This window comes from Salvia miltiorrhiza, chromosome 1 (genome assembly GCF_028751815.1).
Source record: "Salvia miltiorrhiza cultivar Shanhuang (shh) chromosome 1, IMPLAD_Smil_shh, whole genome shotgun sequence".
Classification (NCBI taxonomy): Eukaryota; Viridiplantae; Streptophyta; class Magnoliopsida; order Lamiales; family Lamiaceae; genus Salvia; species Salvia miltiorrhiza.
In genome coordinates this window covers 13,112,689-13,184,777 of record NC_080387.1, presented here as the reverse complement: position 1 = coordinate 13,184,777, position 72,089 = coordinate 13,112,689, and the positions used below count along the sequence as shown (strand labels likewise).

Here is a 72,089-nt window from a genome sequence, read left to right as displayed (position 1 = left end):
GTAAAGTGATATCTTCCATGATGTTTTGATGATTGAGTAAGAATTGTGATAGGATTAACGTGTTTGTGATGATTTTGGAGTTGTAAAGTTCGTGAGTGAGTCATGATGCTGCATGATTTGTTTTATGATGTTTTTTTTTTGAGTGTTTGATGATTCTTGAGAGTGAAAAAGTTTATGAGTTTCCGAGTTGCTCTTGACTGCTTTGTTCTGTCTTGAGTCTTGCTTTACTCGGAACCAAGAAGTCGTTTCCCCGCTGACATGCCCGAGAAATCTTTTCCCCTGCTTTGTCAGCGAGTTCGATTCCTCTGGAGTTCGATTCCTCTGAAGTTTGATTCCTCTAGAGTTTGATTCCTCTAGAGTTTGAATCCTCTGGAGTTTGTTTCCTCTGGAGTTCGATTCCTCTGGAGTTCGATTCCTCTGGAGTTTGTTTCCTCTGGAGTTCGATTCCTCTGACGATCGATTCCTCTGACGATCGATTCCTCTGGAGTTTGATTCCTCTGAAGTTCGATTCCTCTGACGATCGATTCCTCTGACGTTTGATTCCTCTGGCGACAGAGAATTCGCCATTCCTCTGACATTTCTCCGCTGCCCTACCAGAGAATTCGTGATTTCGCCGCCCGGGCAAGTTGATTCCTCTGCCCTGGCGAGCATTTCTCTGACGTTCTGCCGAGCTACTCCGTTCCACTCGACTGAGTTTTTCCACTCTGACCACCGAGCATTCCTCTGCTCTGGTCCCCGAGTCAACTTATGTTTCCTTACTTGTGACATGTTTTGTTAAGTGAGTTGTATGCTTATGTGCTTAATTGCTTTTAATCTAGCCTTGCATGTTATGTTTGTGAATAAGATTAGATTTTGTTTATCATAGAGTCGAGTGATTAGACGGAGATAAGCTGGAGAATAGATATGAGGAGTGTTTTATAGGATTAAGGTTAAGCTTTTTGTGAGAAAGCTTCTAACAAATTCCTCGCAACTACAGAGACCAGTCGAGGACGCAAGTAAAGATCTCTCTGAGGTACCACCTGCAACACGCCAAGTTACTACAGGTGGGCAGTATGTTGAGAATATGATGAGTATGAAATTACCGAGTTTTCCAAAATGATTTATTGATGTTATGAGCTTATCAAATGATGAATTAAAATGATGTTTATGAACTGTTTGACTTGCCAATATTTCTAATGATGAACTTGTGTGTTACCCTCTACGGACGAGATGAATTTGGATCCTGCCACAAGCGGGGTTGTGTACACAGAGGTGACTGTGAGCCGTCTTCGGGTCGGCCGGTCACGGTGCTTGAGAAGGAGGCCTACTTCTCAGTACCTTGATGATGATAATTTGTAGATGCGGTACATGCATGTTGATTATTTTTGTCTGCAGACACCTCTTTATGATGTTTGATTATGAAAACTGCATACACAGCTTCTTTGACGACAATTAAATTTTATGTGTATTGCTGATGATTATGGCAAGCATCAAACATATAGCTCTAAGAGCACTTTTCTTGTCTTTCGGTGCCTGCCCACTGAGTATTATGTACTCACGCCCTGCATATATTTCTAAATGTGCAGGTTAAGCATGGTCGGAGGATGGCATGGTGTTGGCGGGGAATCGTTGTTTCGAGTGATCACCTTTTGATGCCTTTCCGCCTCTATGGCAGTATGATGTTTTTGAAGCTGTTCTTGGCTTATTTAAGAAATAGACTCTCGGCTATATGTCTCCATACATATAGTTCGATAACTTTTTGTTGTGTAACTCTGTATATACTAGAATCCCTGTACATATTTGAATTACGACCTTTTGATTGTGTAACTCAAACTCCGATGTTTGACTTTTATAGAAATGCCGATGTTTATAACCTAAAAGAATGTTGAAGTTGTTATGAGTTGTTTACGCTTCCGCACAAACGAGTTCAGTTTTTCAGCCTTCGATCCTTCTTTCATTTAGTCGTATCGATACCCGGTCTACGCTATCAATGGCTAGGCGGCGGGCTGCGACAGTTTTAATCTCCTATCTGTTTGTGTTCATGATTGCATATGTATGTTCTCTATCTCTAATATAAGTAGATTATATGGTGTGTTGTAGATCACAAAATACCATATAATTGGATTAACCTTAAGAGATATAATATAATCACAGCCGAGATGACTTTAGGACGACTCATCGTTTTAGGCTGCGGTATAGATGGAAGTAGTTTGTCTTGACTACTTATCTATACTGGTACGTCATAACGTATTGATAGGACCACAGTGAGATGTATTTTTCTATCTGACTTAAGTGAAGAATCAAGATCTTGGAGAATTAATAAAATCTTAATACTAATAAGATTTCGAATATATATGTTAATTCGTGTATCACTTTGATTTACTATGAGTGAGAATTATATAGTAACTTGAGTACTCTGTATCTTGGGTGATAGCGGTTAATATATGATATTTGATTATCTGTATTAGTACTCGTATCCGATAAAGGATAATGACATCCCCTTAAGGAGCTCAATGATGTTTATTGCGTTAAACCCTGCAGGTTGATTAAGTTCAGGCGCAATAATAAGTTTTGAGTGGTACTGCTTAAGGATTACAAAGAGATTAATTAATTAAAGCTGTCAGAGCTCTAATTAATTAATGGATGTCGGATATTTTAAATACGGGGATTTAATAAGTCTAAATACAAGCCCCGACTCATCACCGGCAATAAAGGGGTAAGTCAATATTTGTCACGACCGGACCTAATTAAGGATAACTAAGCCGGGGAAACCGTGACGAAGGGAGGGAGATTAGAAGTGGGGATAGAAAGGGGCATGAATAATTAATTGTCGCAGCCCGATTCCCAAACGCTAGTGATAGCGGGGCACGGGTATCGATACGACTAAAATCAACGAATAAAGGACATCACAACAAAACTGAACATCAAGCGGAAGCTTACATCAAAACATGCTAAGGCAAAACATCACAACTCGACTCGAGGGTATAATTATCAACGATGATATAACTTCTTGAATATCAGGAATTTCACGAAGAAAAACAAAGTAAGTACATCTTATTTTCCATAAGGAAGCATAATATCAAGAGTAACACAGCCAAATGCGTATCAATTATATGTATGAAGACATATAATCGTGAGTATATTGCTTGATTTGAAAGGATTAGTGTATCATCTCACTAAGGTTTTATCAACATCAGAAAGAAAACAAGGCACATCATTCTTAAGACTCTAACATTAAGGGAAACAGCAAGGAAACTCCATCAACGAAACAATCCCCACCAGCACCCGTCCAATCTCGCTCCAAAACTTAGCCTGCACATTTAGAAATATATGCAGGGCGTGAGTAATAATACTCAGTGGGCAAACGCCGAAGAAAAACATCAAAGGTGCTCTTAGAGCTATATGTTTGAAACTTGCCATAACATCAGCAATACACGGAAATAAGTTAGCATAAAATGAATCCGTGCATGCAGTTTTCATAATCATAACATCATAAATAAACGATAGCGCTATCAAAGTATTCATCATGCATGTACCACATCTACAACTTATCATTTTATCGGTACTGAGAAGTAGGCCTCCCTCTCAAGTACCGTGACTGGCCGACCCGAAGACGGCTCACAGTCACCTCTGTGTACACAACCCCGCTTGCGGCAGGATCCGAATTCGTCTCATCAGTAGAGGGTAACATACAAGCTCAACATTAAATTTGGCAAGTCAAACAGTTCTTAAACATCATTTAATTTAAGATTTGATAAACTCGTAAACATCATTAATCATTTTAGTAAGCTCGTATGATAAACGTATACTCAAAATATTGCCCACCTGGAGTCCTTCGCTTAAGCTCGGATAGGAACAGGTGACTTACTTCTTCGTCTCGCTCGGGTCTTCATAAGTCTTTAACATCATCATGAAGGTTCATGTGATAAAACAAATCTCAGTTATAACTCATACCAAAATCCAACTCGTCTCAATCAATGACTTCTCACTCAACGCCTAATTACCCAGTAAAACTAAATCCCTAGGTATTCTCAACTTCTAAGGATTCTCACGTCTTAATCTCAATTTAACTCTCAACTCGGACCATACTCAGCAAACAAGCACATAGGCACGCATGATCACATAAGCATACAACTTCACATATAAACATCTCACAAACAAGTAAACATCAATCTGACTCGGAGACCAGAGCAGAGAAGTGCTCAGTGGTCAAGGTGGAAAGACTCAGCAGAGCGGAGCAGAGAAGCTCGGCAGAGCAGAGAAGAAATACTCGCCAAGGCAGAGGAATCAACTTGCCCGGCATCGAAATCATGAACTCTCTGGCAGAGCAGTGAAGAAATGCCAGAGGAATGGCGAACTCTCTGTCGCCAGAGGACTCAAAAGTCAGAGGACTTAAAGGTCAGAGGACTCAAAAGTCAGAGGACTCGAAAGTCAGAGGACTCGAAAGTCAGAGGACTCAAAAGTCAGAGGACTCAATCGTCAGAGGAATCGATCGTCAGAGGAATCGATCGTCAGAGGAATCGATCGTCAGAGGAGTCACGCTCAGAGGGATCATGAACCCTCTGTCGTTACAGCGAGGAAAAGAACTCGCTGACCTTTTCAGCGGGGAAAAAGACTTCTCTGATTACCAGCGGGGAAAATGACTTCTCTGGCATGCCAGCGGGGAAAATGACTTCTCTGGTATGCCAGCGGGGAAACGATTTCTCGGTTCCGAGAAATCAAACATCAGGGAATTCCAAAAAGGCAGAGCAGAGGAATGACTTCTCGGCTGAAGAAAAAAAACAAGACTCAAGACAGAACGACGCAGTCAAGAGCAACTTTAAAAACTCATCAACTTTTCCCATCATAAAAAATCATCAGACACTCTCAAATATCAAAACTTATCATGCATCAACATAATTCACTCACGAACTCTTCAACTCTAAAATCATCAAAATCACGTAAATCACTTCATACGTTCATGCTCAACATCAGAACATCATTCAAGGCATAAACTTACAAATTTCCCCCAAAAACATTCATCAACTCGTTTTGTAAAAACTCTTCCTCCAGACTCAGTTTTGCAAAAACTCATGCTCAAGACTCGGTTTTGCAAAATACACGTTAATCACTTCAAAACATCACATAACACACAGAAATCCACATAATACCCATTTCATCTCGGTTTTAAGTAAGAAACATTTTTCAGAGGGGACGAACCCAAGTTTTTCGAAAACGAAGGAAAAGGAGCAGGGGAAGTTTCTCATGCTTCAAACATCTTAATACTCACATAAATCACCACATACTTCTCACAACAAGTCTAGACTCCAAAAAGCAGAACACTTACTCAAAGAGTTTCAAGGAAAAGGCGTCTTTTCCCGATTCTTCCGGTTAGAACTCAACAAATCTTCTTGAAACAAACATGGAAAGTGTTTAAGGCTAGATTTATCGGAGTATTCTGTCTCAGTTGTGATTGGTGAAGCTTCGAACTTAGTCTCCCATGGAGGAGAGAAGAAATGGCGTAAGGGAGAGAGAAGAAGGTGAAGAGCCAAAAATGATGAGAAATGACTGAAAGAGAGAGAGGCTCTTCGGTTTTAGCAAGATTCTTATTCCATCGGATAAGTAGCATTAAATGCTCAAATAGTGAATTGTCTCCCCCTTAGCAGCAAGTCTCATCCGCCAATTATCCACATGTGGGAAAAGGATTAAAATATTGTTTGAGTGTGTAGGAAAGTGCGACGGCAATAAAAATCATAAGTCATGGTTTCGAAAATCATACTGACTCAAATAACATAAGTGCGCACATAACATATAAATCATATAACATCAAACAATTGACTCATAAAATTGTCACGTTAAAACGGACCATCACTCGTCATTACTCAAATCATCATTCTAGCTTAATCCTCTTTATAGTGATTTTCGATCACTACTACAACTCTATCTCTCGTCTTTCATCTCATCTCTAACATCGTTCTCAATCTTATTCATTTTACCATCCATCGATAACTTCTTCTCTTCCTCGACTCTATGTTAAACTCATTATTCCTATTTTCTTAATAGGACAATCAATCTCTTATAACTCGGTCTCTGGAAATTCTATTCCCGATAGTCGGAAATAAAATAAATTCTCAACTCAAATCAGTCAACATCTATAGCTCGACTCGTTTCTCAAATCTCATCACTCTAACTCCATCATTGGTTTGTCCACTTATAACTCTATAATCTCGCCTCTCGACATCTCAGTACTCTTAGTAGTGTTAAAACACTATCTTCTAACATAAGGAAAGGTACGGGGTGTTACATCCTACCCCCCTTAAAAGAAATTTCGTCCCGAAATTTGAGGTATTCGTCTTCGGGGAAAGACTCTGGGTACTTCTCTTTCATCTTCTCTTCCAACTCTGGGGAATCATACACTTTCGCTGATTTAAAGTAGCCCATCAAATGTGGCTATCAATTTCTTCTACGCTTCCCAAACTTCGCTTTTTAGCCATCTAGAATTTTGTGCTCTGCAGCCATTTGAGTTTATTGGAGATTGGCTATTTTGTAACTGCTGCTTTAAACATCTGCTTACAATCATCTTTTCTTCAAGTTCTCATGTTGACTCTTCTTTTCAACAGTGATATCTCCATTGGATTTTCACCAAATGAATTGACTTGTTCCTCCATTGTTGGATCTTCCAGTCCAGCGTCACATCAGATCTCTCTCTTCGTAACTCAAAGCTGGTACCAGGAACTCCTCTTCCTGGATGACGTGTTTTGAAACAACACATACTTTCTCAGTTGAGAAACATTGAAAACGTCTTGGACGTTCGCGAAGCTCGAAGGCAACGCTAATTTATAGGCTACTTGGCCTACTCCTTCTAATACATCATAAGGTTCTATATATCTCGGTCTGAATCTTTCTTAAACTCGAAAATAACACGCTCCCTAAGATAGGGAAAACTTACATAAACATCGTTTCTAACCGTCAAAAGAATCTATAAGTGATTACTCGATCATCGGTTTTCCTCCTCTCCAATTGCTAATCGTTATCATAACTCAAGGTATAAAGTCTCACTTTCATTGTGGGAGTCTCTAACAGGTGAAATTCGTATAAAGTTGCCAAAATGGCTCCTTCATGCTTTAACACATCAAACATCTTTCTATGAAAGATGCCATCACTCGCTTCTCATTCTCCATTCAAAACGTCGTTTCAGTCTTGGCACATATTCATACTTTCTTTGTCAGAGCAGCGAAATCCTTAACCAGAGTAGCGAAATCAAGACGCCAGAGGACTCAAATTCCAGAGCAGCGGAATGAATCTTCAGAGGAATGGTTTCCCCCTCTGGCGCGAAAATCTCTTCTCGTCCTAAACTTCGCATTTATCTCCCAGCGCCCTCGTCTAATCAAAAGTGTAACTCTAATACTCAACATCTCCACTTATCATCATAACTCCATCTATCTTAATATAATCTCATGTCTCAGTACCGTAGTACTCTCTGTAGTGTGTTGACACTATTATTATTCATAAAGGTACGGATTCATTCGTGGTTCCATTCTTCAACTTCCTTAATCAGACACGTTCGGTCTCTTTCTTTAAACAAAATGGCATTATCTGCCGCCTCTGGATAATTCTCTACTCTCTCGGTTCGAAACCTTATTCGAAACCCTTCCATCTTTCATTCTTCTATGTCAGAGCAGAGGAATCGTGATTTCTCTGCCAGAGCAGAGGAATCGGCGCCAGCTCTGTCTAAAGCAAAGGCCGCTCAAAACATAGGCTCTATTGTAAAGCAGGGCTCCTCGATCGTGGGTCTGGTATAAAGCTCAATACAGAAATTTCTATTTCTGTCGCTTGTGGTGGTATTACTACCTCCCAAATCATCTTCTCGAGTAAGGAAAATCCTAACTCTCCCTGGCTCTCTCTACTTAACGTGTCAGTCATAACGTCAGAGGGATCACTTCGTCCGCAAAATCACTTTGTCAGCGGAATCCCTAACTTTCTGCCAGAGCAGAGCTAAAACTCAGCAGCACTCGGCAAAACAAACAGAACTCATTTCAACACTTCTAATCATCCATTCAAACCGTCACTTAACATCATAGCATGCTCAAGAACTCATATACATTTAAATCTTCAAATCGACTTATGAACTTCAAGATTTTTCCCAAAATCTTGGGTAACTCATCTTACTTAAATCATCATCAAACTTCTATAAACTCATGAATCATGCTCGTAGTCCTTCACTGACTCTGATCGTCTCCTTTGTTGCTCAAAGAAAAATTTGAGACTTTACTGATCGGTGTATAACTCACACCGTGCTCCATATCTTCAAAGCATGCACTACGGCTGCTAAATCTAACTCTTGCGTTAGTTACTTCCTCTCGTGGGGTCTCCACTTTCTTTAACTCCCTCCTTTCTAAAATCAGTCCCGCACCGGTCAGAGAAATCAGTGCCAGTGCAGAGGAATGCTTTCAGCTCTGTCGTCAGATCAGAGCAGAGCTCAACTTTAGCTTTGCTTCCCGAGCAGAGCTCGGCTTCAAACTTATCGAAAGATAAGATATATTTTCTCCCTTGCATCAGCGCACATCGTAGACCATTCTTCGTTGCATCAATGCAAAAACGCGTACTAAGTCTCTTCTGTAGCTCTTAAAAACTCCATTCACAACGTTTGGCCAACCGATCTTGACTCCTTCAAGTCCAAGATTCGCATCTAACTTCTCAGCTCGTAATCTTTTCAACACGATCATCGAACGCTCTCCGTGTTCTCGTTTACTCTTCGAGTAAGTCGGGACATCGTCTATGGAGACTAACACGAACTTATCTAAGTATTCGTGAAAAACGCGATTCATGAAATCCCTGAATACCATCGGGTCATTCATCGGTTGAAAGGCATTACTATAAACTCATGGTGTCTATGTCTCATACGAGATGTCATCTCTGGAAATATCTCCCACTCGTATCTTCAACTGGTGGTATCTCGTTCACAACTCAAACTTCGAACAAGTACTCATTCTTTATCGTCACTTTGTTCAACTCTTGATAATCGATACACAATCTCAAGCTTCCATCCTTTTCTCTTAACATCAGGACTGGTGCTTCCCTTGGGGAAACACTAGGTCAAAAAAAACTTATATCTAAAAGTCCTTGGAGTTGCAGCCTCAACTCTTGCAACACGATGGGGCCATTCTGTATAGCGCTTTCGACATCAGTGACGTGCAGGGCTCCACATCATCGTAACCCAAACTGTCGGTCTGGGGTAACCCCAATAAGGTCTTAGGGAAAAACATCCTTATACTTTCGCACGTTTGGCATCATCAACGTTTCCTTCGGTTTCGTCTCTCTGGCTCGGATATACAACGTACGCGGTTGTATCCATTCTTCGCAAGAACTTTCTTACTTGCAGCGCCGAGATGATCGGCGTCTTCTTCTTTTCCCCTTTAACGCCAACAGACGCGGTAGGCTCTTGGCCTGGAAATTGAAACGTCATTCGTCTCTCCTTGTCTTGTATCGTCACATGTTTTTCCTCTCGCCAGTCCATTCAAAAAGTCATATCTAAATGCCACATAGGCATCAATCTCAGGTTTCTCGCCTCAAACTTAATCGATCTCACTCGAATTCTAAGTCAGGGCACACGGATGAAACCGTAGTGGTTCAGCCTATGAGTGTGATTACTCTTTAGAGGTTGTAGCACAGACTTCTCGTTCAGTGTCGAACCAAACACTATGGGTACATCTTTCAATTCGTCAATATCTGGCAAAATCCTTCTATTTTTGTCTGGTGCTTTCTATTCACGCGCGGACAGTCTCTGGAAATGAGGTCGATTCGCTTACGGGGCCGGTGGTCGCCTTCTTGACTGACGTGGTCGAAAGGCTGGCCGCTGTTGCTGTGGTGGAGGCAGCGATAGGATTCCCTCCATTGCTTTTGAGTTGCGGCCGAACTGACTCGGCTGTCCTCCGCTTCCACTTTGCTGCCGATTCGGACACTAGTTGCGTAGTGCTCGACCCTTCCGCAGGTGTAACCGCTATTCTATCTCATCTTACATTATCTCAAAGTAATTCGTTGCTCTTCGACAAAGCGACATCCTGGCGGTTCTTAAAGGTTTACTGCTGCTGGGGCAGTTGGGCCATCATAAGGCCATTTGTCTCAATTTTGAAGTTACGGTGGCGCATTCTGACTCCATCACGACTTCTTGGGATCTTGACTTCGGTCATCCCATGTTCTCTTTTCTTCATGCTCTCATCTATAAAGGTGGATCGCACATTCGAGTGCTCTTAATCGTTTTGAGGTGTTGGAGCTCAAATCGCTTTTTCTGGCTGCATTGCCCGTTCTATATCCCATGCTCTATTTAGTGCTTCAGTGCACAACTCGCGCTCTGACTTGTTAAGTCGTCTCGTACTTCTTATCTCAAGCCTGCTCAAAACAATTCTAACATCTTCTCATTCATCTCTTCTCGATATATGGCATACCGATCCAAATCGCGAAACTGACGTTCGTATTCAGCTACGATTTTATTGCCTTATCTCATATCATCAACTCAATTGGTTTCTCTTTCTCGGCAAAGCCTAAGGGGACATACATCACCCTTAGAACTAATTCTCATAACTCATGAGTCATAAAACTCTTACTCAACATCATACTATTTCCTCAATTCTCGTAACTCAACATCAGAGACACATTTCATGTCTATCATCGTAATCATCAGCTCAAAACTCTACTCAAGCATAAAGATTCTCTGGTCATCGTCGTATAGACCTCTAAGAAAAATTTCTCTTTCGAGAACTGATAATTAATGCAGGGCATAACGGAAATAAAGCATCCCATAACACTATGCCATTTCTACTTCCGTACTAGTCGTCATCTCAGTCTGCTATCGTGAAAAACGTCATCTGTTCTAATCCGTCATCTCGATCTCCTTAAATCTGCTATTGCCTATTCTGGCTTAGCATCACTTCTTCTCATCCTCGAAAAGGTTAGCTTTCTTCATTTGGCTAACATAAGAAAAATCCATAATCTAACAGTTGCTCGTCCCGTAAATAAAATTCTACGACTTCTTCCATAACTCGTGTTTTCTTCCAAACACTTTTCTTATTGCGCCATCCTAGCTACCTAAACACTCCTAACTCTTGTCGGATGTGGCAGGGACTAGGATGTAATGAATAGAAATGTCTGATCTTGAACAAGACGAGCTCAATTAGTGGAATAATTCCATAATAGCCAGTGCTATCTCAAGGATAATGAAGAAGTTATAATCAAAGGAAGATCAAAGGCTAGAACAGAAACTCAGATAAAAACTGAGATATAATATGATGGGGGTAATTCAATACTGGAAGTAAAATCAATCCACTAAGTGGAAAAATGAATAAATTGTCCACTGTTAAAACAAGGGATAAAGATTTCCAACTAGGGATAAAGATTTCCAACACAAACGGTTCAGGCTTCGAACACAGTGGATTTGCTCAATAGCAAATAGTTCATCTCATGTAGGAGTTCAAATGGATGCAGAAAAATCTCAAAGCGACCAAGCGGGATAGGGACTCAATAAGTCCACTCTCGTAATTACTCTAGCGATAATAAACGCGGTCCCGGTGAAAGTACCTCTATCACGAAGTACAATTGGTCAAAAGTATCAACGCATCCTATAAGATCTCCATAATACGTTCGCCCTAGTAGGGTCGTGTTTCTTAACTCGCGATGAAAAATTTAACTCTTATCGCATTATCTCAACTATTTCTCTCTCTGCTTCTCTTCTTCATCTTCTTCTCGATTTATGTTCCTTCCGTTCCTTCTTCTTCTCGGAGGTATACTATAAAAGGAAAAGAATTATATACTATCGACTTCGAAACTAGTCGTTCGTTAAGGCAAAATTACTAATTCTCTTTTTCTCACTTCGCTTCTATATCTCATAAATGATCTCAAAAATACAAGTTCTATTTCTCTACTCAAATATACGTCTCAACTCGGTTCTATATCTTTCATATAGAATTCTCATGGCTCTCGTCATCTTTATCGTTCATCTATCATCCTGCATCTAATCATCAATCTCAAAATTCTAAAGTGACACCTAGCTCTCTAGTCATCAACGTCATCTCTATGTAATAGAGAAAACTTGCCTCTCCTTTGAGGTCTTACTCAAGAACGAAGGTTCCTTGTTCAAAACGCCCTATACTATAATGATACTCTCGCTTATGCAAGCATCATAGGGACTAAACGTCATATAGGTTCTTTACTATGCTTCTAGCTATGTTCATTAGCTATGCATCACTATAGATATATCTATACCTCTCTAGCTGGTCTCGGTCGTCATCTATCAATCTCCCATCTCGTCTTCGTTATCGCCATCATCTATTATCCTACTCCCAACATCATCAGTCGGTGCATCCTCACTCGGCTCCGTCTCTTTTTCCTTGTACTCTTCTACGATCCGATACACACTATCATCGATCGGCTCATCCTTGACATTCGTGTCATCCTCGTTCGGGATGTACTCCTCGAACCATCGCTGCATCGCTATCTCAATATAACTCGGCATCGCATCCTCGTCTAGTATGGTGGGGCATTGGCCACACTAGCCTCAACGTCTCTCCTCATCTTCTTCATCAACTTCCTCACATTAGAATTTATCATCTCAGACAATTCCGTCATCAAAACAATACATAACTCATTAGTGCATCAAACTCATCTTTCATCAGAAAAGCAAAAGTAACAACATCAACTTCTTACCTCATTAAGCCGGAGGAGATGGGGTGCTGGGGTTTCGTTTCAAAAGGAACTCTTACTCAAACTAGTCAAAGAACTCAAATTAGACTAGTACTCAATCAAGCAATTAACTCAGAGCAGACGACCTGCTCTGATACCACTCTGTCGCAGCCCGATTCCCAAACGCTAGTGATAGCGGGGCACGGGTATCGATACGACTAAAATCAACGAATAAAGGACATCACAACAAAACTGAACATCAAGCGGAAGCTTACATCAAAACATGCTAAGGCAAAACATCACAACTCGACTCGAGGGTATAATTATCAACGATGATATAACTTCTTGAATATCAGGAATTTCACGAAGAAAAACAAAGTAAGTACATCTTATTTTCCATAAGGAAGCATAGTATCAAGAGTAACACAGCCAAATGCGTATCAATTATATGTATGAAGACATATAATCGTGAGTATATTGCTTGATTTGAAAGGATTAGTGTATCATCTCACTAAGGTTTTATCAACATCAGAAAGAAAACAAGGCACATCATTCTTAAGACTCTAACATTAAGGGAAACAGCAAGGAAACTCCATCAACGAAACAATCCCCACCAGCACCCGTCCAATCTCGCTCCAAAACTTAGCCTGCACATTTAGAAATATATGCAGGGCGTGAGTAATAATACTCAGTGGGCAAACGCCGAAGAAAAACATCAAAGGTGCTCTTAGAGCTATATGTTTGAAACTTGCCATAACATCAGCAATACACGGAAATAAGTTAGCATAAAATGAATCCGTGCATGCAGTTTTCATAATCATAACATCATAAATAAACGATAGCGCTATCAAAGTATTCATCATGCATGTACCACATCTACAACTTATCATTTTATCGGTACTGAGAAGTAGGCCTCCCTCTCAAGTACCGTGACTGGCCGACCCGAAGACGGCTCACAGTCACCTCTGTGTACACAACCCCGCTTGCGGCAGGATCCGAATTCGTCTCATCAGTAGAGGGTAACATACAAGCTCAACATTAAATTTGGCAAGTCAAACAGTTCTTAAACATCATTTAATTTAAGATTTGATAAACTCGTAAACATCATTAATCATTTTAGTAAGCTCGTATGATAAACGTATACTCAAAATATTGCCCACCTGGAGTCCTTCGCTTAAGCTCGGATAGGAACAGGTGACTTACTTCTTCATCTCGCTCGGGTCTTCATAAGTCTTTAACATCATCATGAAGGTTCATGTGATAAAACAAATCTCAGTTAGAACTCATACCAAAATCCAACTCGTCTCAATCAATGACTTCTCACTCAACGCCTAATTACCCAGTAAAACTAAATCCCTAGGTATTCTCAACTTCTAAGGATTCTCACGTCTTAATCTCGATTTAACTCTCAACTCGGACCATACTCAGCAAACAAGCACATAGGCACGCATGATCACATAAGCATACAACTTCACATATAAACATCTCACAAACAAGTAAACATCAATCTGACTCGGAGACCAGAGCAGAGAAGTGCTCAGTGGTCAAGGTGGAAAGACTCAGCAGAGCGGAGCGGAGAAGCTCGGTAGAGCAGAGAAGAAATACTCGCCAAGGCAGAGGAATCAACTTGCCCGGCATCGAAATCATGAACTCTCTGGCAGAGCAGTGAAGAAATGCCAGAGGAATGGCGAACTCTCTGTCGCCAGAGGACTCAAAAGTCAGAGGACTTAAAGGTCAGAGGACTCAAAAGTCAGAGGACTCGAAAGTCAGAGGACTCGAAAGTCAGAGGACTCAAAAGTCAGAGGACTCAATCGTCAGAGGAATCGATCGTCAGAGGAATCGATCGTCAGAGGAATCGATCGTCAGAGGAGTCACGCTCAGAGGGATCATGAACCCTCTGTCGTTACAACGAGGAAAAGAACTCGCTGACCTTTTCAGCGGGGAAAAAGACTTCTCTGATTACCAGCGGGGAAAATGACTTCTCTGGCATGCCAGCGGGGAAAATGACTTCTCTGGTATGCCAGCGGGGAAACGATTTCTCGGTTTCGAGAAATCAAACATCAGGGAATTCCAAAAAGGCAGAGCAGAGGAATGACTTCTCGGCTGAAGAAAAAAAACAAGACTCAAGACAGAACGACGCAGTCAAGAGCAACTTTAAAAACTCATCAACTTTTCCCATCATAAAAAATCATCAGACACTCTCAAATATCAAAACTTATCATGCATCAACATAATTCACTCACGAACTCTTCAACTCTAAAATCATCAAAATCACGTAAATCACTTCATACGTTCATGCTCAACATCAGAACATCATTCAAGGCATAAACTTACAAATTTCCCCCAAAAACAATCATCAACTCGTTTTGTAAAAACTCTTCCTCCAGACTCAGTTTTGCAAAAACTCATGCTCAAGACTCGGTTTTGCAAAATACACGTTAATCACTTCAAAACATCACATAACACACAGAAATCCACATAATACCCATTTCATCTCGGTTTTAAGTAAGAAACATTTTTCAGAGGGGACGAACCCAAGTTTTTCGAAAACGAAGGAAAAGGAGCAGGGGAAGTTTCTCATGCTTCAAACATCTTAATACTCACATAAATCACCACATACTTCTCACAACAAGTCTAGACTCCAAAAAGCAGAACACTTACTCAAAGAGTTTCAAGGAAAAGGCGTCTTTTCCCGATTCTTCCGGTTAGAACTCAACAAATCTTCTTGAAACAAGCATGGAAAGTGTTTAAGGCTAGATTTATCGGAGTATTCTGTCTCAGTTGTGATTGGTGAAGCTTCGAACTTAGTCTCCCATGGAGGAGAGAAGAAATGGCGTAAGGGAGAGAGAAGAAGGTGAAGAGCCAAAAATGATGAGAAATGACTGAAAGAGAGAGAGGCTCTTCGGTTTTAGCAAGATTCTTATTCCATCGGATAAGTAGCATTAAATGCTCAAATAGTGAATTGTCTCCCCCTTAGCAGCAAGTCTCATCCGCCAATTATCCACATGTGGGAAAAGGATTAAAATATTGTTTGAGTGTGTAGGAAAGTGCGACGGCAATAAAAATCATAAGTCATGGTTTCGAAAATCATACTGACTCAAATAACATAAGTGCGCACATAACATATAAATCATATAACATCAAACAATTGACTCATAAAATTGTCACGTTAAAACGGACCATCACTCGTCATTACTCAAATCATCATTCTAGCTTAATCCTCTTTATAGTGATTTTCGATCACTACTACAACTCTATCTCTCGTCTTTCATCTCATCTCTAACATCGTTCTCAATCTTATTCATTTTACCATCCATCGATAACTTCTTCTCTTCCTCGACTCTATGTTAAACTCATTATTCCTATTTTCTTAATAGGACAATCAATCTCTTATAACTCGGTCTCTGGAAATTCTATTCCCGATAGTCGGAAATAAAATAAATTCTCAACTCAAATCAGTCAACATCTATAGCTCGACTCGTTTCTCAAATCTCATCACTCTAACTCCATCATTGGTTTGTCCACTTATAACTCTATAATCTCGCCTCTCGACATCTCAGTACTCTTAGTAGTGTTAAAACACTATCTTCTAACATAAGGAAAGGTACGGGGTGTTACATTAATGAAGGATCAGAATCAACTCAATGTTAATAATATAGTGAAGGATCGAACTTAATCATTGACGGTGAAGGGGACATTTATAAATAATTGTTGTTTAAACATAAGGACTCGGATAACTTGTACACTCGGATGAATCCGACTTGACTTATAAGACATAATACTCGAGAGTACGCAGCGGATTAACAATATCTGAACTACATGTATGGAGACATGTACCCAAGAGTTCATTTAATAAACTTATGACAAAAGCTCCACTCGTCACTTCATCTTCATCAGCCACTGCTCAACCTGCACATTTAGAAATATATGCAGGGCTGAGTACAAGAGTACTCAGTGGGCACGTATGCCTAAATATAAAATACATGCTTCATAAAACTGTAAATTGTCATGCCATCATAAACAGTACAGCAAGGGAGTTTTCGTGAAATAGGCCCAAGCTTACTAAATTCTTTTGTGATACTTAAAGCTTGTCTGTGCAGACTAAGTTCTCTCGTCATCTATCATATCTGGAACTATGTGCCGGAGAGGTGGCCACCTCTCACGGACACTTGACCGGCCAACCCGGTAGATGACTCACGGTCCCTTGTGTACACTAGTCAAGGCAGGATAGCTATCAACTGCTCAAGACCCGAATTCGATTACATCATTGGCAAAGCCAAAGCAGATAGATATCATACTAAAACTGAAATATTTTTTTGGCAAGACAATACTTGAAATAACTTTCATTCAAAGATTTTGTCATGAAATAACTTGCTTGAACGTAACATTTAAACTCATTTGATATATATGAAAGTAATGCCCACCTGATAGCAAAGCTTTGCTTCAGTTCAATAACTCCTTGAATAGCTCTTACTCTTGCGCTTTAACCTTTAAATCGAGAACATAAGGTCAAACCTTAGCTCGATGAAAATTCTCAAATAAATGAGAATGCGTAATATGAATATGCATGATTCATATTCCGTTAATAAACTAATTAACCCAACTAGGTTCCGTCCCATGAAGTCAAGTGATTAACTACCTTGATTCGTTCTCATAGGGTGTTCTCCCCTCTCTCTCTCTCTCTCTCTCTCTCGGTCTCTTCTTCGCTCTCTGCCCTAGAGGTCAGCTCTGGCCTCTAAGTCAGCTCTGGCTGAGTTAGCTTTGTGGCGAAGTGATTCCTCTAGGCGGAACGATTCCTCTTGGTGAAAGTGATTCCTCTGGCCATTGCTCTGGCGAGGTGATTCCTCTGGCCATTCCTCTGGCGAGGTGATTCCTCTGGCCATTCCTCTGGCGAAGCGATTTCTCTGGCGAGGCGATTTCTCTGGCGAGGTGATTCCTCTGGACTGGACGACTCGGCTCCGCTGGCCTCGTCCCCTCTGGTCTCGGCCCCGCTGGACTCGTCCCCGCTGGACTTGTCCTCGCTGGACTTGTCCTCGCTGGACTCGTCCCCGCTGGACTTGTCCTCGCTGGACTCGTCCCCTCTGGACTTGTCCTCGCTGGACTCGTCCCCTCTGGACTTGTCCTCGCTGGACTCGTCCTCTCTGGACTTGTCCTCGCTGGCCTCGTCCCCGCTGGACTTGTCCCCTCTGGACTTGTCCTCGCTGGACTCGTCCCCTCTGGACTTGTCCTCGCTGGACTCGTCCCTGCTGGACTTGTCCCCTGTGGACTTGTCCTCGCTGGTCTGGGAAGAGCGACGGGGACTCCAGTTTTCAAAACCAGACATCTCCGTCCTTATCTCGTCTTGATTCTCACTCGTACACAGACCTTAATCTCTACCTATGTGAGCATGCTGTGATTATTCATGTTCGTCTACGTTTCAAAGGTAGAGTTCTCATCGTTCATCAAGGTTCAAGTCGTAGGTTCCACTAAAACGTGACTTAACATGCTTTTTGTTCATTCATTTACAGCCCATAAAACATGATCCCTGTGAGTGTGATGCATGCCGATTGGAGTAGCAACAAAGGTCGAAGGTTACCTTGGTATCTCGCGTGCTTTGGTTGGGTAAAGAACGATGGTTTCTCTCTCGCTTTTTCGAGCGTCGAGGTGTAAACTTGTTCAAGGCGGTAGCAAGAATCTCTCTCTACTCCCCTTCGTGCAAGGCGTCGAGAGAGATGAAACTCCTCGCTGTTGCTGCTGAAACTCTAAGTGTTGAAAGGAGAAGGGGTGGCTCAAGGATTGAAGAGTGAATTTATAGGAAGAGCTCGGCTGTGTGCACTTGAGTGCCGAAGGGAGAGCATAGGCTGAGATAGGGTGCAGCAGGTGAGGTGGCGTCAGGCCTTTCAATTTCCCGGCCAATGGGAGGAGCTGCTGCTGTAGTCTTGGCGTGCGGCTTTTCGGCTGCCCGGCTAATGGGAGAAAAGCTGCTGCTGCTGCAGCTTGCGTGGGAGGCCTTTCGGCTGCCCAGCCAATGGCTGTTGCTGCAGCACCTTATCCACCTTTTCCTTTCTCCCCTTTTTCCTTCTTTTCCTTACATGTGGCGTTAGCAGGTGGCGGATAGGGTGGCGTGGGCGGTGGTGTGATTTAACAATATCTAAGTAAAACCCTTCAGGGTTGGTCTCTCTCGGTATTAGAAATATTGGTTTCGCGTTTTCGATAAAATCGACACTTGTTAAATTAAATCCGTAGATTTAATTTGTTCGTCATCCTAATACTCAAATTAAATCCGTAGATTTAATTCGTTCGTCATCCTAATACTCAAATTAAATCTGTAGATTTAATTAGTTCGTCATCCTAATACTCAAATTAAATCCGTAGATTTAATTAGCTTCAAAGTCAGAAATAATTCATGACTTAGTAACATCATGAAATAAACTCCATCTTGATAAATAACACAACTTTGCTAAGTTGGTTATAACTGAGTACTAATAGTTCATCGACTCAAAGATTCTCATCGCGGTCTTAAACACGCGAAGGTAAATAGAAATGCATACTGCTAGTGTTGTGACTCTGTCTCCGAAATACGTAATCCAGAAACATAGTTGTAATCATAAAGTGCTTCGATTACTGGTAGATAGATAAATAAACATGCAATACTGGAATTAAATACTGATAAAAGAGCGGGTTGTCACATCCTACCCCTCTTAACAAAAATTTCGTCCCGAAATTTGCATATCAGTGCTATAAAGTTCTGGCATTTTTACTCATCTTGGTTCCAAGCTCCCACATAATTTCTTCTTATCCATGGTGTCTCTATGGGACTGTCACTAATTGCTAGACTTATTCCTGAGCTATTGCGTTTTCTCGAGCAAACATGGCTTTTGGTCTTCCTTCATAGCTCGAGTCTGAGCTAAGAATCATTTTGTTATGGTGAGTCACGCTCTTCGGATCGAAAACATACTTCTTAAGTCGAGGAATGTGAAAAACATTGGGCATTCACATAACTTGGCGGTAGCGTCTATCTATAGGCTATTGGGCCCTTTTTTTTCCAAAGTCTCATATGGTGTCCACCATCGTGGAACATGCCTTGACATTTGATTGAAAACTTCATCATACACAGTAATTGTTTCGGCTCTCCGTTCGAGACTCCAGAAGCAGCTTTGTTTCTACCGATCCAAGGTCAAAAGATAGTTTGACGCTTAGTGTATCCTTCTAATTGTAAAAGTATCACTTCCTAGTGGTTGATAACTAATGACAAACTGAGTCATCCTAGTCGTCACTATGCTTATCGAGATAAGACAAGATCTTATGGTGCGAGTCTATCTATTGGGATACCGCTCTTCTTCAAGATTACAAATCTCAATTGGCAACCACTGAGATCTTAGTCATGTGGAGACGTTGGCATAGGCATTGTTACTGGTCTTTCTCTCGGCCTTGTTGCCTCAATGTCCATCGCTCTGCTATGCGATTCCGTGTAAGATAATCCCCAATGGCTTGCCAAAGCCATCCGAATCTCGTGCCTTGATGAGGACTTTTACATCAACATTCGAATCTGGATCTACTGATCTATCCAGGTACTACACGTGATGGACGGCGGTCTAGCAAAATCATCACAAAATAACTTAGTCACGTTACGTCCGGTGGGTCAGTGTTTTAATACTAGTCAAAACAACTAGCCAACATAGGGGCATACAAAAGCATCGGAACAATCGTCGTTTCCAAAATACACAAATAACGTCCTACTAAATACATATGGGGTGGTCTAGATGCATCACGTGGTTGACCCTTGGGTCGAGACATAAGTATTTGACTGATTTAATCTAGGGAATGCTCCTCTCCTTAGGTCAAAGAAAATCTGCTAACGGCTAATAAGTCACCATGTTTGAAATCACAAATGGCAATCGGACAAAGTGTTTAAACAAATTGCCCAACAATGAAAACGAATAACCATGGGGTAGAAATGAATTGACTGAGGGATCGAAATGAAGTGACCTAACAGTCCGCACCCGTTTGGCTTTTCAGATGAAAGTTTACATGTATGGGTGTAGAGACCCATATATGACGACTACTGAGATTTTGGTCGTGTGGACTGGCCAGGTCCAACACAATTACTTCTCAGTCACATGGAAATACTTTTCCGAACTTGGTTGGTGTAACACCCCGTATTTTGAGAAGCTATTTTATGCCCTAGCTCGTATTTAATTTGAGTTATTAAATAATAGCTAGAGGAATAATGCACATGGGCGAATAAATAAGATAAGATTTTTGGGAGTTAATAGGCGGCAAGATTATTTTCTCGGGCCTTATAAATCCTATTATAGAGAAGCCTATCTTCGCCCTATATTTTAATTGAGATATCTATGTGATATTAATATTTTACGTGGTAGAATATTCACATATGATCTTTTTTGATGCATTGTTATTATGATATTAGATATATCATAATTGAGATAAGTTTTTCCCACACGGAAATAAATATATTTCCGTGGGATATATCCCTACACACTAAATTAGTGATGTAAAGTAGTCAAGCATATGTGTATGCATTTTTCTATATCTCTATCTCTCTCACTCTCGACTCTCTCTCAATCTCTCTCAATCTCTCTCTATCTCTCTCACTCTCGACTCTCTCTCAATCTCTCTCAATCTCTCTCACTCTCGACTCTCTCTCAATCTCCCTCAATCTCTCTCACTCTCGACTCTCTCTCAATCTCTCTCTTTCTCCCTCAATCTCTCTTACTCTCGGTCTCTCTCTCCCCTCACGCACCCCCTTCTCTCTCTCTCCCTCATTACTTCATTCTCCCCCATAAATGTTGCACACATGCAACATTAAACCCTAACCTAAAAGGCTAACCTAGTTAGCAAACACAATCCCAAACTTTAAGCTCTCACACCTCTCTCTCATATCTCTCTCTTTCTCGGCTCTCACTCCTCTCTCCTCCCTCCTCCTCTCTTCTCCTTCTCTATTCACTTCATAGGATGACATACTCCACCATTACTCCATCTTTGACTACAAGATAGTGTATTAAAAGAAGATCACACAAGCACATGCAAGTCTTCCCCCCCACCTTTACTCGATCTCTCTCTCTCTCGGCCCTCCCTCTTCTCTCTTCTCTTCTTCTCTCTTCTCTTCTTCTCTCTTCTCACTCCCTATTCCCCTCACTTTATGACATCCTCACCATCACTTCTTCATTTACTAACAAGATATGCATTAATAGCAAGATCACACCATCACTTCTCATAAAGGCAAGCAAGCTCTCTCTCCTTTTCTACCCCCCTTCGGCAGCCCCCTCCCCTCTCACTCAACCTCACTTTTTCTTTCTTGTTTCACCATTTTTGGAAAGGATTAAGGAAGCCAAAAGTGTTCTAGCTACACACTAAAGCCATCAAGGGTGTATCAATCTTAAGCACAAGCTCCAAGAGGATTTCACATCATCCCCTACTCCACCTCCATTAATCTTGTGGGTAGCAACCTCAATTCTCCTCTCATGTTATATATATATTTTCCTTGATATATAAGCATGTATATTGAAGTATTTAGAAGCATGATAGTTCCCTCTCCACTCTAGTGATTTTCGAAATGTGATAAAAAAGAGCATGATGAATTCTTTCAACTTTCCACTACCTTCTTGTGCTCATACACCTCTCCATGTTAGATACATGAGAGGAAGAGATATGTTTCTTGAGAACCCTTGAAAGGGGTATATGTTATGATTAGTGAAGCATGATAAGTTCTTAGTAAGAAAATGCATGAGAATGATAGTGAAAGCATGAATCTATGAGGATATGTGTATATGTTGTAAATTCGACCATTTCGGGGATTTTCTTACGTTCTGGACTGATGAGTCGACGAGGTTTCCCTCGTCCAAAAATCTTCAAAATTTTATGGTGTGTACATATATGAGTCTTGGAAGCACTGGTAAAATTTCAAGTCATTTGGACTTGGTGTACTACCTTTTTAAAATACAAAACTTTTACTGCGCATTTCCACCGGAAATTTTGAAGGGCAGTCTGTGGAGTCACACTTTTCAGTAACTTTAAACAATATTCAGCCTCCCAAATTTTTATGGTAGAAAGATACAAGTGTTATACAGACTCATGTAAAATGTCAAAGCATTTGGACAACGTTTACTAATTTTTAAAAATCCTAGCTTCCAGTCGTGCCAAACTGCCGAATCTGGTAGACTGTGGGAAAACACCCATATCTCTTAAACCACTTGGAGTTTTTCAGTCTACTTTTTTTTAAACGAAACTAGACTCAAAGAGGTTTTCATCGGTATAAGTCGCGAATCCAGGAGATTCCTGAGTTAAAGCGGTTTATTCGTTAAAGTCGAGACAGAACAGAATGGTAAACTGGAAGGTCCGAAAATTTTACTTTGATTTTGTGTTAAGAAATTTTTAAAGGGTTTTGGTGGAATTATACACCATGATATGGCATGAAAATGCTACTAGAAAGTTTTATAAATATTTTTTTCAAGGCTTATATGAATATTTGAGATTTTCCCTACAAGGACAAAGATTTCAAGTTCATATAATGACTTTTAAGTCATTTGATTATTAAGATAAGTTATATGCATATTATGTGAAATAAGTGATTATTTTGAAGCATGTATGATTAAGTGATTTTTGAATGCTATTTGCCTAGGATTGAGAGTCCTTTAATTGGATAAGATATCCGATTATATTGGGAAGTCCAGTTGGGTAAATAGTGGAGAAGTTATAAGATGAGATTAAGCACATGATGAAAGTTTAAGCTTAAGTATGAGATATGAGTTAGATGAGATTCTAACTAGAGTTTATTTTGTCACATGGCAATCTAAACACGTGCGCCACTAAAGGTTCGAGTGACGGCCGGCGTTAGTACGACCCGAGCGTTACGTCATCGACTCCTGAGACAGGTGGGCTTTATTCTAACTCTATTATGGCTAGCTACCATGATAATGAGTTCAAATGCAAATTCTTATGAAAATAAAGCATGATGAAGCATTATTGATGAGTACTATGAAAATGAAGCATGTTGAAGCATTATTGATGCATATTATGAAAATTGTCATCTTGCCATATATATATTATTGATGAGAATGAGATATGGTATGTTGCCTCTATGAAAGACATGATTATGATCATGATGCAAGATATCGGCCTTTGACTGATCTAGATGACAGTAAAGGTTTTGTGCGCAGAGGTGATCGTGAGCCGTCTCTAGTCGGCCGGTCACGGTGATTTGAAGGAGGCCTCCTTCTCTTCACCTAGTATATATATGTATATGAGTTCTCATAGTTGGCACATACCGTGAATATAATGTCTGCAGACTAATTATTATGATGATGCAAATGAGTTTATGACAGAAAAACGTGAACAGGTATTTTTAATCTCAGCTAAATCCTGTTGATGCATTGAAAAGGGCAAGATTGACATATAGCTCTAAGAGCAAGATTTAAATTTATTTCCGGCATGTGTCCACTGAGTGCTTTTTGGTACTCAGCCCTGCATATATTTCTAAATGTGCAGGTCTGGCTTGGCGCGAGGATGGGTGAAGGCTGTTGGAATTGTCAGTTGACAGTGTCTTTCTATGTCTCATGCTTATCTTATTGCTTTGACTCTATAAGATATTATACTCCTTGCTATATGTCTTCACACATATAGTAATGCATCGCTGCACAACTCTGATGAACCTCTTATTTATATTGCTGGTCTGTAATATCCCCTAAGGGAAAATACTTTCAAAACCCCTGCTAAGTCTTTAATTATGTTTTACCAAGCAAGCAATTTATTTTAGTCTTAAAGTCTTTCTTGAAAAAGAGTATAGTTGCAAATGCTTCCGCTAAAGCAAGATGTAAATTCTATTTCTTTCATGATTATTTTTATTAGTCGTACGATACTTGGTATACGCTATCACTGGCTATATCGGGCTGCGACAGAGTGGTATCAGAGCAGCTCGTCTGCTCTGAGCATAATCCCTTATAGAGTCTCTTCTCAATTGAGTTATTAGTCTAAGCTAGAGTCTTAGACTAAAAGAGTTATGTCACTGACAAGAGCCAACACCCCATCTCCGCCAGCTTGACGAGGTATGCAAGTTAAAGTTAAAGTTATTTATATGCATGAGATATGCATTTGATTGAGTTTAAAGTTACTTATGTGCATGAGATATGCATTTAAGTAAGTTAAAGTTGCTTATGAGCAAGAGTTATTTACATGCAATTGATGAAGCAGTTGAGAAAGCAATATTTATAAGTTGATGAGAAATGATATTTATAAGTTGAGAAAGAGGCACGATTAGTGCATGATGCAATTGATTTATGCCTTATTGTTATGATTTTCAGGGATTTATAGTTATATAATGGAATCATATTTTATTGATTTTATTAGTAGTTTGTGATGGTGATGTAATGTTTTGCAGGGAGGTTTTAAAAAGGAAAAAAATGTTAAACTCAGACGAATCTGGAGCAAAAAGGTGTCGAGGCGTGCTCACACCCGTCGTTGGGCTGCCCAAGACTCTCGCCCGAGTGCGCATGGCCCGCGCGCCCATCGTCGGGCGCCTGATCCCCCATCGCCAAGGCCATGCGCCCAAACGCCTAACACCCCTCGGCAAGGCCTTGCCGAGGCCCTTGCCCCACATCGCCGAGGCAGCCCCTGGCCTCGCCCAACTGCTCGCCGAGGAGCAGCCTCCTCGCCCAACTGCTCGCCGAGGAGCAGCCTCCTCGCCCAACTGCTCGCCGAGGAGCAGCCCCCTCGCCGCACGCTCTCGCTCTTCACTCCGCACCGAGCTGCAGCCCCCCTCGCCGATCCAGCCTCCCATCGCCGAGCTGCAGCCTCCCCTCGCCGATCCAGCCTCTCAGCGCCTAGGCTTGGCCCTGCCTCGCCGAGGCACCTCATTCCCTCGCCCAAGCGAGCCCTCGCCGCGTGCCAAGGCTCTCGCCCGTGTGTAACCCAAGCTTCACCCTATTTTAGTCTCTTTTGCTCCAGTTAGAGATTGCCACGTGTCCCGGATGCAGTGTTAAAGAAGCTATTGGCGTGTTTTATTTTTGGATATAAAAGGGCGAGACTTCTCAATTCTAGGGTTATCAATCAATCATTCTTCCGCTCTCCAAAAAGCGGCAGTTCCATTTCTAGACGCAGTTCATAGTTAGGGTTTCCTGTTTTTCTTAGTTAGGGTTATTTTGCGTTGAGAATTTATCCTTACGCCTAGATAATTCGTAGCTAGAGATTTATTTTCAGGATCGGCTTTACTGTAAGTGATTTTATTCTTGCCTAGATAATTTCTCGCTTATTGATTTCACAGTATTCATTATTTTCATTCACGCTCTAGATAAATTTATTGTGCTTAATCATTTAATTCATTGCCTAGATAATTAATGTTTACTGAAATGGTTTATGTTTGAATTAATGCTCTTAGTTTAAAACCTTAGATAATCTTACGCCGTTTAATCTGTGCCTAGATAATTTACTTGCCTTCTATAAATTCTGCATTAGATAATTTTACATGCTTTATTTATTTCATGCCTAGGTAAATTTACAGAGCTTATTTAGTTTCTGTTTTAGTTTAAGAGTGTGCCAGCGTGAAACCGATTAGAGTGTTTAGGATTTATTGCTTTTTGTGTGTGACACGATTAGGTGCCCTGTTGAATCTTCCTTGAGAGACGACTTGGGTTAGCTTGCTCACTGCAATTGACCTCGTACGATTGCGAGTCAATTCACTAGTGTTTGAGTTGAGTCAAATTTCGGCGCCGTTGCCGGGGAAGATTTTAGGCGTTTTTAATTGTGTCACTTTGTTTTCTGTGTTTCTTTTCCTTTTAATTGCGTTTTTTATTTTTGACTCTGCATTTCTCCCTCCGGTGCGTTTGATCCGTTTGTTAGTGTTGTGTATGCAGGGTCGCCGAAGTCTGAAAAGGAAGTTGGAGCCCTATAACGACAACATTGATCGAACCAGTAACGTGTTCAGGAGTTGCAGTGAAGAGCTGTTTGGAGATCGTTGGGATAAATTAGAGTCCGGTTCTAGAAGTTCTGTGGAAGAAGATCGCGAACAAGCAAAAAATTCATTTATCAGTCTGGAGGACACGGAGACTCACTCTTTTCATTCTGAAGAGTCTGAAAGTGAGCGTGAAGAAGAAATGGCAGACAATCCCCAAGTCCTTGGAGATTTCGCCCGGCCTGTTATTGGGGCTACGCGATCGGCTATAGTTCTTCCTACTGCAGTGAGGAACTATAGTTTGAAGCCCCATGATGCAAATCTGCTTCCTAATTTCTACGGGTTGCCAAATGAAGACGCATTACAATTCATTCGGGATTTCTGTACTCAAGTACAGACTTTCCCACTGCTGGAAATAACTGAAGATCAGCTGAAGCTCAAGTGCTTCCCCTATGCCCTTAAGGATAGGGCAAGGACATGGCTGTTGTCCTTGCCTCCAAATTCCATCAACACTTGGGGGGAAGCATGTGAGAAGTTTATGATAAAATTCTACCCCAACCATAAGACGCAGGAAATCCGTACACAGATCATGACTTTCATCCAAGGAGCTGACGAGCCTTTTCATGAGGCATGGGAAAGATTCCAAGAATTACTCCGGCAGTGTCTGCAGCATCAGCTGGCTCCTGCAATGCTGAGCCAATTTTTCTATGATGGGTTGATCCACACCTCCCAATTTATGGTGGACAGCACTGCAGGAGGGAACATCGCCAGAAAAACCGCAGCTGAACTTAATCAGATTTTTCAGACACTGGCGGAGAGTTCACAGCAGAAGACCACCCGGGGACGACGGGTGGAGGCAAATGCAGTAGGACCAAATTGCGAGCTGCAAAAGCAGATGGCCACTATGATGAGAGAGTTACAACAGCTCAAGATGAGCAAGGTGGAAAATCCACCCGTCCGAGTGCAGAATGCAGAAGGCTGTGGAATCTGTGGTGATTTTGGCCATGGAGCCAATAATTGTCACAGAATGGGAGAATTTCCACCAGAAGGACAAGCTGAGACTTATGCAGTCCAAGGACACTACAATTCTGGTTGGCGGAATCAAGCTCCTAGCGGGTCAGGGTCAAGCCAAGGAAATCAGTTTCGCAGACCACCGCAGCAGATGGGATATCAGAATCAGCCGCAGTATTTTCCACCTCAACAAAATTTTTCTATGCCATTGCAGCAGCCGCCTCAACCCATGGGACCTTCATTGGAGGACACGATGCAGTCATTTATGCAAGCTAGCAAGCAAGCAATGGAGGCTCAGAATGCTACCATAAAGCGCCTTGAGATTACAGTCGGGCAACTCACAGGAGCTTTGAATCAGTTGCAGCAATCGCAGCAAACTGAAAACCCACAGCTGCATCAAGCTCATGCTATTGAGCTTGTCGAGGAAGATGCCCAAAGAACCGCGGGGAAGTGGAGGAGTAAAAAGGTGGAAGCTATGAAGATCAATCAACAGCCCAGTCCACCTCTGCCGCAGGATCAGTCCACCCAACCTTTACCGAAGCAAGGAGATCCCGGTAGCTTCATTTTTTACATAGGCTTGGGACGAGCTGGGGAGGTCTCAGGCATGCTTGATTTGGGTGCGGCAGTCAACTTGATGCCGTTTGATTTCTTCGAGAAGCTGGGAAGAAGAGAAAGTGAGCTGAAGTGCACCAATATGAAGATTCAGCTGGCCGATGGCTCGATTAACAGTCCTCGTGGACTCTTGGAGGATGTAGAAGTCACGGTGAGAGGACTTAAAGTTCTCACAGATTTTGTGGTGCTGGATGCAGGAAAAGGAATAAAAGGAGAAAATGGTCGTCTTGTTCTGCTTGGCCGACCTTTTATGGCTACTACGCAAACTCGCATTAATGTGGGTTCTGGAACTTTGAGTATGGCCGGGGCAGGTGGATCAGTAACATTTTCTGTCTATGATAAAAAGACTGCTATTTCTTCTCCTTATTTGCATAACTGTTCCTTCGTTGAGATTTGTGATTCTGCAGAAAAAACAGATTCTGTGCAGGAAAGTTTTGATAATCTGCAGGAGCAAGAATGTTTAATGCAGAAGGATGAGGAAAAGCTGCAGGAGCCTCCCAATATCTTGCAAGTTGAGGAGGCCCGTGAAGAAGAGGAATTGGATAGACAGCACTGCAACGATGGAGTTGTGCAAGGATTGCAGTGCTTATTGCCTTTGGAAAAGAAAGAAGTGGGGAGCACGCGATTTGGCTCCCCAATAAGATTCTTGATGAGGAGAAATGTGATGAGTTCGGTAAACTCATTAGGAGAACCCGCAGCTGCAATCAAGGAAGGATTGTGTTCTCAAGGATTAAGGCAGCTGGATCGTAAATGTGATTTTGGTTAACGGGTTTTTCCAAGTCGGGCTGGCGACTTTAAAACTAGCGCTGCATGGGAGGCAACCCATGTTTTATTGCTTTCTGTTTGCTTTTGGTTTTCTTTCTGTTTAATGTTTTGTTTTGGGTTCTGTGGTCTGATGCAAGAATTGTTCTTTTGAGAGTGATTTTGTGCGGATGAGAAGAAGTGGATCTCCTGCAGAAGTCAGAAGTTTCTCCTCCCCTATTCTTCCAGGGAAGTGTTTCTACACTTATGCGCTTTATTTTTAAGTGTGGGGGGAAGAGTTTCTGGTAACTGCGGGAAGTTTTATTTATGAGCTTAATTTTGGGGCAAATGGTCCCCTTGCATAAAGTTAATTGTTTGAAATTGAGCTGGTCAGTTTAAAAATTGTGAAGTGATGGTTTCTAATGTGATTTTCGGGTTTGTGACTGATTGGTGGAATTTTGGTTTTTCCGGTTGACATGTTCTGTGTGATGCAAATGATTTATGAGTTTTCTGTTGTAACACTTTTGCAAACTTTTGAGGCGTGATTTGTCCGGTAGATGATAGAAGGAGTGTTGTCATTGTGGTTGCCTACGATCGTATCTATTTGTGTGAAGTTTGTTTTAATTCTGAAAATATTTGACAGCTCTGAGTCTCTGCTCCTCTAGAAAATCTATGAGCATGGGAAACCACGTGAAACAACTTTGGAAGTGCACCCAAAGGGTTTATTTCACGAATACTGGCTTAACTGTTGAATTTAAAGGAATAACTTCGGTTGAAAACACAAAAGTTGTAAAAAGTGAAATGCGCTTAATTGAGATATGGATTATAAAGGCGATCACATTAGGGAATTCACTTCTATCGGAGAACTGGGTCTGATCGAATCTTTTGTTTACATTTGTGTTGCTTCTTCTACTCTGAGTTTTTGCATCATCTAGAATCGTGTGTTGTTGTGAAAAACCTTGAATTGTCTGTGAAAGTCTAGTTGGAATTGAGCATCGTGATACCATCTTTTCATTACTTTTATACTGATTTTGCTTGAGGACAACCAAAAGGCTAAGTGTGGGGGGGGTGATTTATGCCTTATTGTTATGATTTTCGGGGATTTATAGTTATATAATGGAATCATATTTTATTGATTTTATTAGTAGTTTGTGATGGTGATGTAATGTTTTGCAGGGAGGTTTTAAAAAGGAAAAAAATGTTAAACTCAGACGAATCTGGAGCAAAAAGGTGTCGAGGCGTGCTCACACCCGTCGTTGGGCTGCCCAAGACTCTCGCCCGAGTGCGCATGGCCCGCGCGCCCATCGCCGGGCGCCTGATCCCCCATCGCCAAGGCCATGCGCCCAAACGCCTAACACCCCTCGGCAAGGCCTCGCCGAGGCCCTTGCCCCACATCGCCGAGGCAGCCCCTGGCCTCGCCCAACTGCTCGCCGAGGAGCAGCCTCCTCGCCCAACTGCTCGCCGAGGAGCAGCCTCCTCGTCCAACTGCTCGCCGAGGAGCAGCCCCCTCGCTGCACGCTCTCGCTCTTCACTCCGCGCCGAGCTGCAGCCCCCATCGCCGATCCAGCCTCCCATCGCCGAGCTGCAGCCTCCCCTCGCCGATCCAGCCTCTCAGCGCCCAGGCTTGGCCCTGCCTCGCCGAGGCACCTCATTCCCTCGCCCAAGCGAGCCCTCGCCGCGTGCCAAGGCTCTCGCCCGTGTGTAACCCAAGCTTCACCCTATTTTAGTCTCTTTTGCTCCAGTTAGAGATTGCCACGTGTCCCGGATGCAGTGTTAAAGAAGCTATTGGCGTGTTTTATTTTTGGATATAAAAGGGCGAGACTTCTCAATTCTAGGGTTATCAATCAATCATTCTTCCGCTCTCCAAAAAGCGGCAGTTCCATTTCTAGACGCAGTTCATAGTTAGGGTTTCCTGTTTTTCTTAGTTAGGGTTATTTTGCGTTGAGAATTTATCCTTACGCCTAGATAATTCGTAGCTAGAGATTTATTTTCAGGATCGGCTTTACTGTAAGTGATTTTATTCTTGCCTAGATAATTTCTCGCTTATTGATTTCACAGTATTCATTATTTTCATTCACGCTCTAGATAAATTTATTGTGCTTAATTCATTGCCTAGATAATTAATGTTTACTGAAATGGTTTATGTTTGAATTAATGCTCTTAGTTTAAAACCTTAGATAATCTTACGCCGTTTAATCTGTGCCTAGATAATTTACTTGCCTTCTATAAATTCTGCATTAGATAATTTTACATGCTTTATTTATTTCATGCCTAGGTAAATTTACAGAGCTTATTTAGTTTATGTTTTAGTTTAAGAGTGTGCCAGCGTGAAACCGATTAGAGTGTTTAGGATTTATTGCTTTTTGTGTGTGACACGATTAGGTGCCCTGTTGAATCTTCCTCGAGAGACGACTTGGGTTAGCTTGCTCACTGCAATTGACCTCGTACGATTGCGAGTCAATTCACTAGTGTTTGAGTTGAGTCAGCAATGTTATTGAGTAATAGCGAGTAAGTCATTCTTGACTTAGTTTGAATAACACGAGTTGTTATTTTGTTTATAGCATGGCAGAGAGTTTCGATATAGTACAGGCTTTCTACGACTGTACTTTAGAGCACCATGAGACCATTGGGGAGTTCTTGGCCCGTTTCCACCACAGGTGGATAGACGCCGTGGAGTACGGAGTCACAGCGCAGCAGGCCATGCAGATATTACCACATAGGATGCCACCCCACTGGCAGGCCTGGTGTCATTTTATCGCCCCAGACTTCTATAGCCCGTTGGCACCGGGTGGTTTTGAGGTGCGGTTTCCAGAGTACCTAGTCGTACTGTTGAGCCGGTTCGTGATGTATGCGAACCCTCCATATTTCTATCTCACGGAGAGTGACACCCGAGAGGGGGAGGCAGAGAGTCAGCCTCAGGGTCTTCCTGAGACTGAGGATCCTTTGATGGCTTTGGGACTAGATCTCCTTAGCTCCCAGCCGATTGCTGACCCTATTTCTTCACTTCCTCAGGGCACTCTGCCCGAGGATGAGATTCCTCCTATTGCTATCTTGGACCCTGACTACCCCATGTTTTCTCCCGGGATGTACTCCCCGACCTTCGGATATTTATCCTATGTCACCTCGATGACCATTGACACTACTGAGGCCATCGACACTCTTGAGCAGTTGATGAGCCCCATTCGTGAGACCCTCCCTGTTCCTCCCCTCCCTACTGTTGGAGAGGGTGAGATTGCCATGACTGATGTTGACCCTTTCGCACCAGGGCCTTCACGACCCCCGGGGATGGCTAGAGACCCGGAGGACGACACAGGATCAGTCCCGGTTGTTGGGACTCTCACCTCACAGCCCCTGGATCTTCCTAGCATGGGCTTGGCATTCGAGACGGACATTCCTCGAGGGGATCCGCTTCGAGAGAGAGCCTCTTACGACCCGTTTCACCGTGCCGACTCTGACAGTGAGGACGGCGTACCATATGTGCCTCGATTGGGCGACGCTCGAGAGGATGACGGTGATGATGCTACGGAGGATGGGAGTGACGAGGGTAGCCGGGATGACGGTAGAGGTCATGGGTGGATATGGTACTGATATGATAGTATTATGTAGAGATGCATATGTATTTAGTAGCTTTGTTTAGATAGCCCATAGTTTTGGCTGGTAATGGATAGTTCCATCCCAGGCCAGGGCTTGTACTTATTTTTTTAGGCCCCTATAGTACACGGGTAACGGATAGTATCTGTACCCAGTTGTAGGGCTGCTTGTACATAGACGCAGTGTTGATGCTGTAGCTAGGTCTTTAACAGAGTAGTACTTTGTACTGACCTATAGCAGTTATAGATCATAGTATACGCTTTTGTACAAAAGAAGTCCTCGTTGAGGCAATTTTCACGAGATATATATGATGGGCCGGAGCGGCCAGTTTCGACGAAATGAGTAATAAGATTACTTGTTTTGATGCATTGTTATGTAGTAATTGTCAATTTGAAAGCATTTATTGAAAGCAAAGTACTTTGACGCATTAAGCATACTCTATGTGAAAGTATATTTTTATATGTATATATATGTGTATACATGAGATGCATGATACATATATGAGATGCATGATATGTAGTGAATTACTCAGCTATAAGACTAGAGTACAATGAGCCTTGTCACATAGAGGAACTTATATTTGATCAAACTTGTAGATTGTCATAATGCCTCCACGAAGAGTGAATAGAAATATACCCGAGAATGAGGAAGAACCCAGAGAACCTACGCCGCCGCCTCCACCTCAAGATAGGAGAGTGGAAGAACTTTTCTTAAGACAGAACCCACCGACTTTCGCAGGCACGGGAGACCCTGCCGAAATGGAAGAATGGATTCATGCTATGGAACGAATCTTTCGATTTTTGAGATGCAACGACGCAGAACGTCTTATGTGCGTGTCTTACCAGTTGAAAGGAACCGCCGACTATTGGTGGGAAGCAAAGCAGAAAACTATGGCCCCGGAGCAGTTAGATGAACTCACTTGGGAGCTTTTTAAGACTGCTCTGTGTAAGAAGTTCATACCCAGAAGTTATAGGAAAAAGAAAGAGATGGAGTTTACTACCTTAAAGCAAGGGAATAAGACTGTAGTGGAGTACGATCGACTATTCTGCGATCTGGCCCGCTATGCACCGTATAGAGTGGATACGGATGAGAAGATGTCCGAGTTGTTTTGCGCCGGACTGAGGCAAGAGATAAGAGTGGTATTAGCAAGTCAAACGGCACTTTCCTATGCCGAGGCCTTGAACAGAGCTCTAGATATGGAGCTAGCAATGCAGCCGGAGAAAGCAACACACGCACCAACGCCTCCATCAGGCCATTACACGCAAGCATCAAACACTCCCTACTCTAATCAAGGACAGAAAGGAAAACGCAAATGGGATAATCATAGAAATGACGGCAAGAAGCCATGGCAAGGCCAGAATGTTCAGCCTCCCTTCGTGAAGGGCGATAAGTCTTTTTATGGTGGACCAGCGACGTCACACCCCGGACACCAAGGGATACCCCCTTGTCCTAAGTGCAACAAGTTACACACAGGAGTGTGCAGAGATGGAAACCCGAATTGTTTCACTTGTGGAAAACCAGGGCATTACTCGAGCCAGTGCCCCAACCGACAGCAAGGGATGAGTGGAGGAAGACCCAATCAGTTTCCAACCCCACAGCTCAGGGCAATGGAAGGAATTCTCCCTCTACCTCAACCACTACAGCAACAACCTTTTCGCCGTCCAAATCAGCCTCATAAGCAGCTACCTGCACCGCAAGCAGGAAGACCACAGCAATATCAAAGGATGTATGCTATCAATCAGAAGAATCAGGATAAGAACCAAGGAAACCTAACAGGTATTGGGGAACTGAAAGGTGTACCCATTGTTATTCTCTTTGATACAGGAGCATCACATTCTTTCATCTCACATACCTGTGTGGATACATTAGAGTTGAATGTAGAACCAGCCCAGTTACACTTAAGGGTAGCCACTCCCGTAGGGAAGTTCACCACCGTTACACATGTGTGTCCTAACTTGGAATTCGAATTAGGACCTCTTAAGCTTAAGGCTAAGACGTTGAGACTAATGCGAATGTGGACCACAGACATCATTTTGGGAATGGATTGGTTAGCAGAACACCATGCGGTGATACAGTGCGAGCAGAGACGGATATCATTCCAGCCACCAGGCGAGGAACCCACATGTTTTTATGCCATCAATAGAAAATGGAAGAAGACACCTATCATCTCTGCAGTGCAAGCGAACAAGATACTAAAAGAAAAGGGCGCGACAGCCTATTTAGTATACTTGAACCAAGAAGAGGAAGCACAAATAAAGATTGAAGATGTACCTGTAGTGCGGGAGTATCAAGACGTTTTCCCTGACGTTCTACCAGGTCTACCCCCGAACCGACAATTGGAATTCACGATCGATTTGGAGCCTGGAGCAGCACCAATATCCAAAGCACCATATAGGATGGCACCAGCAGAATTGCAAGAACTGAAGTTGCAACTACAAGAGTTGTTGGACATGGGATTCGTTCGACCCAGTGCTTCGCCTTGGGGAGCGCCGGTCCTCTTTGTCAAAAAGAAAGATGGAAGTTTAAGATTGTGCATCGATTACCGGGAATTGAACAAGGTAACCCTAAAGAACAAGTATCATTTGCCACGTATAGACGATTTGTTTGATCAACTTCGAGGAGCACGCGCTTTCTCAAAGATAGATTTAAGGACGGGATATCACCAATTGAGGATACGACCTGAGGATATTCCAAAGACAGCATTCCGCACGAGATACGGACATTATGAGTTCATAGTGATGCCTTTTGGATTAACAAATGCCCCCGCCGTATTCATGGATCTCATGAATCGAGTGTTTCACGAATACTTAGATCAATTCGTGTTGGTATTCATAGACGACATCTTGATTTACTCAAAGAATGAGATGGAACATGAAGAGCACCTTAGAACAGTGCTAGAGAAGCTAAGAGCTGAAAAGCTTTATGCTAAGTATAGCAAATGTAAGTTTTGGCTACGAGAAGTCAATTTCTTAGGCCACGTCATTTCAGCTGCAGGAATCAAAGTGGATCCTGCCAAAGTTCAAGCAGTGCGAGAATGGAGATCACCAACGACACCTCACGAAATTCGTAGCTTTCTAGGGTTAGCAGGCTACTACCGTCGTTTTATACAAGATTTCTCCAAAATAGCCAAGCCTATAACTCATCTGCTCAAGAAAGAAGTCAAATTCTTGTGGACAGACGAATGCGAACAAAGCTTTCAAGAATTGAAGAAGAGGTTGACCACCGCCCCAGTACTAGCCGTCCCAGAAGCAAACAAGGAGTATACCATATATACAGACGCATCAAAGAAAGGACTAGGTTGTGTACTGATGCAAGAGGGAAAGGTAATAGCTTACGCCTCGCGACAGCTTAGGCCACATGAAGCAAATTACCCGACACATGACCTAGAGCTAGCAGCAGTAGTGCACGCGTTAAAAATTTGGAGACACCACCTTTATGGAGTAAGGTGTGAAATTTACACCGACCATAAGAGTCTCAAATATTTCTTTGAGCAAAAGGATCTGAATATGAGACAAAGAAGATGGCTAGAATTAGTCAAGGACTATGATTGTGGAATCAATTATCATCCAGGCAAGGCCAACGTCGTGGCAGATGCCTTGAGTAGAATGGAACGAGCCCAGTTAGGATGTATCCTAACCAAGGAGAATGACTTGGTCAGAGAATTCGAAAGGTTAAGGTTGGAAGTGGTATTTCCACCGCAAACCACAGATTTGATCATGGCGACACTCAGTGTTACCCCCGATCTAAGATCAAGAATTGTTAGTATGCAAAGAGAGGATGAGAAATTAGAAAGATTGCGGGTGAAAATTCGTACCGAGAAGCTTGATTCATATCAAGAAGCAGCAGATAATGCATTGATGTTTGAGGGAAGAATCTGTGTACCCAATAATGAGAAATTAAGAAATGAAATCATGAGTGAGGCTCATGACCCGCCTTACGCAGCACATCCAGGAGGTACGAAGATGTACCAAGACTTAAAAGCAAGATTTTGGTGGGAAGGCATGAAGCGAGACATAGCTTCATTTGTAGAACGATGTTTAGCTTGTCAGCAAGTGAAGGCGTTGCACCAACGACCTTATGGCAAGTTACAACCGTTAGAAATTCCAAAATGGAAATGGGACCACATAGCTATGGACTTTGTCACTGCTTTGCCAAAGTCGAATAGAGGGAATACCGCCGTTTGGGTGATCATAGATAGATTGACAAAAAGTGCTCATTTCATACCAATTCTTGTCACGCATGGGTCTGAAAAGTTAGCTCAAATATACATTCGTGAGATAATACGTTTGCACGGAGTTCCAATGACGATTACCTCCGATAGAGATACAAAATTTACCTCACGATTTTGGATGAGCTTACACAGAGAATTGGGTACTAAGTTGAATTTTAGCACGGCTTTTCATCCACAGACGGATGGGCAGTCCGAAAGAACTATACAAGTTTTGGAAGATATGATTCGGACTGTAGTGTTAGATAGAGGAGCTCAATGGGAACAAGTGTTACCCCTGATTGAGTTTGCCTACAATAATAGTTTCCAAACGACTATTAACATGGCACCATATGAAGCCCTCTATGGAAGAAAATGTAGATCTCCGCTTTATTGGGATGAAGTTGGAGAAAGAAAAGTGTTAAGTCCTGACGCAGTGGAAGAGATGATCACCACTGTGAGACAAATTCGGCAACGAATTAAAGAAGCACAAGATCGTCAAAAATCTTATGCAGACACTAGACGCACAGAGATTCAATTCGAAGTGGGAAGTAAAGTCTTTTTGAAAGTTTCCCCTTCTCGAGGGATTCACCGCTTCGGTATAAAAGGAAAGCTCAAGCCTAGATTTATAGGCCCATATGATATATTAGAAAGAGTAGGCCCTGTTGCCTATAGACTCGCGTTACCTCCAAATTTCGCGAATGTTCACAATGTCTTTCACGTGTCGCAATTGAGAAAATACGTGTTTGACCCGAAGCATGTCATTCATCGAGAGGATTTATCTCTCGAACCAGACCTGAAATACGAAGAAAGACCCGAAGTTGTCTTGGATAGAAAAATCCAACAATTGAGAAATAAGTCAATTGCCCTGGTCAAAATACAATGGAGACATCACGGGCAAGAAGAAGCAACTTGGGAATTGGAGGATAAAATGAAGGAGAAATATCCAGAATTATTTCCCGAAGGTGAGATTTCAAATTTCGGGACGAAATTTTTTTAAGGGGGTAAGGATGTAACACCCCGTATTTTGAGAAGCTATTTTATGCCCTAGCTCGTATTTAATTTGAGTTATTAAATAATAGCTAGAGGAATAATGCACATGGGCGAATAAATAAGATAAGATTTTTGGGAGTTAATAGGCGGCAAGATTATTTTCTCGGGCCTTATAAATCCTATTATAGAGAAGCCTATCTTCGCCCTATATTTTAATTGAGATATCTATGTGATATTAATATTTTACGTGGTAGAATATTCACATATGATCTTTTTTGATGCATTGTTATTATGATATTAGATATATCATAATTGAGATAAGTTTTTCCCACACGGAAATAAATATATTTCCGTGGGATATATCCCTACACACTAAATTAGTGATGTAAAGTAGTCAAGCATATGTGTATGCATTTTTCTATATCTCTATCTCTCTCACTCTCGACTCTCTCTCAATCTCTCTCAATCTCTCTCTATCTCTCTCACTCTCGACTCTCTCTCAATCTCTCTCAATCTCTCTCACTCTCGACTCTCTCTCAATCTCCCTCAATCTCTCTCACTCTCGACTCTCTCTCAATCTCTCTCTTTCTCCCTCAATCTCTCTCACTCTCGGTCTCTCTCTCCCCTCACGCACCCCCTTCTCTCTCTCTCCCTCATTACTTCATTCTCCCCCATAAATGTTGCACACATGCAACATTAAACCCTAACCTAAAAGGCTAACCTAGTTAGCAAACACAATCCCAAACTTTAAGCTCTCACACCTCTCTCTCATATCTCTCTCATATCTCTCTCCTCTCTCCTCCCTCCTCCTCTCTTCTCCTTCTCTATTCACTTCATAGGATGACATACTCCACCATTACTCCATCTTTGACTACAAGATAGTGTATTAAAAGAAGATCACACAAGCACATGCAAGTCTTCCCCCCCACCTTTACTCGATCTCTCTCTCTCTCGGCCCTCCCTCTTCTCTCTTCTCTTCTTCTCTCTTCTCTTCTTCTCTCTTCTCACTCCCTATTCCCCTCACTTTATGACATCCTCACCATCACTTCTTCATTTACTAACAAGATATGCATTAATAGCAAGATCACACCATCACTTCTCATAAAGGCAAGCAAGCTCTCTCTCCTTTTCTACCCCCTTCGGCAGCCCCCTCCCCTCTCACTCCACCTCACTTTTTCTTTCTTGTTTCACCATTTTTGGAAAGGATTAAGGAAGCCAAAAGTGTTCTAGCTACACACTAAAGCCATCAAGGGTGTATCAATCTTAAGCACAAGCTCCAAGAGGATTTCACATCATCCCCTACTCCACCTCCATTAATCTTGTGGGTAGCAACCTCAATTCTCCTCTCATGTTATATATATATATTTTCCTTGATATATAAGCATGTATATTGAAGTATTTAGAAGCATGATAGTTCCCTCTCCACTCTAGTGATTTTCGAAATGTGATAAAAGAGAGCATGATGAATTCTTTCAACTTTCCACTACCTTCTTGTGCTCATACACCTCTCCATGTTAGATACATGAGAGGAAGAGATATGTTTCTTGAGAACCCTTGAAAGGGGTATATGTTATGATTAGTGAAGCATGATAAGTTCTTAGTAAGAAAATGCATGAGAATGATAGTGAAAGCATGAATCTATGAGGATATGTGTATATGTTGTAAATTCGACCATTTCGGGGATTTTCTTACGTTCTGGACTGATGAGTCGACGAGGTTTCCCTCGTCCAAAAATCTTCACAATTTTATGGTGTGTACATATATGAGTCTTGTAAGCACTGGTAAAATTTCAAGTCATTTGGACTTGGTTTACTACCTTTTTAAAATACAAAACGTTTACTGCGCATTTCCACCGGAAATTTTGAAGGGCAGTCTGTGGAGTCACACTTTTCAGTAACTTTCAAACATATTCAGCCTCCCAAATTTTTATGGTAGAAAGATACAAGTGTTATACAGACTCATGTAAAATTTCAAAGCATTTGGACAACGGTTACTAATTTTTAAAAATCCTAGCTTCCAGTCGTGCCAAACTGCCGAATCTGGGAGACTGTGGGAAAACACCCATATCTCTTAAACCACTTGGAGTTTTTCAGTCTACTTTTTTTTAAACGAAACTAGACTCAAAGAGGTTTTCATCGGTATAAGTCTCGAATCCAGGAGATTCCTGAGTTAAAGCGGTTTATTCGTTAAAGTCGAGACAGAACAGAATGGTAAACTGGAAGGTCCGAAAATTTTACTTTGATTTTGTGTTAAGAAATTTTTAAAGGGTTTTGGTGGAATTATACACCATGATATGGCATGAAAATGCTACTAGAAAGTTTTATAAATATTTTTTTCAAGGCTTATATGAATATTTGAGATTTTCCCTACAAGGACAAAGATTTCAAGTTCATATAATGACTTTTAAGTCATTTGATTATTAAGATAAGTTATATGCATATTATGTGAAATAAGTGATTATTTTGAAGCATGTATGATTAAGTGATTTTTGAATGCTATTTGCCTAGGATTGAGAGTCCTTTAATTGGATAAGATATCCGATTATATTGGGAAGTCCAGTTGGGTAAATAGTGGAGAAGTTATAAGATGAGATTAAGCACATGATGAAAGTTTAAGCTTAAGTATGAGATATGAGTTAGATGAGATTCTAACTAGAGTTTATTTTGTCACATGGCAATCTAAACACGTGCGCCACTAAAGGTTCGAGTGACGGCCGGCGTTAGTACGACCCGAGCGTTACGTCATCGACTCCTGAGACAGGTGGGCTTTATTCTAACTCTATTATGGCTAGCTACCATGATAATGAGTTCAAATGCAAATTCTTATGAAAATAAAGCATGATGAAGCATTATTGATGAGTACTATGAAAATGAAGCATGTTGAAGCATTATTGATGCATATTATGAAAATTGTCATCTTGCCATATATATATTATTGATGAGAATGAGATATGGTATGTTGCCTCTATGAAAGACATGATTATGATCATGATGCAAGATATCGGCCTTTGACTGATCTAGATGACAGTAAAGGTTTTGTGCGCAGAGGTGATCGTGAGCCGTCTCTAGTCGGCCGGTCACGGTGATTTGAAGGAGGCCTCCTTCTCTTCACCTAGTATATATATGTATATGAGTTCTCATAGTTGGCACATACCGTGAATATAATGTCTGCAGACTAATTATTATGATGATGCAAATGAGTTTATGACAGAAAAACGTGAACAGGTATTTTTAATCTCAGCTAAATCCTGTTGATGCATTGAAAAGGGCAAGATTGACATATAGCTCTAAGAGCAAGATTTAAATTTATTTCCGGCATGTGTCCACTGAGTGCTTTTTGGTACTCAGCCCTGCATATATTTCTAAATGTGCAGGTCTGGCTTGGCGCGAGGATGGGTGAAGGCTGTTGGAATTGTCAGTTGACAGTGTCTTTCTATGTCTCATGCTTATCTTATTGCTTTGACTCTATAAGATATTATACTCCCTGCTATATGTCTTCACACATATAGTAATGCATCGCTGCACAACTCTGATGAACCTCTTATTTATATTGCTGGTCTGTAATATCCCCTAAGGGAAAATACTTTCAAAACCCCTGCTAAGTCTTTAATTATGTTTTACCAAGCAAGCAATTTATTTTAGTCTTAAAGTCTTTCTTGAAAAAGAGTATAGTTGCAAATGCTTCCGCTAAAGCAAGATGTAAATTCTATTTCTTTCATGATTATTTTTATTAGTCGTACGATACTTGGTATACGCTATCACTGGCTATATCGGGCTGCGACAGTTGGTCTTGATCATTGGCTGCAAAAAGTTCTTTTGGTAAAAAGTCTCTACTTTCTTCTTAACATCTAAAATCAACATCTTTTCTTAAAAGCTTCTAGTAGCAAAACAAGATATGTCGACCATACTCAAACTTACTCAACAATCTTCTTCTAAATGTTCATGGTATGGTACTTCTAGTACTTAGCGTTCATTCATATAGCGCTTGGATGCAACCATGTAATTTGAAGCACTCTCCCATGCCTTTGCTAAAAACCTTCTTAATCATCATACCTTCCATAAGGAAGAGGATTTTGCTTCTCTGAGCATCATTACAATGTATGTATCACCACACATAGTACTAAGTCATGTAATGATCTTAGTCAACACTTTCATTCTTCTTACTAAGCTGAATGTCTAATCCAAGATGTTCTAACAAGGGCGATGTCTCTGATAGGCTAAGGTATGTATACTTAACCATCTTCGGGAACTCATTCCCGTCGTATCTCATCCTTCGATTCGTAGTAGGTGATCGTAGTCAACATGGGTTCTAAATCAAGCTCACGTGTAATGTAATAGGTAACTCTAATAAAAAGCTTCTGAATATCTAAAACTGTGAGCTAATAGTTCTAATCGCAATATTAAAGAATCATATACAAAGCGTTATAACCCCACGCGAGCCTAGCTCTGAAATTCGAACATAAATCATGAAGGTTCTCTTCATGCCGTAGTTGGTGATAACCGAAGGTTAGAAATGAGTATTAGCTCATCACACAACCGCTAGCTAATTGCATAAGTCACTCTCATCGTTATGAGCAATGTCTCAACTAAGTTCTGGTCGGGTAAGGCAATAGTTGGTTCGGTATTCTGTCACGTGTGAACAGCCCGAATAAGGAACTATGCCCGTGTCACTTACTCGTGTGTGACACTCTTCTTTTCATCTCATTGCATATCTCCTCATTGGATTATCGTGTCTCTTCAAGTGACATTTGATTTTCTTCCTCTTTCTTGGCTCTTCTCTATGGCTATAGTGAAAGATAACTGAGTTTTTAGCTTCTACTGTTCTTCTCGTAACAGCGATCATGCATTCTTAACGCATCTAAGTTCATTGAGATATCAAATCAATCAAAAAGCATAAAACCTGAGTGTAAGCATCGGTACATTCGCATGAAACGTGAACTTTTCAACGTTTGAAAATCATTACCTCTTTCTTTCTTGTTGAGCGTGACGATGTGATGAAGTGCTGAGCTTTTGTCGACTGACACTTTTATATTAATATCCAAACTAAGGCTAATAGATAACTCTTGGGTTCAGAGCAAACGAACTGCTCTGATACCACTCTGTCACGACTGGACCTAATTAAGGATAACTAAGCCGGGGAAACCGTGACGAAGGGAGGGAGATTAGAAGCGGGGATAGAAAGGGGCGTGAATAATTAATGAAGGATCGTAATCAACTCAATGTTAATAATATAGTGAAGGATCGAACTTAATCATTGACGGTGAAGGGGACATTTATAAATAATTGTTGTTTAAACATAAGGACTCGGATAACTTGTACACTCGGATGAATCCGACTTGACTTATAAGACATAATACTCGAGAGTACGCAGCGGATTAACAATATCTGAACTACATGTATGGAGACATGTACCCAAGAGTTCATTTAATAAACTTATGACAAAAGCTCCACTCGTCACTTCATCTTCATCAGCCACTGCTCAACCTGCACATTTAGAAATATATGCAGGGCTGAGTACAAGAGTACTCAGTGGGCACGTATGCCTAAATATAAAATACATGCTTCATAAAACTGTAAATTGTCATGCCATCATGAACAGTACAACAAGGGAGTTTTCGTGAAATAGGCCCAAGCTTACTAAATTCTTTTGTGATACTTAAAGCTCGTCTGCGCAGACTAAGTTCTCTCATCATCTATCATATCTGGAACTATGTGCCGGAAAGGTGGCCACCTCTCACGGACACTTGACCGGCCAACCCGGTAGATGACTCACGGTCCCTCGTGTACTCTAGTCAAGGCAGGATAGCTATCAACTGCTCAAGACCCGAATTCGATTACATCATTGGCAAAGCCAAAGCAGATAGATATCATACTAAAACTGAAACATTTTTTTGGCAAGACAATACTTGAAATAACTTTCATTCAAAGATTTTGTCATGAAATAACTTGCTTGAACGTAACATTTAAACTCATTTGATATATATGAAAGTAATGCCCACCTGATAGCAAAGCTTTGCTTCAGTTCAATAACTCCTTGACTAGCTCTTACTCTTGCGCTTTAACCTTTAAAACGAGAACATAAGGTCAAACCTTAGCTCGATGAAAATTCTCAAATAAATGAGAATGCGTAATATGAATATGCATGATTCATATTCCGTTAATAAACCAATTAACCCAACTAGGTCCCGTCCCATGAAGTCAAGTGATTAACTACCTTGATTCGTTCTCATGGGGTGTTCTCCTCTCTCTCTCTCTCTCGGTCTCTTCTTCGCTCTCTGCCCTAGAGGTCAGCTCTGGCCTCTAAGTCAGCTCTGGCTGAGTTAGCTTTGTGGCGAAGTGATTCCTCTGGGCGGAACGATTCCTCTTGGTGAAAGTGATTCCTCTGGCCATTCCTCTGGCGAGGTGATTCCTCTGGCCATTCCTCTGGCGAGGTGATTGCTCTGGCCATTCCTCTGGCGAAGCGATTTCTCTGGCGAGGCGATTTCTCTGGCGATTCCTCTGGCGAGGCGATTCCTCTGGACTGGACGACTCGGCTCCGCTAGCCTCGTCCCCTCTGGCCTCGGCCCCACTGGACTCGTCCCCGCTGGAATTGTCCTCGCTGGACTTGTCCTCGCTGGACTCGTCCCCTCTGGACTTGTCCTCGCTGGACTCGTCCCCGCTGGACTTGTCCTCGCTGGACTCATCCCCTCTGGACTTGTCCTCGCTGGACTCGTCCCCGCTGGACTTGTCCCCTCTGGACTTGTCCTCGCTGGACTCGTCCCTGCTGGACTTGTCCCCTCTGGACTTGTCCTCGCTGGTCTGGGAAGAGCGACGGGGACTCCAGTTTTCAAAACCAGACACCTCCGTCCTTATCTCGTCTCGATTCTCACTCGTACACAGACCTTAATATCTACCTATGTGAGCATGCTGTGATTATTCATGTTCGTCTACGTTTTAAAGCTAAAGTTCTCGTTGTTCATCAAGGTTCAAGTCGTAGGTTCCACTAAAACGTGACTTAACAGGCTTTTTGTTCATTCAGTTACAGCCCATAAAACATGATCCCTGTGAGTGTGATGCATGCCGATTGGAGTAGCAACAAAGGTCGAAGGTTACCTTGGTATCTCGCGTGCTTTGGTTGGGTAAAGAACGATGGCTTCTCTCTCGCTTTTTCGAGCGTCGAGGTGTAAACTTGTTCAAGGCGGTAGCAAGAATCTCGCTCTACTCCCCTTCGTGCAAGGCGTCGAGAGAGATGAAACTCCTCGCTGTTGCTGCTGAAACTCTAAGTGTTGAAAGGAGAAGGGGTGGCTCAAGGATTGAAGAGTGAATTTATAGGAAGAGCTCGGCTGTGTGCACTTGAGTACCGAAGGGAGAGCATAGGCTGAGATAGTGTAACACCCCGTACCTTTCCTTATGATAAGAGATAGTGTTTTAACACTACTGAGAATACTGAGATGTCGAGATGTGAAGATTATGAGTTATGAGTGGGCAAACTCATGATGGAGTTAGAGTGAAGAGATTAGAGAAACGAGTCGAGTTATAGATGCCGATTAATTTGAGTCGGGATTTTATTTATTTCCGAATACCGGGAATAGAATTTCCGGATACCGAGATATCAGAGGTTGACAGTCCTATAAAGAAAATAGGAATAATGAGTTTGACATAGAGTCAAGGAAGTTGCCGATGAATGGCGAGACGAGTAAAATAGAGATGTTGATAGAACTGAGAATGATGTGCGAGTTGAGATGGAGATGGTAATTTGATTTTGATGTTAAGATGAAAGACGAGATATAGAGTCGAGGTAGTGATTGTGAATCACTATAAAGAGGATTAAGTTAGAGTGATGATGAGTGATGATCCGTTTTTAATGTGATAACGGTGTGAGTTATTTATTTGACGTTATGTGATTTATCTGATATGTGCGCACTAATATTTTTTTGAGTCAGTCTGATTCTCGAAAATTAGCGTACATGATTTATTTTCCACCACACGTTCCTACACTCACACCCATTATTTTAATCCCTTCTCACATGTGGGTAATTAGCCGATTTAGGCTTGCTGCTAAGGGAGGAGACAAACTACTATTGAGCATTAAATGCTACTTATCTTATGGGATAAGGATCTTGATAAAACCGAAGCATCTCTCTCTCTCCGTCATTTCTCTCATTTCGGCCTTTCAACTTCTTCTCCCTCCCTCAAGGCATTTCTTCTCTCCTCCATGGGAGAACAAGCTCGAGTTTACACAGACGTAACCATAGTGAAATCCTCCACTAAATCTAGTCCATAAACACTTACTACTCATAAATCAAGAAGTTTAGTGGAGTTTGATGCTTGAAGAATAGAGACCGAAGCTTTCCTTTTCTTGAAACTACCTGAGTAAGTGTTTGAATCCTTTGGGATCTAGACTTTTTATGTGATATATGTGTTTAGAAGGATGACTTGTCACAGCCCACTATCCCAATGACGGGTTAACCGGGGTTATGACTTGGGGTGAACAATAAGAAACGGAAATTAAAGGGGATTTACTAAGTAACCAACATTAATAACAAACTAGTGGTATATATATATAACCACTTGGGTAATTCACAAATGAGTCTGCCATAACGATTAGACCCCAACTGAAAGTTAATTAAAATGAAGTAGTAATAAGTTCAAGTAGAAATGATAAATAAGTCAGAGTGTTTGCAGCGAAAAAACGTGTGAGTTATGCATATGGAGATGCATACTCAATGTTTCATTACATAAACATCAAAAGGGAAATCCGCTCAACACCGATCCATTTCATCGCCTGCTCAACCTGCACATTTAGAAATACATGCAGGGCTGAGTATAAAAATACTCAGTGACATAAGCCGAAAATACAACATGCATACATATATAAATTGAACTGCCAACAGTAACACACAGGGGTTTTCTTGAATGACCTGCGCTTACTAAAACATTTCATTCATTTTCATAAAGGTGGATGCGCATCCCATTTTCAGTCTATATGATCCATATCTGTCCTTTCTGTCACGCGCCGGGAAGGAGGCCTCCTTACCACGGACGCCAAGACCGGTCGCAAGCGACTCGCGGTCTCCATGAGTGTACACGTTAACCCTAGCTAGCGACCTTTGTCTAGCATAGGATCCCAATTGGATTTCCTTTAAAGTTGGCGAACCAACACAGATAGAATACATATAAAAACATAAACATTTTGGCAGTCATTCATTTCATAAACATTTCATTTTCATAACATTTTCATTTTCATAAAGGGCATTAAACATATAAGCATTTCATAAGAACTGAATAAATAGTCAAAACATATCATGCATATATATTCGCATATGAGGCCTACGTCACGCAGGGGATCTCTATATACGTAATAATAAAATAATGCCCACCTCAATTGTTCTTAAAGCCGGCGTGGAGTCGTTTCTTCTTCGGCTTCACTTTCTGTCGCCCGGACCTTCATTGATGAAGAGTCGATAAGTTCGTGAAGAAATTGTCATAAGACAAAGTCTAATTCTACGTGCCTAGGGTATCTTTTAATGTTTTAGGGTTCTAGCATCCATAATTCGTTACATTAAAGATAGTCAAAAATCAATCATACCTCGTCTAATCTCATTCAAACACATAGGCAACACAAACACATAAGGCACATAAGAATCATAATCAAACATCATCAAAACATGCTCTGTTTTTACACTGACTCAACTTCAAAATTTAATCTGTTCTGACTCCGACATCTCCTGGACTCGAGACTCATACCGAAAGAAAGATCTTCGAGTCTAGTTTCATATAAAAAAAAAAGTAGAGTCGAAAACTCCAAGTGGTTTGAGAGATATGACGTTTTTACCACGATCTACCATGTTCGGCAGTTTTGAACAATCGAAAACTTGGATTTTTGAAAAATAGTAAACGTTGTCAAAATGGGCTCAACTTTGGTGGATATCTAGCTAACACAATAAGGTTAATACCATAAAAATTTGGAAATCTAGATCACACAGGAAGCTACTGAAATGAATGACTCTTTCCTCTGCTCTCTGAAATTCTCGGTAGTAATGTGCAGTTTAGGTTTTGCATTTTAAAGAAGTATCAAACGAACTTGGAATGGCTTGAAATTTTACCAGGGTACTCAAGACTCATGTAGGGACTTGCTATAAAATTTTCAAAGCTATTAGACATCGACAAACCGTCGATCACAGTAGGTCAGTAGGCCTACGAAATTCATATTTATAAGTCCTTAAAAAAATAATTTATATAAATCAAGAAATAAGAGTTTAATCCCAAAAATATTCATTAAAAGTCCATCATAATTTAAATAAAAGAACGGACCTCATTTAAAATAAATAGTCCCAAACTCGTTACGCACATATACTAAATCTTTCATGAAACATCCTTTAAAATAAACTTTGATACATAGAAAATAATTCAACAACTTGAGCTCTTAAGAGGTTGTTTTGCAACAGACATCAAATCTGCCTCGGATCTCCAAATGAGGCTCCAAAAGACATTCTGGAAACTAGACATTTCAAGGATCATTCTCCAATTTGAATCGAATGAAAAAAAATTCAAACGAGCAAGATATGCCCTCTCAAAGATGGGCATTTAACAAGCAAAAATCTGAAAATTTCAGATTTCCAGATTACAACCAAGTCAGTGGGCTTTCTTTAAAAATTCATATCTCCCTTTACAAAACTCCACTGGGAACCCCAAGGGTCAATCTGGAAACTAGGGAGAGATCATAACACTCTACAGTTGGATTTACTCCAAGAACATTCATGGTTTAGAAGATATGACTGTCTAAATTTCAGTGCACAAAAAGAGTTCAAGTTTGGCAGATTTAGAACATAAATCAGAAACACCACTTTAGGCTTCACCAAAAATTCTAAAACTGAACAAGTAAGTTCCCAACATGTCATTGAATATTCAGTAGAAAGATAGGCTTGAGAATCAAAGATTTAAGTCGGCCTTTGCCACCTCAAAGTCGTAGGTTTGTAAAATCTACTGGATGGTACAAGGAATAAGAACTAGATTTCAAGAATTTATACCGGTTGTTTCCCTTACTCAAAAATGGTGAGACCGATGTCAAAAGAAAGATACGGGAGTCTAGAGTGACATATTCAAGTTTCAAAGGTTTTCACCGATTGAAACTTTACTTATGGCCTCCGAAAGATTGTTTACCAAAAATATATTCCAGATGGGCAGTGATGTTTACAAATTCATAAATAAATCATAAGAGCTCCAAACCTTCTGAAATTTTACCAAAGTATAGAAAACATATGAAAGATGATACACAATTAATTTGGGAATTTTTGGGAACCGTTTGGATGGCTGGAATCGCCTTGCAAAACACTGCCGAGCAGTGTGCTTATGGCAGATTCGCTGCCTTACCTCATGCACGGTTTTTCACCGAATAAACTCTACCAAAATAATCATCCAAAATCATAAAACATATCCTCACATAATATAGCACACAAATGTGTAAAAATCCATGGCCATAAAGCATTTTCAGTTGAGAAAAAGCAAAGAAAAACTCACCCTCGAAGCACAACCTTCACTCTATAGTTTTCCCACACTCTCCCTTGCTTTGCTACTTCTCTTGGGGCTTCAAAGGCTTCTATGGAGTGTGATAATGGTGGGAGAAAAGTTGTGAGAGTGAGAGAAAGAATGTAGTGGTGGGGGAAAAGGAGTAGTGTGGTGGAGAGGTAGGAGTAGTGGTAGGGAAAAAGATTAGTGGTAGGGAAAAGAAAATATTAGTGGAGGATAATGGGGTGTTACATTAAGTAAATATAAAAATGTGGTGTAGTAATAACCCATGTGTAAGAAAAAAAATATATGTAAGACTAATCATCAATTAATAAAATGCTAGAGCATAAAACTCTTGTGATTAAAATTAGAATAAATAGCACTAATATTAGTGCACTCTCTCAATTTATAAATACATCATAGGAAAATAATTTGAGAAAAATGTTGATGGAAAATTTTTTTATAACTCATCATTCCTAAATTTCTCGGTAAAAATAAATAAATACATAATTTTTTTTTTTTCCGATTTGAAAACTCAAAATAAATCTTTGAGCTCCATCATTCTCTTAATGGACTCAAAATATATTTTGAGTGCATCATCCGTTGAAATAAAAATAAAAATAAATTATCACATATGTAATCATCAAATCACATAAGTCCGTATTTTATTAATGGATGCTGAACCCTAATTACCACAAGAAATCCTTAAATCAATAATTAAAAGTCTATAATCCTTAATAAAAAGTCGGGGCATTACATACTATCCCCCTTAACATAAATTTCGTCCCGAAATTTGTACCTCAGAAAATAACTCTGAGTACTTCACTTTCCTGTTAGACGGTAGTCTATTATTGACCATGATATATTCATAGGTCCCTTACTATCGGTATTGACTTAGTCCTTAGTACCTGAACTTCCCGATCTAAGATAGATTTGGATCTTCCTTCGTAACTCAAATATTGACTAATAATAATGTTGTTCTTATGGATCATATGCTTTGAATCGTAAACATACTTCTCTATTTGCGACACATGGGATACATTACGCACATTCTCAAAGCTTAGCGCTAACGCCAACCAGTAAGTTATTGGGTCTATCCTTTCTACAATCTCGTATGAGCCTATAAAACGGGGTTTAGGTTTACCCTTTACACCGAATCTAACGATTCCTCTTGATGGAGAAACCTTCAGAAAAATTTTCTTTACATCCTCAAACTATAGGTCCTTTCGGCGCTTGTCAGCATATGACTTCTGTCTATCCTGGGCCTCCTTGATTCCTTTTTCTGATTTGACGGACGATCTCAATCATCTCGCCATTTCATCCCAACAAAGTGGTGATCTATATTTCCTCAGGTATAACGCCTCATTTGCCAATCTATCGATAGTCGATTGATAACTGGTATTATATGTCTCACAATGAGTGGCAAAAACATGTTCTCAGCTTTCACCCCGGTTTAGCTCGGTCGTCCTCAACATACCTTATTAATAATTTCTATGTCGTTTAAGCGGAACTATAATGACTAATATCTCTAGAGCATTCTTAAGGCAACTTAAACAGTTTGTAAGGAGACCAACCATTTCGAGCATGTAGGCAGTCAGCCTAAAACGCCGTTATAAACTTTTATTCATTCATCGAAGGAATCTCGAGTCATGTGGGCATTGACTGCCCCCTTTCGTGACAACCTTTGCTTAAGTATGATGGATTCGAAAAAAATCCATCTCGACAACGAAATTCATTGGTTCGTTAAGGGCTCAGTTTGTCCCAAACACGACATTAAGCTTGACTTTATGAGCTCGAAGACTCAAAGTAACAATGTGATATGTTGTAAAACCTTCACTTGCTAGCACGCAAGACATATTTCAACAAATGAGGTTACATCTCGTTTCATTCATCCTAACTAGAATTTTTCTAGATCTTAATACATCTTAGTACTTCCTGGTGATAGTATATGGGTGCCATGGCTTTATCTTATTCTTAAGTTCATTGTCATGGACATGCATATCTTCCCTTCAAAGAAGATAGTATTATCTGATTCGTCGTTGTAATTCTTGAAACTTCTTATCCTTATTCTTCCTCGTAGCTTCTCCATCTTTTCGTCCTTCCTTTTTGCTTCTACCACCATTTTTCTCAAACTGGGTATTGTCGCAATAACACTCGCTATTGTATTAGGTGGTTTAATCACTTCTATCCTCATCTTGTCAAAGTTTTTAATGAGTTCATCTTCCCTCGTGAGAAAGTATCCTAACTTAGACGAGACTTTAGGACTCAATGCATCGGCTACTACATTGGCCTTGCCTGGGTGGTAGTTAATACCACAATCATAATCCTTTACTAGTTCGAGCCATATTCTTTGTCTCATGTTCAGATCCCTTTGCTTGAAAAAAATATTTCAAGCTTTTATGATCGGTGAATATCTCACACCTAACTCCGTATAGGTGATGTCTCCATATTTTCAGTGCATGCACTACTGCAGCTAATTCTAAATCATGGGTTGGATAATTCAGTTCATGTGGTCTAAGTTGTCGCGATGCATATGCTATCACCTTTCCCTCTTGCATTAACACACAACCTAGTCCATTTTTCGACGCATCCGTGTAGATCACATATTCCCTGTCTGGTTCTGGAACTGCTAGCACTGGTGTAGTAGCTAACATGTCCTTGAGCTGCTGAAAACTTCTCTCGCACTCATCAGTCCAAGTATACTTGATTCCTTTCCCAAGTAACTGCGTCATTGGTCTTGCTATTTTTGAAAATCCTTCAATGAATCTTCGATAGTAGCCAGCTAATCCTAAGAAACTTCTTATCTCATTTGGAGTTGTTGGTGACCTCCATCCTTGTACTGCTTCAACCTTGATACCTTCTGACCTTAAGCCAAATCTCACATTTAGTGAATTTGATATAAAGACATTCACCCCTTAGTGTTTGCAATGCGATTCTCAATGTTTCTTATATTCTTCTTAATCTTGGAGTAGATAAGGATATCGTCTTTGAATACCAAGATGGACTTATCCAAGTAAGGATAGAATGCTCTGTTCATGAGGTCCATGAACACCACTGGCGCGTTTATTAATCCGAACGGCACAACTACGAATTCGTAGTGATCATATCTTATTCGGAAAGCCGTTTTGGGTATATCTTCATGTCTAACTTTTAACTGATGATACCCAAACTTCAAATCGATCTTAAAGATTACACTCACGCCTTTGAGTTGGTCGAATAAATAATCCTCAAGGTGCCTTCCTTCTTCTTGACAAATAACACAGGCGCTTTCCATGGGATACACTAGGTTTGATAAAACCTAGGTCCAACAATTCCTGTAATTGGATCTTTAGCTCCTCCAATTCCCTTGGAGCCATCCTATAAGGTGCCTTGGATACCGGTGCTGATCCTGGTTCAAAATCGATGGTAAATTCTACTTGTCTATCGAGTGGCAGCCCTGGTAAATTTTCTGAAAAATATCTCAGAATTCCCGTACAATCTCTACGTCTTCAATTATCCCTTTGGTCTCAACTCCTCCGATCAGGTATACCAGGAAAGCTTGGCAGTCTATCTTGTTCATCATCTTCCTCGCTTGTAAGGCTGAAATAATTGGTATCCTGTTCCCCAGGTTTATCTCAAAGCATCCATCCCCGAAAAGTTAAAAGCAATCTTCCGCTCCTTGCATAAAACTGTGGCGTAGTTCTTAGCTAACCAGTCAATCCCTAGGATTATATCAATGTCCTATATTGTATAAACTGCAAGTTGTTTACTATGACCTTAAATGATCCTATGTTTACCTCTTGGTTTGAGTAAGCATGTGTTTCTATCGTCGCCCCTCCTATGGGTAAAGAATTTCTCATGTCCAGATTAGCCCTTTTCAGGTATGAGTTTTAGGGTATTTGCACATGCACTTGCAGAGAAAGAATGCGAGGCACCCGTATCGAACAGAAGTATAACAGGTGTGTTGAGTAGCGTGCCCATACTTATTAGGTTTCCTTGTTTGCTTCCTTATTTATTCTTGTGCGGGGCATAGGTTCTAACTTAAGGGGGTTGTGGTGGATAGAGTAGTTGTTGGCCTACAATGACCCTAAATGGTTGTGCTTGACCCGGTTGATTCGATCTTCACATCCCTCCTTGTGGCCTCGCTTGGAAATCTTTAGCAAAATGGCCCTTCTGACCATATTTAAAACATGTATTACTATCATCCAAACATATATCATAATATGACTTGGAAAACTTCGGCCATGGAGGTACCCCAGGCTGGCCCTACTTATCCTTAGCAGGTCCTATGTTTGTTTGATGTCCTTGTCCTTGCCTTTGGGCACTATGTTTCCTACCAAGGCCTCTTGCCATTTCGACTATCATAGTAGTCTTGCCTTCGTCCTTGATCATTTGCTTCCTGAGTTGAGTTTGGGTCGAGCAAATCTCGGGCCTACTACCTCGGCGTCCAGAGCTTGGCTGAACAATTCAGAGTTCATAAACTCAGTATAATTGTCGAGTACCTTAGGCCGGAGTGAAACTTGTCTATCATCTTTTCTTCTATGTCCACCTACTGTGGGGCCTAACGGACATGCTGCAGAAAATATGGTCATACTTGGTCATATCCCATCTTGTTTTGCTTTGGATTAAACACTTCTTTTCCTTTCCTCTTATAACGGCTATTAGAAATATAATTGTCATATACCCCCGTCTGAAAATCTTCTAAGACAAGTCTGACAGCTCTTCTTGAGTCATCGCTTTTCTTTTGGCCTTCAACCAAAATCTGCAAATTCAGTCAATTGGAATGCAACACAGAAAGTCGTTCATGTACGCAAACTCTATATTACGGTCTCAATTTGGATTCTGAATTTCTATCATAATGAGTGGTCGATAATATTCATAGGACAAAGACTAATCTCAACTAATTTAAACACAATGAGAGACAACTATACAAATCTATAGTTTGGGTGGTATACTAGGTCAGTAGACTAATACTTCTTAGTCTTATCGATAAAGGGAATCTACTATGACAACTCACGAGTTGCAAGGCTCAAAATCAACACAACATCAAAGCAAGGTGTTGTAGAAATTGTTCAAGAGATTCAAAAGAATGACCAGAGGTATGAAATGATTAACTACAAGGTCGAACAAAATGACCTCGAGTAAGAACCCGTCTGGCTTTTCAACCGAAAGTTGAAACATATAGGTTTTCAACCCAAAAGACGTCTACTGAGATTTAGATCATGTGGACTGGCCAGGTCCAACATCATCACTTCCCAGTCACACGGGAAACATTGTCCCGAACTTGAGAAGTCGTGGACATACTATACATAACGAAACTTGAGTTCGTAGTGGCAGCTTAAAGCTCAAACTTAAGGTTCTAGTCCTATTGAACTAGACTCTTATTCCCCAAGGTCTACATACAGACAGTCGAACCATATTTTCTTATATAACTTGTAGTCCCAAAGACATGGGCAACAGTCCAAAGGCGTGTATACTGAGCTATAACAATTCTTATGTCGTCGTCAAAAGCTATACTAAAATCCCGATATGCCCGGGTAGTCTCTGCTGGATCAAACGCGGAGCTTTCCTAACTATCGGAATATGCCTGGACGTAACCCTCTTTAATAGATAAGGGAAAGTGTGAGTCTTCTTATACGTAAGTAGACGTAAAACTCTTAAATGTACAAGGTTATGAACATACTATGCATAACAAAACATAAGTTTCATTAAGACAACTAAACTTATTTTAAGGTCTTCTATTCTAGTGGACTCGGATCCCATTTCCCATGTATGTCACAAATATATATATAACCCGCAGACAATCAAATCACGCCCTTTTTATAATCTATCGTGTAACATAAGTCGATTCGATGTTCCATCGTGTGTAAACATTCGAACGTAGAGACTTATGCTTAAACCATTGATGCAATGTTTGCCTTGAATTCATCTTGTATCATCATTCCATGCTTTTCCTTCAACGCGTACATGTCTTTTCATTCCTCTTTGTAATTCAAAAGAACCATTGTTTTCTTGTGGAAGCTGAAATGCTCTAAGTTCTCTATCATTCTTCTAAATCATCACTTCAAGAATCTAGATTGTAGAGATATCCTACTAATCCAGCAGTCTATGTTCTTTTAGAATCGTGATTATGCAACTTATAGCAATCTATGTTTTCTGGGGAAAGCATGTGTCAATTCTCTATCATTCTTCTTATTATATCATCATAACTGCAATGATATGCCATGAAAGGCAAAACATTCAACATTTCATCATAGCATGCTCTTTACATAAACATCTTCATGAAACAGTTTAGAACAATAACATCTTTAAAACGTTGTAACTGCAGTTACCTTTTTCCTTGATTGAGCACGATGCAATGGAGTGTTGAGCGGTGTCGTATTAACCCACGTATGTCTAGTGAATCAAACTAGACTTGGCTTTTTAGAATAAGGTTTCTAGTGCCAGAGCAAACGAATTGCTCTGATACCACTCTGTCACAGCCCACTATCCCAATGACGGGTTAACCGGGGTTATGACTTGGGGTGAACAATAAGAAACGGAAATTAAAGGGGATTTACTAAGTAACCAACATTAATAACAAACTAGTGGTATATATATATAACCACTTGGGTAATTCACAAATGAGTCTGCCATAACGATTAGACCCCAACTGAAAGTTAATTAAAATGAAGTAGTAATAAGTTCAAGTAGAAATGATAAATAAGTCAGAGTGTTTGCAGCGAAAAAACGTGTGAGTTATGCATATGGAGATGCATACTCAAGGTTTCATTACATAAACATCAAAAGGGAAATCCGCTCAACACCGATCCATTTCATCGCCTGCTCAACCTGCACATTTAGAAATACATGCAGGGCTGAGTATAAAAATACTCAGTGACATAAGCCGAAAATACAACATGCATACATATATAAATTGAACTGCCAACAGTAACACACAGGGGTTTTCTTGAATGACCTGCGCTTACTAAAACATTTCATTCATTTTCATAAAGGTGGATGCGCATCCCATTTTCAGTCTATATGATCCATATCTGTCCTTTCTGTCACGCGCCGGGAAGGAGGCCTCCTTACCACGGACGCCAAGACCGGTCGCAAGCGACTCGCGGTCTCCATGAGTGTACACGTTAACCCTAGCTAGCGACCTTTGTCTAGCATAGGATCCCAATTGGATTTCCTTTAAAGTTGGCGAACCAACACAGATAGAATACATATAAAAACATAAACATTTTGGCAGTCAATCATTTCATAAACATTTCATTTTCATAACATTTTCATTTTCATAAAGGGCATTAAACATATAAGCATTTCATAAGAACTGAATAAATAGTCAAAACATATCATGCATATATATTCGCATATGAGGCCTACGTCACGCAGGGGATCTCTATATACGTAATAATAAAATAATGCCCACCTCAATTGTTCTTAAAGCTGGCGTGGAGTCGTTTCTTCTTCGGCTTCACTTTCTGTCGCCCGGACCTTCATTGATGAAGAGTCGATAAGTTCGTGAAGAAATTGTCATAAGACAAAGTCTAATTCTACGTGCCTAGGGTATCTTTTAATGTTTTAGGGTTCTAGCATCCATAATTCGTTACATTAAAGATAGTCAAAAATCAATCATACCTCGTCTAATCTCATTCAAACACATAGGCAACACAAACACATAAGGCACATAAGAATCATAATCAAACATCATCAAAACATGCTCTGTTTTTACACTGACTCAACTTCAAAATTTAATCTGTTCTGACTCCGACATCTCCTGGACTCGAGACTCATACCGAAAGAAAGATCTTCGAGTCTAGTTTCATATAAAAAAAAAAGTAGAGTCGAAAACTCCAAGTGGTTTGAGAGATATGACGTTTTTACCACGATCTACCATGTTCGGCAGTTTTGAACAATCGAAAACTTGGATTTTTAAAAAATAGTAAACGTTGTCAAAATGGGCTCAACTTTGGTGGATATCTAGCTAACACAATAAGGTTAATACCATAAAAATTTGGAAATCTAGATCACACAGGAAGCTACTGAAATGAATGACTCTTTCCTCTGTTCTCTGAAATTCTCGGTAGTAATGTGCAGTTTAGGTTTTGCATTTTAAAGAAGTATCAAACGAACTTGGAATGGCTTGAAATTTTACCAGGGTACTCAAGACTCATGTAGGGACTTGCTATAAAATTTTCAAAGCTATTAGACATCGAAAAACCGTCGATCACAGTAGGTCAGTAGGCCTACGAAATTCATATTTATAAGTCCTTAAAAAAATAATTTATATAAATCAAGAAATAAGAGTTTAATCCCAAAAATATTCATTAAAAGTCCATCATAATTTAAATAAAAGAACGGACCTCATTTAAAATAAATAGTCCCAAACTCGTTACGCACATATACTAAATCTTTCATGAAACATCCTTTAAAATAAACTTTGATACATAGAAAATAATTCAACAACTTGAGCTCTTAAGAGGTTGTTTTGCAACAGACATCAAATCTGCCTCGGATCTCCAAATGAGGCTCCAAAAGACATTCTCGAAACTAGACATTTCAAGGATCATTCTCCAATTTGAATCGAATGAAAAAAAATTCAAACGAGCAAGATATGCCCTCTCAAAGATGGGCATTTAACAAGCAAAAATCTGAAAATTTCAGATTTCCAGATTACAACCAAGTTAGTGGGCTTTCTTTAAAAATTCATATCTCCCTTTACAAAACTCCACTGGGAACCCCAAGGGTCAATCTGGAAACTAGGGAGAGATCATAACACTCTACAGTTGGATTTACTCCAAGAACATTCATGGTTTAGAAGATATGACTGTCTAAAGTTCAGTGCACAAAAAGAGTTCAAGTTTGGCAGATTTAGAACATAAATCAGAAAAACCACTTTAGGCTTCACCAAAAATTCTAAAACTGAACAAGTAAGTTCCCAACATGTCATTGAATATTCAGTAGAAAGATAGGCTTGAGAATCAAAGATTTAAGTCGGCCTTTGCCACCTCAAAGTCGTAGGTTTGTAAAATCTACTGGATGGTACAAGGAATAAGAACTAGATTTCAAGAATTTATACCGGTTGTTTCCCTTACTCAAAAATGGTGAGACCGATGTCAAAAGAAAGATACGGGAGTCTAGAGTGACATATTCAAGTTTCAAAGGTTTTCACCGATTGAAACTTTACTTATGGCCTCCGAAAGATTGTTTACCAAAAATATATTCCAGATGGGCAGTGATGTTTACAAATTCATAAATAAATCATAAGAGCTCCAAACCTTCTGAAATTTTACCAAAGTATAGAAAACATATGAAAGATGATACACAATTAATTTGGGAAGTTTTGGGAACCGTTTGGATGGCTGGAATCGCCTTGCAAAACACTGCCGAGCAGTGTGCTTATGGCAGATTCGCTGCCTTACCTCATGCACGGTTTTTCACCGAATAAACTCTACCAAAATAATCATCCAAAATCATAAAACATATCCTCACATAATATAGCACACAAATGTGTAAAAATCCATGGCCATAAAGCATTTTCAGTTGAGAAAAAGCAAAGAAAAACTCACCCTCGAAGCACAACCTTCACTCTATAGTTTTCCCACACTCTCCCTTGCTTTGCTACTTCTCTTGGGGCTTCAAAGGCTTCTATGGAGTGTGATAATGGTGGGAGAAAAGTTGTGAGAGTGAGAGAAAGAATGTAGTGGTGGGGGAAAAGGAGTAGTGTGGTGGAGAGGTAGGAGTAGTGGTAGGGAAAAAGATTAGTGGTAGGGAAAAGAAAATATTAGTGGAGGATAATGGGGTGTTACATTAAGTAAATATAAAAATGTGGTGTAGTAATAACCCATGTGTAAGAAAAAAAATATATGTAAGACTAATCATCAATTAATAAAATGCTAGAGCATAAAACTCTTGTGATTAAAATTAGAATAAATAGCACTAATATTGGTGCACTCTCTCAATTTATAAATACATCATAGGAAAATAATTTGAGAAAAATGTTGATGGAAAATTTTTTTATAACTCATCATTCCTAAATTTCTCGGTAAAAATAAATAAATACATAATTTTTTTTTTCCGATTTGAAAACTCAAAATAAATCTTTGAGCTCCATCATTCTCTTAATGGACTCAAAATATATTTTGAGTGCATCATCCGTTGAAATAAAAATAAAAATAAATTATCACATATGTAATCATCAAATCACATAAGTCCGTATTTTATTAATGGATGCTGAACCCTAATTACCATAAGAAATCCTTAAATCAATAATTAAAAGTCTATAATCCTTAATAAAAAGTCGGGGCATTACATGACTGAAGCATGAGAAACTCCCCCTTCACTTTATTCGCCATTTTCGAAAATTTGGGCTCATGTCCTTCAAAAATCTTTCTGATTATTTTCTAAAAATGGGGTGAGAAATGAGTTATATGTGATGAGATGTATATTATACGTGAAGATTTGAAGTGATTAAGAGGTGTTTTTTTCAAAACTGAGTCTTGAGCATGAGTTTTTGCAAAATTTGGTTTGATATAAGAAATAGGGAAAAATCTGTAAGTTATGTCTTGAATGATGTTTTGATGATGAGCATGAATAGATGAAAGGATTAATGTGATGTTTGATGATTTCTGAGTATGAAAAGTTGATGAAGTTTAGAGTTACTCTTGGTCGCTTTGTTCTGCCTTGAGTTTTCCCGCTGGCATGCCAGAGAAGTCGTTTCCCCACTGGCATGCCAGAGAAGTCGTTTCCCTACTGGCATGCCAGAGAAGTCGCTTTCCCCGCTGGCATGCCAGAGAGTTCATTTCCCCGCTGCTCTGCCAGCGAGTTCATTCCTCTGAGTTCGAGTCCTCTGAGTTCGATTCCTCTGACGATCGATTCCTCTGACGATCGATTCCTCTGACGATCGATTTCTCTGACGATCGATTCCTCTGAGTTCGACTCCTCTGACGATCGATTCCTCTGACGATCGATTCCTCTGAGTTCGACTCCTCTGACGATCGATTCCTCTGACGTCTGATTCCTCTGACGATCGAGTCTTTTGATGATTGATTCCTCTGACGTTCACCATTCCTCTGGTGACAGAGAGTTCATGTTTTCGCTGCCTTGGCAAGTTGATTCCTCTGCCCTAGCGAGTATTTTCCGCAGTACTGCCGAGCTGCTCAGCTCCGTTCTGCTGAGTTTTTCCACCCTGACCACCGAACATTTCTCTGCTCTGGTCTCCGAGTCAAACTTATGATTGATTGTTTGTGATATGTTTATATGTGAAGTTGCATGCTTATGTGATTGTGCATGCCGATGTGCTTTTGCTTCGAGTATGATCCGAGTTGAGAGTTAAGTCGAGAGTAAGACGTGAGAATCCTTAGAAGTCGAGTATGCCTAGGGATTTAGTTTTACTGAGTAAATAGACGTTGAGTGAGAAGTTATTGTTGAGACGAGATTGGATTTCAGTATTGAGATCTAACTGAGGTTGTTTTATCACATGAACCTTCGTGATGATGTTGATGACTCATGAAGACCCGAGCAAGACGAAGAAGTAAGTCCCCTGTTCCTATCCGAGCTTAAGCGAAGGACTCCAGGTGGGCATTATTTTGAGTATTCAGTTTAACAGCTTTTCTAAACTGTTTAAATGATGATGAGATTATAAGATGTTTTGATGTTTTGAGATAAATGATGTTTATGAACTGTCTGACTTGCCAAAAATTTGATGTTAAGTTTGTATGTCACCCTCTACTGATGAGACGAATTCGGTCCTGCCACAAGCGGGATTTTGTGCACAGATGTGACTGTGAGCCGTCTTCGGGTCGGCCAGTCACGGTACTTGAGAGGGAGGCCTACTTCTCAGTATCGATAATAATGATAATGTTGTAGACGTGGTACATACATGACGAATATTTTGACTGCAGTCATTTCTTTATGATGTTATGATGTTTAAAACTGCATGCACAGATTTCCTTTATGATAAACTTATTTCTGTGTATTGCTGATGATATGGCAAGCTTCAAACATATAGCTCTAAGAGCGCCTTTGATGTTTTTCCGGCGTTTGCCCACTGAGTATTGTTACTCACGCCCTGCATATATTTCTAAATGTGCAGGTTAAGCTTTGGAGCGAGATTGGACTGGTGCTGGTGGGGATGGTTTCACCGATGAAGTTTTCCTTGATTGTTTTCCCTTTGATGTTAGAGTCTAAGGGACGATGTATTTCGTTTTCCTTCTGATGTTGATAAAACCTTAGTGAGATGATATACTAATCTTTTAAAATCAAGCAATATACTCGCGATTATATGTCTTCATACATATAATTGATACGTCTTTTGCTGTGTTACTCTTGAGATTATAATTCCTTATGGAAAATAAGCAATACCTACTTTGTTTTTCTTCTTGAAATTCCTAATATTCAAGAAGTCATAACGATATTGATGAATGCACCCTTGAGTCAAACTATGAGTCTTTGCCTTGGCATGTTTGATGTAAGCTTCCGCGCCGATGTTCAATTTAGTTGTGATGCCCTTTATTCATTTATTTTAGTCGTATCGATACTCGTACCCCGCTATTACTAGCGATGGGATTTCGGGTTGCGACAGAGTGGTATCAGAGCAGGTCGTCTGCTCTGAGTTAATTGCTTGATTGAGTACTAGTCTAATTTGAGTTCTTAGACTAGTTTGAGAGGGAGTCTTTGTGAAACGAAACCCCAGCACCCCATCTCCTCCGGCTTAACGAGGTAAGAAGTTGATGTTGTTTCTTATCGCTTTTCTGATGAGAACTGAGTTTGATGTACTAATGAGTGATGTATTGTTTTGATGACGAAGTTGTTTGATGATGATGAATTCTGATGTGAGGAAGTTGATGAAGAAGATGAGGAGAGATGTTGAGGCTAGTGTGGCCAATGCCCCACCATACCAAATGAGGATGAGATGCCGAGTTATATTGAGATAGTGATGCAGCGATGGTTCAGGGAGTATATCCCAGACGAGGATGACACCTTGGGTGAACTCATGACACGAATGTCGAGGATGAGCCGAGCGATGATAATGTGTATCGGACCATAGACGAGTATGAGGAGAAAGAGACGAAGTCGAGTGAGGATGCACCGACTGACGATGCTGAGAGTAGGATGTCAGATGATGGCGATGACGAAGACGAGATGGGAGAGTGATAGATGACGACTGAGACTATCTAGAAATGTATAGATATATCTATAGTGATGCTTAGCTAATGTACATAGCTAGAAGCATAGTATAAAACATATATGACGTCTAGTCCCTATGATGCTTGCATAGTTAGAGCATCATTTTGGAGTTAGAGCTTTGGTACATAAGACCTTACTTTCGTAAAAGACCTCGAGAGAGAGGGGCAGTTTTCCTTATATATATATATACAGAGAGGTTGATGATTAGTGAGTTTCACTTTTTTTAGCAGAACTTTGAGAATGATGATGATGTAGATGCTTGATGATAGATAGAGACTGACGATAATTTCAAATGTTGATAAACGAGAACTAGAGTGGACGAGAATGCTGAGAATTTTGAGATCACTTATGAGCTTTAGAAGCGATGTGAGAAAAAGAGAATTGTATTTTGTTTTGACGAACTGGTAGTTTTGAAGTCGATAGTTTTGTAATTGTTTTCCCTCTATGATTTACCTCCGAGAAGAAGAAGGAACGGAAGGGATATAAACCGAGAAGAAGATGAAGAAGAGGAGCAGAAAGAGAGATAGTTGAGATAATGCGATAAGAGTTAGAATTTTCATCGCGATTTATAGACACGACCCTACTAGGGCAAACGTAGTATGGAGACCTCATGGGATGCATAGATACTGTTGACCAATTGTACTTCGTGATAGAGGTACTTTCACCGGGACCGCGTTTACTATCGCTAGAGTAATCATGAGAGTAGACTCATTGAGTCCCTATCCCGCTTGGTCGTTTTGAGATTTTCCTGCATCCAATTGAACTCCTACATGAGATGAACTAATTGCTATTGAGCAGATCCACTGTGTTCGAGCCTAAACCGTTTGTGTTGGAAATCTTTACCCCTTGTTTTAACAGTGGACAATTTATTCATTTATCCACTTAGTGGATTGCTTCTACTTCCAGTATTGGTTTACCCCCATCATATCATATCTCAGTTTTCATCTGAGTTTCTGTCCTAACTTTTGATCTTCCTTTGATCATAACTTCTTCATTATCCTTGAGATAGCACTGGCTATTATGGAATCATTCCATTACTTGAGCTCGTCTTGTGCAAGATCAGACATTTTTATTCATCACATCCTAGTCCCTACCACATCCGACAAGAGATAAGAATGTCTAGGTAATTAGGATGGCATAATAAGAAGAGTGTTTGGAAGAAACACGATTTATGGGAACAGTCGTAGAATGTTATTACAGGACGAGCACAACAGTTAGATTATGGATTTTCTTATTTTAGCCAAGTACGTAGAAAGCTAATCATTTCGAGGATGAGAAGAAGTGATGCTAAGCCAGAATAGGCAATAGCAGATTCAAGGAGATCGAGATGACAGATTAGAACAGATGACGGTTTTCACGATAGCAGACTGAGATGACGACTAGTATGGGAGTAGCAACGACGAAGTATTACGGGATATTGTACAAGTTCTCGAAAGAGAAATTTATTTTTCTTACATACCTATACGATGATGACCTGAGAGTCTCTATGCTTGAGTAGAGTTTTGAGCTGATGTTACGATGATAGACATGAGAGATGTCTTTGACGTTGAGTTATGAGGATTGAGGAAATAGTATGATGTGGAGTAAAAGTCTTATGACTTGCAAATTTTGAGAATTTGTTCTAAGGTTGATACATGTCCCCTTAGATCTTGATGAAGATGAGAAACCGATTGAAGAAAGAAATAGAGTTGATATGAGATAAGGCAATAAAACCGTAAGCTAAATACGAACGTCAGTTTCGTGACTTGGTTCGGTGTGCCACATATCGAGAAGAGATAAACGAGAGGATGTCAAAATTTCTTCGATTAGATTTGAGATAAGAGGTATGAGACGATGTAACGAGTCAAAGGAAGGTTATGAGTACTGATGCATTAAATAGAGCATTTGGTATAGAACTGGCAATGCAGCCAGAGAACGCGATTTAAGAAGGAAAGAGAAGACGGGATGACTGAAGTCAAGATCTTAAAAAGCCGTGGCAGAGTGAGAATGCGCCACCGCGATACTAAATTGAGACAAACGGCCTCATGATGGCCCAACTGCTCCAGAAGCAGTAGATCTTTAAGAATCGCGAGGGATGTCGCCTTGACGAAGAGCAATAAGCTACATTTGAAATGATGTAAGATGGAACAGAACAGCGGTTACACATGCAGAAGGGTCGGGCACTACTCGAGCTAGTGTCCGAATCGGCAGCAAAGTAGAAGCGGAGGACAGCCGAGTCAGTTCGGCCGCAACTCAAAAGCAATGGAGGGAATCATAGCGCTACCTCCACCACAGCGGCAACAGCCAGCCTTTCGACCACGTCAATCAAGAAGGCAACCGCTAGCCCCGCAGGCGAATCAACCGCATCGACAGAGACTGTTCGCGCTTGAGCAGAAAACACCAGACAAGAATCGAGGAAAATTTCCAGAGATAGACGAATTGAAAGATGTGCCCATGGTATTTTTTTGTTTGATGCCGAACAAAGAGCCTATTCCACAACCTCTAAAGAGTAATCACACTCATAGGCTAAACCACTACGGTTTCATCCGTGTGCCCTGACTCAGAATACGAGTGAGATCGATTAAGCTCAAGGCAAGAAACCTGAGATTGATGCCTATATGACACTTGGATATAACTTCTAGAATGTACTGGTTAGAGGAAAACCATGTGACGATACAAGACAAGGAGAGACGAATAACGTTTCAATTCCCAGACCAAGAGCCTACCCCGGTTATGGGTATTGATAAAAGATGGAAGAAGACGTTGATCATCTCGACACTGCGAGCAAGAAAGCCCTTACGGAGAAATGATACAACCGCGTATGTAGTATATCTGAGCAAGAGAGAGAGACGAATCCAAAGAAAAATGCTGATGATGGCCATCGTGCGAGAGTATAAAGATGTTTTCCCTAAGACTTTATCGGGATTACCCCCAGACCGACAGTTTGGGTTATGATTTACTTGGAGCCTGGCGTGTCACCGATGTCGAAAGAGCTATACAAAATTGCCCCCACCGAGTTGCAAGAGTTGAAGCTGTAACTACAAGAACATCTCGATATGGGTTTCATTCGATTTAGTGTTTTCCCGTGGGAAGCACCAAATTCGTTTGTTAGAAAGAAGGATGGAAGCTTGAGGTTGTGTATCCAGTATCGAGAATTGAATGAAGAGACGATAAAGAATGAGTATCCGTTACCCCGGATCGATGATCTGTTCAATCAACTGCAAAGAGCGAGCACTTTTTCGAAGTTTGTTTTGAAAATGAGGTACCATCAGCTGAAGATACGATCGAAAAATATTTCCGAAGACGACATTTTGTACGAGATATAGATACCATGAGTTTATAATGATGTCTTTTGGTTGGAACGAATGACCCGACCGTATTCATGGATCTCATGAATCGCGTTTTTCACGAATACTTAGACAAGTTCGTGTTTGTCTCCATAGACGATATCCTGATTTACTTGAAGAGTAAACGAGAACACGAAGAGCGGTTGAGGATCGCGTTAGAGAGATTGTGAATTGAGAAGTTAAATGCGAGTCTTGGACTTGAAGAGGTCAAGTTTGGTTGGCCGAACGTTTGTGAACAAAGTTTTCAAGAGCTAAAGAAGAGACTTAGTATGCAATTTACATTGATGCATCAAAGGATGGTCTAAGATGTGTGCTGATGCAAGGGAGAAAAGATATCTTATCTTTCGATAATTATAGCCGAGCTCTGCTCTGGAAGCAGAACTGAAGTTGAGCTCTGCTATGCTCTGACGACAGAGCTGAAAGCATTCCTCTGCACTAGCGCCGATTTCTCTGCCCTCGTGCGGAACTAATGTTAGAAAGAAAGGAGTTAAAGCAAGGGGAGACCACGCGAGATGAAGTATCTAACGCAAGATTTAGATTTAGCAGCCGTAGTGCATGCTTTGAAGACATGGAGACACCATCTTTATGGAGTCCAATGTGAGATGTACACCGATCGTAAAAGTCTCAAATTTTTCTTTGAGCAACGAAGGAGACGATCAGAGTCAGTGAAGGACTACGAGCATGATTCATGAGTTTATAGAAGGATGATGATGATTTAAGTGAGATGAGTTACCCAAGATTTTGGGAAAAATCTTGGAGTTCATAAGTCGATTTGAGGATTTAAATGTATATGAGTTCTCGAGCATGCTATGATGTTAAATGCTAGTTGGATTGATGATTAGAAGTGTTGAAATGAGTTCTGTTTGTTTTGCCGAGTGCTGCTGAGTTTTAGCTCTGCTCTAGCAGAGAATTAGGGATTCCGCTGACAAAGTGATTCCGCGGACGAAGTAATCCCTTTGACGTTGTAACTGACGCGTTAAGGAGAGAGAATCAGGGAGAGTTAAGATTTTTCCTTACTCGAGAAGTGAATTAAGGAATTCGAGAAGATGAATTTGAAAGTAATAATACCCCCGCAAAGTACTGAGCATTACACCAGACTCACGACCGAGGAGCTCCGCCCTACCAATAGAGCCTATGTGTTGAGCGATCTTTGTTTTAGACAGAGCTGACGCCGATTCCTCTGCTCTGACAGAGAAATCTCGATTCCTCTGCTCTGGCAGAGAAGGATGAGAAGATGAGAAGGTGGAAAGTTTTCGAATAAAGTTTCGAACCGAGAGAGAGTAGAGAATTATTAAGAGGCAGCATATAATGCCATTTTGTTTAAGGAAAGAGACTGAGCGTGCCTGATAAGGAAGAGCTGAAGAATGGAATCACGAGTGAATCCATACCTTTATGAGTTATAGTAGTGTCGAAACACTGCAGAGAGTACTACGGTAATGAGATATGAGATTTTTATTAAGATGAGATGGAGTTATGATGATAAATAGAGATATTGAGCATTTGAGTTACACTTTTGATGGGACTAGAAGGCTGAGATATAAACATAAGGATAGGACAAGATGAGATTTTTATTCATTAGGCCGAGTGATCCACGACTAGGGATGGGGTTAAAGAAGAAGGGGAAGAAAAGGGGCGTCATTTATAGCCGTAAAACTTACTCATCTTAATAAAACTCGTCATTTTTATTCATTAATACTCAATTGAAAATAGTCTATGAAAGACTGCATAAAAGTTAATTAATATCATTAATCAAGTTATACATCATATGCAACCATTCTCTTAAGACTCAAAGTATGACATAACATACTATAACATCAACAACATCTTGCAGCGGAAAGTAGCTAGACATATGTATGAAGACATATTCTAGACAGGTTAACTATTTATTAACAACCCTGGAGACTCCGCTCATTGCAGCACCAACATCACATCAGCTCAACCTGCACATTTAGAAAATATATGCAGGGCTGAGTACAAAAGCACTCAGTGGGCACGTATGCCTAGGTATAAAAATACATGCTTCAAAACTACAAATTGTCATGCCATCATAAACAGTACAGCAAGGGAGTTTTTCGCTAAAAAGGCCCAAGCTTACTAAGTTCATTTGTGATTCTTAAAGTTCGTCTGATCAGACTAAGTTCTTTTGTAATCTATCATATCTGAAACTGTGTGCCGGAGAGGTGGCCATCTCTCACGGTCACTTGACCGGCCAACCCGCTAGATGACTCACGGTCACTGGTGTACACTAGTCCTGGCAGGATAGCTATCAACTGCTCAGGACCCGAATTCGATTGCATCATTGGCAAAGCCAAAGCAGATAGATATCATACTAAAATTTAAACATTTTATGGCAAGACAATACTTGAAATAACTTTAACTCAAAGATTTTGTCATGAAATAACTTGCTCAAAGGTAGCATTAAACTCGTTTGATAGATATATAAAACTGAAATTAACAGTTAAATCATCTCATGCATTCATTCGTATAAGAGGCCTACGACAAGCAGGGGATCTCTATATACGTATAGTAAAAGTAATGCCCACCTCGTTGTGTCTCTGTATCAATGAGTAACGTCACTCTCTCCCTCAAGTCGTTACTTCCCAAAAGGACCTTCATCGTTATGAAGAATTGGTGAGAAGTTATAAAAGAAACCTCGATTAATAATCTAATCTCTTTTATGAAACATTAGTATCTCTAATGTTCATCTCTCTTGATTGTTAATCAATATAACAATTATTATCTCTCGTCATTACTCATTAATTATAACATCCTTATGTTATAATTAGCAGCGCTTCAATTAAAAGAAATATTTAACACATCGAAAAGTCCACTTTCTTAGCAGATCTATTCGCTCTCATCTCGTCTAATTAACCGATTAGAAAGTTAAACTTTCCATTAGGCATGTATTTGAGTCACGGGTCAACAAGAATTGACTATGCTCAAATTCTAATTTCACTAAAAATTTCGGCATGACCTATTCATATATAATGTCAGCCACGAGATTTCAACGCGTGAATCTCACTACGTGAACTCGTCTCTCGACTCAAAACTTAACATCTTGACATCTTTTCAACGCAAACCAAACAATTCAAAATCATCAAAACTCTTTATCAGTAAACTATCATTTATACTCGACACCAATTGTTCGAGTGTCAGATACCAACATTTATGTGCGTTAATCATAACTCTCACAACTCACACCATTTAGTCATATCGTATCATCCATCAAAACAAATATAATCAAGTTGTTTTCTAGAAAGTTTTGCTGTTTTTGTGTCATCTTTAAAAATTCATAACAACCAACTCAATCATCATAAACTCTCATACCAATTGATCTCAAAAACTTCATGAAGTGTAGTTCACTCTAAAAATGGTAGTTAACCAAAAAGGTTAAAGGTTTTTGGAGATATTGCTCTTTTAGTGCAGGCTGTCAAAGATTGACAGTTTCTGCCAATTTTGTTTAGGCCATTAGAAACCAAGGCAAACCTTAATAAAATTCCATCAAATTTAATCATCCAAAACTAAAGGTATCCTTGAAGATTTGGTTAAAATTTCACAAGAGAAAACGTTCATATGATCTGCCAAATAAACAATGAAACTCATACACTTTTACTGTTGGACAAATATGACAGCAGAACAGGGCATTTTTGAAATAATAAACTGCTCTGTTTCAGAGGTCATAAAAATCGAAATCTTATGTTTTTAGAAAAGTATTGAAGTCTAGTTTCGTTTAAAAAAAACGGTGATGCAAAATCCTTCATGGATTAATAGATATAAACGTTTTTGTGAAGTCTACCAATAGTTCGGTTTTGTGAAGTCTACCAATATAAACGTTCATGGATTAATCCTTCATGGATTAATATACTGATGGTTCGGTTCGTGAAGGGAGGATTCATGCGGGGGGCGTCTTTAGGAATGCCTTCAATGACGTTCTTGGTTGTTATCATTTCTCAGGCGGCCAGGGGGTTGCGTTCGAAGCAGAGCTTTTAGCTATTATTATTGCGATTGAATCTGTGCATCGTGCCAAATGGGAGAGAGTTTGGTTTGAGTCGGATTCTTCTTACGTAGTTCAGCTTCTTCAGTCGCACTCTGAAACGGTTCCTTGGAGATTCAAGCCTCGGTGGCAGCTTGCTCTCTCCAAACTCCATACTTTCACATGGCGCATTTCCCACATTTTTCGTGAGGGCAACAGATCGGCGGATTTTTTGGCTTCTCAAGCTTGGGAAGAGGGTTTTTGGCCTCATGCCATTGATGGTTTAAATGATTTTGTCAAGGAGGATGTTTCTATTCCCTATTTTACTCGTTTCGCTTGATTTTTTTGGTTTTTTTTCTCTTCGTTCTGGATCGGTTTCGAGCCGGGAGGCCTAAGGGTAATGGTTCGGCCGGAATCCTTGAGACCTCCTAACTCAGCTCTGTCAACCTTGATCCTTGACGAGTACTCTTTTTCCTCAACTGTTTTGAGGTTTTAACGAGGCTCGGCCCTTAGTCTGCAGCTTTGTGCTTTCAAGGGTTTTTGGTTTTCCGTTGTTTCTTTTTAATAAAATCTTATTTCAGCAGAAGTATACCAATAGTTGACAGATTCTGTCAAGGATTTTTCAAAATATCTTTAAAATAGCAAACATCATCCAAAAGACATGAAATTTTGCAGCAACGAAATACACATATCATAGATAAACATACTAAAATTTCAGAGCCATCAAGCAATGAAAACTCATCGAAACATAAGCTTGAAACTGCTGTAAAATTTTGACAGAATTCCAGTTTTAATTTCGTTCAACAATTATCATCCATAAATTGTAAATCAATTAGCATGCTCATGTGATATCGTAGAACACATATACGCAGTAATATTCATTATGCAACGTCTCAAACTTCACGAATTTAAATAATCATACTCTAAAAATTTATACAATTTTCGTGCTTGGAAAAATACGAATTTAATATATATCGATTCTAGCATACCCCTAAGCACAAATATCAAGTCAAAACGATCAAACAAAAATCGAAAGACAAGCTAATATGTGAAAAACGGGGCTGCCCTCATGGGTTTCATAGCTACGGTTCGTTCCGTTCTTACTCCCTTCATTAAACATGCTCAACATCTACCCAAGAACAACATACTAAAATTTCACGACGATCCGACGTCGTTTCAAAATAAAGTCGAGAATCGACGTTTTTCGACGTCGACGAAAATCGAAAAGAAAACCATCAAAACGTAGGTAGAGATCTTACCTACTTAGATACATGATCGAAAAGATGATCGGCGCTCGTCTCGGTGCTCAAATCGGAGGTCAAAAGCTTAAGCTTCTCAACAATGGTGTTACGTGAAGTGTGTGTGTGTTTCTAATGTGGTTTAGTGTGTGTGCAGCACAAATTAGTGTGTGTGTTGTGTGCAGCGTGAGTTAAGGGTAGTGGGCGGTTGGGGGGTGGTTTTGGTAGGGTAGGCCTAGATATTTAGTCGTTAAATATCTCGTTTCGTCTCGTCTCGTTTTAACGACTAACTACCCATACTCTTCGTTACTCGCCCTCTCAACTCCTACTCACTTTTATTACACTCGTAATTCTATATAAATATAGAAAATACAAGCTCGTTCTCGAAATTCTGATAAACGAGATTTACACGTTTATCGAGAAATCCTGATTTACTATTCACTCGTCGTCCAAAAATAAAAACTTTCATTATTGGACTCGTATCGAAAAACTAAGAATATTTCTCGACGACGTGCACGTAAGATTTTGAAAGTCGACAAAAAGACGAAATAGCAGTATTTTACTATTCATCGTCAAAAAGTCAAAATTTTCAAAAACGTTTTAACGGACTCAGATTTCACTTCCGAGTTCATCGTTCTCATTCAAATAATTATCTCGAATTATTCAAATACTCAAACTCAAATACGAATATAAAATCTCACATCATTCTTACATCATCAAAAGAACATCTCAACATCTTAAAAATAATAAGAAAACTTCATATAACTCCTCATCTGTTTACAAAGTAAATCAAACAAGGGATCTAAACCCTAATTACTCAAACTCAAGCAATTAAACACGTCATCAAAAGTCCGGGTATTACATACCCTCCCCCTTAAAATAAATTTCGTCCCGAAATTTGTACCTCTTGTAAATGTTTCGGGTACTTCTCTCACATCTTATCCTCAAGCTCTCTTTCCACTTCTTTCTAAGTATCATATCTCCATTGGACCTTATCCAATGCAATCAACTTATTACTCGATTGCCGAATTTTATGATTTAGCATCATCTGAGGTCTCTCTTCATAACTCAAGTCTGGTTCTAAGATCATTTCTTCTTAGTAAACCACATGGTTTGGGTCGAAAATATGTATCCTCTCAATTGTGACACGTGAAACACGTTATGTACATTTCCAAAGCTAGGTGGCAAAGCCAACCTATACGCTATTGGACCTATCTTTTGCAATATCTCGTAAGGAC

The 72,089-nt window shown here is 40.4% G+C and overlaps 1 protein-coding gene and 1 long non-coding RNA gene across 2 annotated transcripts; one reads left to right on the top strand and one right to left on the bottom strand.

Annotated features, from left to right (window-relative positions):
• Positions 1–33,078: 33,078 nt before the first annotated feature.
• Positions 33,079–36,073, top strand: LOC131022138 (uncharacterized). The gene is made up of 3 exons (XM_057951586.1): positions 33,079–34,942; positions 35,309–35,703; positions 36,044–36,073. Exons 1-3 carry the CDS (start codon positions 33,079–33,081, stop codon positions 36,071–36,073), a joined length of 2,289 nt encoding a protein of 762 aa, XP_057807569.1.
• Positions 36,074–55,685: 19,612 nt separating this feature from the next.
• On the bottom strand, positions 55,686–59,011 carry LOC131006638 (uncharacterized). The gene is made up of 3 exons (XR_009095661.1): positions 58,696–59,011; positions 56,556–56,620; positions 55,686–55,969 (listed from the first exon to the last, which is right to left on the bottom strand). It is a non-coding gene; the product is annotated as an uncharacterized LOC131006638 (long non-coding RNA).
• Between the last annotated feature and the right edge of the window lie 13,078 nt (positions 59,012–72,089).

Bases quoted from the DNA above. Each gene is read 5' to 3' on its own strand.
- LOC131022138 (XM_057951586.1), top strand. From the start codon at position 33,079: ATGCCTCCACGAAGAGTGAATAGAAATATACCCGAGAATGAGGAAGAA. The intron at 34,943-35,308 runs GTGCTTCGCCTT...TGGTATTCATAG, and splicing joins CATGGGATTCGTTCGACCCA to ACGACATCTTGATTTACTCA. The intron at 35,704-36,043 runs GTACTAGCCGTC...ATTATCATCCAG, and splicing joins AGAGGTTGACCACCGCCCCA to GCAAGGCCAACGTCGTGGCA.